The 72,089-nt window shown below is 35.8% G+C and overlaps 1 long non-coding RNA gene across 1 annotated transcript; it reads right to left on the bottom strand.

Moving 5' to 3' along the window:
* Positions 1 to 30,771: 30,771 nt before the first annotated feature.
* Positions 30,772 to 49,504, bottom strand: LOC116555374. Its single transcript, XR_004270507.1, has 3 exons — positions 49,494 to 49,504; positions 45,747 to 45,751; positions 30,772 to 30,856 (listed from the first exon to the last, which is right to left on the bottom strand). It is a non-coding gene; the product is annotated as an uncharacterized LOC116555374 (long non-coding RNA).
* Positions 49,505 to 72,089: the final 22,585 nt, after the last annotated feature.

Here is a 72,089-nt window from a genome sequence, read left to right as displayed (position 1 = left end):
AATATGTTATAAAATGAAATTTATGAAGATTTTATTCTATAATAAACTAAAGAGCTGTTTAGACAAATATAAAAATAGTGTTCTCTGTGGTTTTGATATAAATTTCAAATTCTTTCGTACAAAATGATTTGTGAAAATTGCCATATGTAATTAAGTGAAAACACTTTTTCTTGTGTAATGAAAATTTTGTTGGCATTCAATCAGTCACTAACACTCTCTGTAATGTATGACTTTCTGAACTGAAAACATCCTTGTTAGTTTCAGTTATTTTTACCACATGTGGGAAATATTTATGACTGGTTTAGGAGCCTGCTCAGGACTCATGTCAAATGCAACCATTGTATTAAGAATATTAGAAATGTTCATATTACATCTGAGGGGTTTACCTTTTTCACAATACTGAGCAATATGCTACTTTCTAAGAAAAAGTTTTTTTAAAAAAGTTTTGAGATGTTAGCTCTGTGCTTTCTAACCAGGGACATCACTGATCATTCTCCCACTTGGGGTGGGGGAAGATTTCTCTTGCATTCTTATAAAGGAGTAGCCACCTAAGGTCACAGTGGAAAAAGGACCCCTCATTATGCATAAATGTGAAACCATGGGTACTTTCTGCACAACACTATTAAAGATCCAACTGGACAGGACTTTTTCTTTTTAGTGTAGCTGTTTCACATAAACTCTCACGTAGACTACACTGATAATGCTGAGGACCTCTGAAAGTCCTCTTAATAAAATCACAATTCTAATGTGTTCAAGCAGTATACAAATGCCCTGTGGCAGTGAAAGGCATCGATTTTCTCTCCTGTGTAGTAACACTAGGAATCTTCAAGACAGCACATTCTACATTAAAGCTGGCTTTGGATTGATAACCATGTATGAACCAAAAAGTCACACCTTGAATTTAATTTCACAGAGCACTTGTTCTGATACTTGTTAGCTCTGCAACTGTGAGAAATGATTTCACCTCTCTGAACATCATTTATAAAATATAAATAATAGCAGCTCCTAACTTTGAACATTCTCAAATGTAGATGAAGCATTTTAATACTTTGCACGGTAACTGCACACTAAACTGAGTGAACTGATAAACAAAATTGGGTTAATAAAATTAGACTATTATTGGTATAAGTTTTTGGAAAAGTATCCTTGTAAAAAGAGAAATACTCTTATTTGTGTGAAACTCTATTTTTTCTTTTTTTGGTAGGATTGTTCTGTTTTTCTTTATTATCTTTTTTTTATATATTTTTACATGAAACTCTATTTTGTCATAAAATATTTGCTGACAACATTGATAAGGATAACCACCAACAATAGTCTATGCCTATGATCGCAAATACTTCCAGCCTATCAATTGAAAAAAAAAAAAATTCTACATTAAAAAAAAAAAAAAAATTCTTGCCCCCGAGACATTGAGAGACTTAGCCAAAAGCTATTTTGTCCATTGAATTTAAACAGGATCTTCAAGGGGCCAAGAAGTGGACAGAGTTCCCAGAGGCTGAGTTGACAATAAATCTCTAAGCCTTTCACTGGGAAAGCTGGGCTAACACCTGGTATTTCCTAAGGACCAAGTCTCAGGCCCTCTTGATGCAATGGAAGCTTTGCTACGTGGGGTATAATTAAATGGTTACCAGGGAAAACTTTCAGAGTCAAACACCTACAGTTTTGCAAAGATAACCAGGGAGGAGAGAAAAGGACAGCAGATTTCCCTGAATAGTGAGGCTGTGGACCTGGGCACTAATAAAAAGCAGATCACACTGAGACATGGAATCCAATGCCCTTCCTATTCTCTTTCCCGTTTTAAGGATATCAAGATGCAGGCAAGGAGGCAGCAACTTCTGCGTAAGATGAAAACAAATTACTCTGGAGGAAAATAATTAAATTTGTTATTTTCAAGATATAGAAAAAAGAAATAAAGTGATATTTGAGCCAAATACTGAAAGGGGAAGAACACTTTCAAGTCTTGGGATATAGCCCTTTCTGTTAACGTTAAAGAGCAACACATAGGGCAGAACATCCAAATACATCTGTCTGCAGCTACAAATTCCAAATGCCTTGTCTATTCTGGAGAACACAACATTAAAGGCAATTTTAGTTTTACCTTTTCCCAATATATAGACCTCTATCAAAATAATCATATTAAATGGTATTGTGTTTCAGGAAGTCAGTGAATGGTGCAAAACAAAGAGATGCCACAGAGAGCAAGGTAGTTGTCATTGACTGTTTAGGAGCCTATGTCAGACAGGTTTCTGAAGGGTGACGTTGTACTATTTCCTGTGGGGTGGTGGGGGGTCAGGGATTCATTTGCACAGCTGCAATGAATTCTTCCCAGTATTGGTCCAAATATGATCAGACAGATTTCCCTGATTATCCTGTTTAAAATGTCCTCCCAGATGATGATAACTGTTTTTAATTTTGTTTTCCCAGTTGTCACCTAAAGTGTTTCTACATCACTGGTTATTTTCTTACTTATTTAAGGGGCTATTCATTCATTCCCTAATGCAACCACGAAGGTCAGAGAGGTGCTCTCTGCAAAGATAACTGTGCCTGTGTTATTCAACTCTTAGGGTAAATAGAGTACAACTACCTGGCGTTTGCTGGGTAATGGTTGTTTTCAGTCAAGGCATTTGGTGATGGGGAAGTCATGCTCCATGCCTGAAGACATCAAGCCATTCTTGAAAGAAAATGGATAGACCAGGGTTGTAATCCCAGAAGTACTACTTGTCTACTGGTTTGGGGGAGTTATTTGAAGTAGTAGATTGTTACAATAGATTGATGGCCTCCAATATACTGCATGTTCACCTAAAGTCCCCTTAAACTTAGGCAATTTAACCATAAGCTATCTTGATTGTGGGTTATTTTAACTATGGCCTGCTTTAACTAATAGAATGTGATGGAACTTTTGAACTAAATTTTAAGATTGCTTGGCAGCATTTACTTTTGCACTCTGCAAAAAGATACTTGCCAAGTAAGAAGTTTGCCTAGCCTGAGACTGCCATCCCATGAGGTGGCCCAAGCAGCCATGTGGTGAGGCAACCATGAAAGAGAACTAAGGATGCGGTTTATACTCAAACTGAGATCCCAGGTGGTGATCAATGCCAGCTGCCAGCCACGTGATTGAGATCCTTTTGTACCTTCTATTTACCTAGTACCCCTTCTGCCACAACATGAAGCCAAAGAAGTGCTGGATTATAAAAAGGAATAAATTATGTTGTTTCAAGTTCGTTCACACACACACACACACACATGCCCTCAAACTGTACTCTTGTCACTATCTCTAATTCTTCCTTCTTTCCATTGCTTCACTGATTTTATATATATACACACATACACATACCTATATTTATATATCTCATATGTGACTTATATTACATATGTATGTCATATACACATATATTATATGCATATATATTATGTTTGTATATATAACTATAAAGTCATATAACTGAACACTGTTTAGATAGGAATGAACTGGGCTTTTCGAAGTATAGAAAATATTTGAGTAGAATCTTAGAAAAATAAAATCCAACAGTACACGTGGCAAATGACAAATGATACTACTTGTTCTGAATAGAGAGTGTTTGGAAGAAGAATCAGGAAAGGAAGATGGAAACAGGTCACATCCTATCCATTTTTCAGAAACCTGATTATAAGCTAGGTTTGTTTTCTTCAACAATGAAAATTTTGACATAGTTGGCCTGTGAAAATTACCTCTGTTTACTGTAAGTAATATAAATTCAATAAGATTCCTGTAACATCATCATATATAAAACCTTTGGTAATTAAGCCTATCTTACTCTGTCATGTGGCAAAATTAAAGTATGACTTTGATCATAAGTGGACAAGGAGATTATGTAGAAAGAAGAATCCTACTACACTATTAGTGGAAATGTAAATTAGTACAGCTACAATGGAGGACAATATGGAGGTTCCAAAAAAACTAAAATTTAAATCCAACTTCTCTGTATATATTCAAAAGAATAGAAATCAGTATATCCAAGAGAGGTCTTCACGCCCAGGTTTATGGCAGCACTATTTACAATAGGCAAAATATGAAATGAGCCCAAGTGTCCATCAACAGATGAATGAATAAGAAAATGTGGTACCTACATACAATGGAACGTTATTTAGCCATAAAAAGAATGGAATCCTATCATTTGCAAAAACATGAATGGAACTGGAGGTCATTATGTTAAGTGAAATACCAGGCACACAAAGACAAATACTGCATGTTCTCAGTTATATGCGAGAGCCAAAAAAAAAAAATAATAATAAATAAAAATTGATCTTGTAGAGGTAGAGAGCAGAATGGTGGTTACCAGAATCTGATAGAGGTAGGTGGGTGGGAGTGATTTAGAGTGGTTGGTTATTCATTATAAAAATACAGTTATATAGGAGAAAAAGATCTAGTATTTGGTGGCTTAATTGGGTGACTATATTCATCAATAATTTATTGTATATTTCAAAATAACTTGAAGAGTAAACTTGAAATATTCCTAACACAAATATATGATAAATGCTTGATGGAATGAATATCCCAGTTACCTTGATTTCATCATCACACATTGTATGCTTGTATCAAAATTTCATATGTACCCCATAAATGTGTATAATTATTAGGTATCCATAAAAAGTAAAATTGAAAAATAAAAAAAGAGAAATGTAAAAGATAAATGATGAATTAAAGCAGTATTTGTACTCTTTGAGGGCAAGAGAAATATTTTATTCATGCTCCTCAGCATCTTTCACATTACATGATACATCTTAGAGTCTAAAAATATTAGAAAAGTTGGAATGATTAGAAAAAGTGGGTGAGAAAGAAAGAAAGAAATGGATCCACAAGATACTGAGTATAATTAAAAGAAATAAATGGACAAAATCCAAAGGAAAATCCTTACAGTTGCTGACATTTATAAGGACTACAAGCTATGAGTTATTTTGAGCTATTTCAGAAATAACCAAGGAGAAACAAACTAGTGAATTGTGCTGTTTCTGGGGAGAACATTATTTTGCACAGCTGTGATAAATTCTATCAAGTTTAAAAGGGAATACTCTGATGTCATTGGCAAAGGATCAAATCTCACTGACACACTCTCTGTTACCTCAGTAATTAGCCTAACCTCTTCGAGAGGTAATGTTCTCATTTGTAAGTAATTACAGCAAGGGTTTCAAAAACTGCGTGAGAGAATGAGTGCAAGAGACTTTGCTCAGGACTGTAACTTAACAATAGTTTACACAGATGATGCTACTATTTTTATGGATATTACTATTCAAAAGAAATAGCTGAAAGGAAAAAGAAATTCCAAAGAGTGATAGTCAAGGTAGAAAAACAGAAAATAATCGTAACTCAACCCCTTCTGCCAAAAGGTAGACACCAAAGAAGTATCCAATCTACCTAGCTCCAGATGCTAAGAAAGTCGTTTGCTTAAGTCCTTCAAACATATAATGGCACAATGAAGGAAGCGTGGGATTTGGACTCAGAAATGTCTGGTTTGGGCCTGGGCACGATGGCTCATACCTATAATCCCAACAGTTTGGGGAGGCTGAGGTGGGAGGATTGTTTGAGCACAGGAGTCTGAGACCAGCTTGAAAATTAAAACAATCATTAGCCAGGCATAGTTGTGCTTGCCTGTAATTCCAGCTACTCTAGAGGGTGAGATGGGAGAATTGCTTGAGCTCACGAGTTTGAAGCTGCATTGAGCCATGATCATGCCTCTACACTCCAGCCCAGGTGATAGACAAGAGATCCTGTCTCCATCAAAGTAAAAATACATATAAATATAAAGAAATATCTGTCCTGGAGTCTTCTTTAATATCAAGGCAAAAAGATTACTTCATTTCCTCATCTTAAAAATGCAGGAGTATTATTAGAAGCGACTGAAAAACAATAGATAAAGCACATCTTGCACATTTCACATGCTCCTTCAACAACAGATGTTTTTGATGTGAAACTTAATAGTTTACAATATGACATAGAAAAATAGGATCTGATTTCAATCATTACAGAGCAGGACCAATGCCATGAGGATTCAGTATAGCAGTATATTCTGCTAAATAGCAGTCCAGTTGAATTTGATTAACTATATGTCTAAATTTGAATATATTTACTGCCTCTCATAAAGGGTCCCATCTAAGCCATATCTTCACATGCAAAAGTAGAAAGATTTGCAACAGCCAATTCCACAAGTTTGAAGCCTCTAAAGAAAGATAATTCCATGATAATTTTTAAACTGATTCAGAGGGGAGCATTTTTTACCCAAGCTTGTATTATTTTTGTTAACATATTTCTTTAAATTCTCTTGATGTGTGGAGGGTAGTACGACTTTTAATTCATCATATTCCTTACACTCACAAAATGACATCAAAAATCTAGTGCAAAGGGTTCCTTAAGCAAATCCGCATTAAAATGCTACCTGGCAGGGATGCTTTCATGTATATTCTTGCAACCTATTTTAGGTCAGTTTCTCCAAAGCAGAGCCTAAGATAGGGATTCTCGTGTACATGACTTATTTAAGAAATGTTCTCAAGAGTTACTCATAGAAGATAGAGAACACAGAACAGGACAAGGAAGAAGCTAAGCAAGGATATAAGTTCAGCTGAAGTCTTACCACTGAGGAAGAGTCAATAATCTAATGGGAAACTGTGGGGCATGAAGATATCATGGCTTTGTCTAGCCGTAAGTACTCCATATCAGTAGAATGTAGTCTACTCCTGGGAGTGGGACATAACCTCCTGGGCTGGGAGGCTTTGATCATTCAAAGAAGCTCTCCAAAGAAGAGTACAGGCATTAGCTAACACGGCTGTTATGCACAGGAATGAGGGATAGGTGCACTTGGCTAGTAAAGGACATCTAACCAGGTCTCCCAAGGTATCTACTATAATTCATCCCTTGCATTTCTTAGATCTACTTGCTTATCATATTCAGTTCCTTGCTTTCCACTACAGCTTCTGCAAGCTTATGGATAGTTACAATTTCTGGATAAATTGAGTCTCTGCTGCTACAGTTGGTCTTGCTATAACATATCTGCCGTTCTACCTTTTCATGATGATCAGGACCATTTACACCCACTATTTCCTTGCATTCAAGTTTGCTGGCTGGGTAGTTCAACATAATCGGGTGATTACCACAGCTTGAAGTTTGGTGGAACTCTGTGGCATCCTCTAGAAACCAGGACTTCTAGACCCACAGAACCTAGAATAGATGCATCTATTCTCACAGGACAACTTCTATAACATTGTACCTCAGCTGTGTCTTCTAGAGGTCATTTTGCTATTCTATAAAGCCAAAAACTTCTGGGTTGTGTTTATGTTAGGAAAAGACACTGAGTAGTCCTTGGCAGACCTCAATACATAAGTTACATGAAACACATCTGTATTAGTCTTGTCAGGCTATCATTACAAAATATTCAACACTGGGAGACCTAACAGAAATTTATTTTCTTCCAGTCTGTAGACTGGAAGTCTAAGGTCAAGGTGCTGTCAGGGCTGTTTTCTGGTGAGGACTTTTCTCCTAGATTATAGATAACCGCCCTTTTTTATGTCCTCCTGTGACCTTTTTCTCTGTTTGTGGAGTGATAGAGAGAAAGAAGGAAAGAGATCTTTTGTCTTTTCCTCGCATAATAAGGACACCAGCTGTATTGGATTAGGATCCCATTCTTATGAAACCATTTAACCTTAATTACCTCCCTAAAGATCCTATTTCCAAATAACAGCCACAGTAGGGGTGAGAGTCTTAATATGTTAATTTTAGGGAAGACAATTCAGTCCATAACAAAACCTAAGATTTAGGGCAAGATCATGCCATTTGCAGCAGAAAACTGTACCATTTAAAAGCATTGCCAGGTATAAAGTAAGAGCATGGCCAGGAGACCTCAAGAGAGCATGCAGCCAGAGCTCCCTATCCTGAGTTGGGTGCAACAGAGCCACTAAATTATAATGTGGACCCAGAAGCAATCTGTGCGATGGAAGTGACAAATCTTCAATTGGGCTCGAATGGCTCCAGTGGCCATAAGTAAGCTGTACAAAAAGATATCCTATATCCTCATGTCACTCAACACCATTACCCTTTTCTAAGTTCACACCTATGGCCTTTTATGATGTTATCTAGTACCAGCTGAAGGAGTAGGAAAAACTATGAACTTAATTCGCAAATAGATATACATGCATAAATGTATATGTACATATAAAACATATAAACATGTACATACCACATATGCATTATATGTAGTACATACATAATACTACATGTGTGTATATGTATATTTATACATACCATATATATATATATATATATATGTAGGCCCATTCAACAGCTTTGCCAGCTTTTAAGAGGCAATGTTGGTTAAAACAGAAGAGGATGAAGTGTGCTAGTTCAGCTCTCAAAGCCTCAATTTCCTCACCTTTTTAATGGAAATATTAATCCTTATATTTTACACCATTACTCTGAGTATCAATTTAAGTAATATTAATCAAAAAACATAATAAACCAAGTGTTACATAAAAACCAAGCTGTCAAATTCATATGCACTGAGCTAAGTCTGTTTGCTCAAAAATTTATCTCCAGTTTCTTTAATATTAGAAGTACTCAATAAATAGCTGTTGAATTATATTAAAATTAATAAATATTAGCAATTATTTCCATGGTATTGAGATATTCATATGAAAAGTTAATAATTTATTTTTCTTCTACATGATAAACTTTGGTAGCATTAATCTCCTATTTCTATTTAAATAAATAAGTTTGAAAAACTTCTGTAAATATGTCATTTTTGTAATTCAATGAACTTATAATTATAGCTGTAATTGCATAACCTTTTTTTACTTAAGAGAATTCCAGACAAATACCAAAGTAACTTTCTAAAACAATACCTGAAAGTAAACAAAGGAACTCTCACTTTAATACTGCTTTTGAGAAAAATTTATGAACTAATTATTTGCATCACATAATTTTAGTTAGAACTCTGAGGCAGAAATTGCTACCCCTCTTTAAATAAACAAATAAAACAGCAAACAAAGTAAAGTTGCCGCAGATTGTTTGAAAAAAAAAAAAGGCTCCAACTATTTTCTTCCTTGTAACCACTTGTTTCTGCTGTATAACTTGGCAGCTTGCTTCCCCAAAAGGAAGGTTTGTTTCCCCACCTCTAAAAGTTGGGCTCAACTTAGGACTTCCTTTGTCAACAGAATCAATGGAAGTGGCACTGTGAAAAGTTCTGAGTCTCAAACGCCCTTGCTTGCTTCTATTCTTTCTCTGGAGACCTTGCCACTGCCATTTAAACAAGTTTGGGTTAGCCGTGAGATGATGAGAGCTCAGCTGTCCTAGGCAGAGTACCCACAGATCTGAGAGTCCAGCCAAGGACAATAAAGCTACTTATTTGACCCACAGCTAATGCTCAGTGCCCTACTGACACCAGAGGAGCTGTGCATCAGAGTCCAGCATGAATTATCAACCCACTCACTTGTTAGGTTAAATATATAGTCATTGTTTTAACCCAAAAGTGGTGGGTGTTTTATTTTACAGCTAATAACTGAAGCAGAGATATATGGAGATGTTGATAATCTACTGAAGTGAAAGAATGAGTTGGATCCAGATCAGGGATTCAAGCATGTAAGTTTCTGCCCTACTGCCTGTTATATATTAAAAACTTAGAGCCATATCTAAAGTTAAATATTCCATAAAACTTCTCCAAATGGCTACATGACTTGTTTACTCACTTCTTTTAGATCTCTGGTCAATGGTCACTTTTAAAATGAGCCTTTACAAAACCACCTTATCTAAGACAATATAAAAATAATTATTATTTCCCTGTTTCATTCGTTTCATAGCACTTACCATCACTTGAGTTTACGCATTTGTTTTTCTGCCTCTCTTAAATCGCTACTAAAAGTTAAGCTTTCTGAGGGCAGGAATTTTTATACATTTTTCTCAAGGCTTGATTCCTAGAGCTTAGTATATTCTGAATAAACATTGATTTAATTAATAAATAAATCACATTCTACAACCAAATTCTCTAATATTCTTAGGAAATTTGCCCACAAACTACCCTTAATATCTCTCATATTCCCAGTAAAGTCTACAGAAGTGACTAAAAAAAGTGTTCCAATGAACTATCTAATTGGTTGCTAAATGTTTTGTGGAATATTTTGAAGTTTAGTTTTCTGAGACTACAAATTTTTAAAATTCAGTGCTTTAATCTTTGAATCCCAAATTCTTCTGACATAATGTTCATTATGTAGGAGAGGAAGAAAATGTTGTCGTTTTTTTCTTTTTATCTAAAACCTGCATATATAAATTTGTTGTTGGTTCTTTCATAAAATTTTGTTTCTCTGGGGTGACGACTGATAGGTCTCAAAATACATAGCAAATTATAGGCCATTAGCTAAAGCCCCTCTTTAAAGCTTTACTTGAACAAATAATGGGTAAAAGGGTGCGTTCTCTAGATGAATATGATAGATCACAATGCTTTGGTTAACTGACTTTATAACTTTGGGGAGATAGATCTGGTTGGCTAGAAACACTAATAGATAGGAACATAATTATCACATAAAACCTATAAAACTCAAAATGAGTTGATCTTAATATTGCTGTCCCTCCATGGCCAGTAAGCAAACCTCCATTTTACCAGAGGAATACAGAATAAAGCCATCTGGATTATTGGAGAAAAGAGCATTCAAGTGACTTAGATTAACCCGAGCCTTATTTTCCGAGGGAATAGCTCCAACCATCCAGCTAAAAAGGATGTCAATTTAGAACTCAGTTTGATGTAAAGGGATAGAAAAGATTAAGATAATTAATTGGCATCTGACCATCTTTAAAGAGTGGGAAGGTTTGGGATGGAAAACAATCTCAGTAAATTGCATTGTAATTATGAGAAGAAAACAGGGTCTAGCTCATCGCTTGCAGGGAGCAAGAAATTAAGAGTCAGTGTAACTTTATTCTTTATGAGGTGATCAGAGTCTGCAAAACATTATTGCTGTTGCCATCAGTTGTGAAAAAAGTGATATATTAAGGAAGACTATAAATCTAATTTGTTAGATTGGTACCCATAATGGATGTAAAGCTATATATTGGTCGCCTTAAAAAAATAATCTCTGTGATAGATTGTTTGCAAAAATAACCACACTTTCACTTTCTGTACCCAAGCCCTTTTACAATACGAGTTTGCCCTTTCTCCCATCAAGACTGTCTATTTATACACTGATTGAATTTGAAATATCTGTGTCTTGATTTGTCCAAAAGAATGAGTCAGATGTGACATCATGCCACTTGACCTCCCAAGAGCATGCAAATTTCTACTTGTTCTCTTTGATTCTCACTGTGATATGAGAACAAGACTTTCTGGAACTGACGATGAGAGACTTTATCAGAGTCCCTTTTTCTCAGCCAAGGCTTTGAATAAGTGAGGACACTCGGCCAGCACCACAACAAAACAAAACACAACAGTGTGAGCTGATCCACACGTAACAACTGATACGTAGAGTGCATTGAGTTCCACAGATAATAATTCATACGAGTTCAGGCCAAAATCACTGCCCAGTGATTTTGACCTATAGACTGTGAGCTACTAAGCAGTTTTAATATTAAACCAGTAAGTAGTTTGTTGGTTTGTTTTATCATAATAATTACTAATTAGACATACAGCATAAGAAATTAGAAAGTATGTAACAGAGGAAAAAAACATTTCAATTGTAATGAAAAAAATTTACTATTAGACTTTAGAAAATTTGTGATCTTATATGTGGAATAAGGCAAGATGATGAAAAATACCTTGATTTTGGTTAAGATCACAATGGCCAGACATTCTTATCCCATGTTCTACTCATCTATAGTGTAGAAACCTCTATCCTCACCATCTGTTATGCCCTAGGACAGTCTGTATTAATCAGTGTTCTCTAAAGGGACAGTAATAATAGGATATATTTATACATGAAGGAGAGTCTATAAAGAGAACTGATTCAAATGATCAGAAGGTGAAGTCCCGCAATAGGCCATCTGCAAATTGAGAAGCAAGAAAGCCATTCTAAGTCCCAAAACCTCAAAAGTATGGAAGCCAACATTGCAGTCTTCAGTGTGTGGCTAAAAGCCCAAGAGCCCCGGCATATTATTGGTATAAATCCAAGAGTCTAAAAGCTAAAGAACTTGAAGTCTGATGTTTGCGGGCAGGAAGCAGCCAGTATGGGAGAAAGATGAAGACTAGAAGACTCAGCAAGTTTGTTCTTTCCAGCGTCTTTTGCCTGCTTTCTTCTAGCCATGCCGGCAGCCGATAGTGCCCACCCAGATTGAGGGTGAGTCTGCCTCTGCTAGCCCAGTGACTCAAATGTTCATCTCCTTCGGCAACACCCTTGCAGACACACCCAGGAACAATACTTTGCATCCTTCAATCCAATCAAGTTGACACTCAGTATTAACCATCAAGGTGCCCATTAATATTTCAGGGTGCTGAAGGTAACAAATGCATGAAAGTCAACTTTTTAAATATAGATATCTGCTAGACTCTACTCCTAAATCAAATTAGGATCTTGAAGTGTGATAAATAGCATGTCCCATAGAGTTAGAATAATACAATATCACAACTTCAGTTTCATTTCAAATATATTTGTCCATGCAGAAAAAATAGAAATGATACTTGCCTTGAAAATGCTGAGGTACAAATCTAAGAATTCTGTCAATGCTTCAAATTTTCCATGGTTTATTCTATGCTTAGAGAATACAGTTCAAAACCTGTATCAAACACTACAAGACTTTATTGCATGGTCTCTTGTCTATGACTCCAGTCTTATCTCCCACTGCTCCTCTCAAGCACTCACATGGATTTCATTTTTGCTTCTTTTTTTCAGGAACCCGCCACAAAGCCCAGCTAATTTTTGTATTTTTAGTGTAGCTGAAGTTTTGTCGTGTTGCCTAGGCTGGTCTCCAACTCCTGGGCTCAAGCAATCCCAAAATGCTTGGATTACAGGCATGAGCCACCACACCCAGTCACGTTTTGTTTAAATTAATTTGCTAACAGTCGGCCATGCTTCTTCTGTCATACCACAATGATCTCATTTTATGTCCTCATAAAGAAAACAGGGCTACTAAAACAAATTAAAATATCAAATTTTCTTTAAAAGATATTTAGAATGTCAAAATCCATCTATAAACTTTAAAGTATATATTTGGGATGCAGTGTATAAAAATCTTAGAATTATTAGTTAAATGGTACCCCAAAGACTATCTTCTTTAAACCTTTTATCTTCAGATGAAGAAAAGAAAATGACTGAGACATAGAATTAAATAAATAAGATAAATAGGATCATTAGACCTAGACCCTCATTCACCTTTTTCCAAGAACACTAATAAAAAATTAGCTTTCAAAAAAATTTATAGAATTTGAATGCCCAACAAGTATTTAGGAAAGAAACATGAGAATATAATAGCCAAATACTACAGAAGCTTCCTATGCCTAAGGCATCCAGGTTGATAGAAGGTGTCTCATGAGCAAAGTCAGTCTTGAGTAGAGTTTGGATACAAGTACATAATGAAAAAAACTAAAAACTCCAGATGACATATACGAAGTGTACATGTCAAGAAAGCAAAAGCTTGAATTACTGTCTTGGAAGACAAACATAACCTTTCCTTCTCTTTGTATGCAAATCTTACTTTATTTGCTTGATTCCTTGTCACATGAATCACACCTTCAGGCACATTTTAGAACTATCCTATCAATTATAAGGAGAACTACCTACTGGAGATGCTTTTCTTAATTCCCTTAAGCCTAGTTTTTATATCTGTAGTAATCACACGTGGCTTCTTTCCCATTGAATGGTCTGTGCTAAAGTTCAGTGAGAAGGATTGACAAACTGAGATATAAAGGAGAAGTAAGTTGCTTGGATTTGGTCCAAGAAATTTTCTCTCATGTAGGCCAATAATACAATACTGAAGGCTAGAATTCACTAAATTTAAAATCTTGTCTTAAATAAGATTATAATAGCAGTAAATTAGTCTAAACTTTATTTTGTTTAAATATACCTGGTATAATTTACTTCAATACTTGCTATAATGAAAGCAATTGCATCAACAAAAATTCCTTGAGTCTGTTTATTGTTTTAACATCTATTCTTTTATTTGGTCTTCACTGAATATGAATTCATAATATTACTAGTTGTAGTGGAGAAAAAAATTAAATAAGGCAAGAACACTTCACTGTAATTACAAAACTTATCTGAAACCTTACAATTAAGTTTTAATCCAGATTTTAATTCAGGTTTTTCCTCTTATATGCATATGTTTTTGATTCACATATATTCTGCAAAATCAATGTGTATCAGTCATCTTTAACTAAGCACCTAGTATCTCTTATTTTGATCAATGCATTTATGCCAAAAAACTATAATTATAAAATTTGAAAGACTAAAACATCAATACTGTTCAGTTACATAAAAATATTTGACCAGAACATATTTTGAAATATCACACTTACACAAAATGACTTTTCAGTGTTTTCTCACAAGCAAAGTTATTAAATTCCCTGAAGAGGCTATAATTTTTTCATATCAATTCTCAAAATACTAACTTGAAGAATGAAAGGGTTATGCTAATAATGATTAAAGATGCAGTTGAAATTGGGATAAATGTTTCAAGACAATAAAACTTGAAAAGAGTCTAAACAGCACTGAATTACATAAATGTCTGGGGAAATAGATGAATTAAGTATAGATCATCATCTCATAGTAACCTTTGATAGTTCTCATTAAAACTGGAGCAATAGAATCTGTTAGAGGCCTCCAGAGAGATATTATGTGTAAATGCAGAAATTAAAAAATGAATATTAAATGATCCTATTGAGAAATTAAGGCCATTCAATTGTGTTAATGGTACTAAAGTATCAGATCTTTGTTTTCAATCTGTTCCTCTAAAAAGAAAATAAAAATCTGCATCTAATGTACAGATTTAATAAAACATAATTCAAATAACATCTATTTTGCATAATAAGATTTGTATAAATTATATAAAATGTAAACTATATACAATATATATAACACATACATAAACATACTTACATATATAAGATGTTGCCTCCTTGTGCACTAAACTGGTCATTTTACAAACATAAGTTTACAATGTCAATGACATTCAACTTCACATTCCCTTTTAGAATAATCTGGTGATGTACAATTTACCATTTCAGGTCACAGATCTTTACAATATCACAAAATATCAGAATGAACAGGATACTCTATTTGAAATAATGTGATTCCTGAAGAGAATAAAATTAATCTATTTTTGTCACAAACACACATCTGCAGCTTCAGAGAAAATTAAATATAAGAAGGTAGCATAGATGTTATGCAATTCCATCTGATATTTTAAAATGTGCAGTTGGACCAGGCTTAGGGCTCTCTGAGTAATAAGACTATGGGGTTCACTGGGATCAGTAAAGAAAGACCCCATTTAAGGAGAAAGTACTTAAACTGTGTCAGGCAAGGTCATTAGGCAGGATCCATAATACTGAGAGAGGCAGACAGTTCAAACTTTGAGAATTATTCAAGAAAATTTTTGTAGAGATTGCCCCATATTTTGAAGGTTTCACCCTAAAAATAAAGCGCTTATTCGATTCCTTTTCCTTATAATATTTCAATTACTAGATTTAATTGATGACGCAAGTACGTGCAGGTGAAGATTTTACTCCTGTTTGCAATTATTCAGGAAGACAGTGGGCATGATATTGTCTCCTGGTTCAAGCACCTTAGGGTAAAATTTAAGCCCTGAATTACTCTGTATTAGGCTTTCTTCCTCTTGGCAACATTGTAAACATGGCCATAAAGAAGGGGAGAAACAACTTGAACACTGCCAGGAAATTATTACCTGAATAAAAACAACTCACGTTTAGGGCCAAATTATTCCTATCATAGCAAAGTCTCTTTATGAATTTATTATATGAATTTCAGCTTCCAAAGCAAGTTTTATGAAAAGATAATGTTTATTTTTCTTTTTGTGTAGAAGCATTTGGCTTGCCATGAAGCATTTCTTTCTTTGTTGCATTTTTTATGACACTTAGTTTGGGAAAAGCAATTTTAGATCTGAAGTATGTGTAATCGTATTGATGGGTAATAGTAAAACATCAGTCAGGCTTTAGGACAAAAGTAATCTATGAGATAAAATTAAAAGCTAAGGCGCTGTATGTCCACACAACTCTGTTGCTGTCCTCTACCTCAGCACCCAAGGCCAAAATCACCCTGTCCACACTCTTTCTCATAAATGCATGAACTATTCTGCATGTGCACTGCAATAATTTATTTAGTCTCCCTACCTAAATACCAGAGCCAACAGGTAGTCAGCTGCTCAGCATACAAAAATTTCCTTTGTAAAATATTAGCAGAGCTATAAATTTTTCTGTTATTGTATATAGTTATGCAAGCACAAACATTTAATGTCATGTTAGGAATTGGCATAAATGCAAAGCATTTTTGTAATATTAAGGGAAAGGTAAAACAATAAACTATAGAATTTTTCCACACAAATTAAAAAAATATAAACAATGGTTGAATCTGTATTCCAACAAAAGTTTGTTTACAAAAACAGGCAGTAGAGGAAATTTGACTGATGGGTCAGTTCGCCAAATCTTGCCCCTATCTAAGCTTTCTGGGGCTAGATGTTGGTGTCATTTCTTTTTATTTTGGCCTATACTAAATTACCAGAACACCTTCATTTCTGTCTAATATCATAGAATGCACTCCTTATTACTTTTTCCAGAGTCTGGAATTCCCATGTATCTCCAGCTGACCTCAACACCTACACCTGAAAATATTGCCCTTCTGTATAAACATATATATATTTTTATATATATATATATATATATATATATATATATATAAGTTTGTGTGTGTGTGTGTGTGTGTGTGTGTGTGTGTGGTACAAGTACAGAGTTCTTACATGCATATATTGCATAGCGGTGAACTCTGGGCTTTTAGTGAACCCGTCACCCTAATAGTGAACACTGTACCCAATATATAATTTTTCAGCCCTCACCTGCCGCCCACCCTTCTGCCTTTTGTAGTTTCTAGTGTCTATTATTTCAATCTGTTTGTCAGTGTGCACCAACTGTTTATCTCCCAATTGTAAATGAGAATATGCAGTATTTGACTTTGTGTTTCTACATTATTTCACTTAGAATTATGGCCTCCAGTTTCATCTATGTTGCTGCAGAAGGTATAATTTTATTCTTTTGAATGATGTGCGGCATTCTACGTGTGTGTGTGTGTGTGTGTGTGTGTGTGTGTGTGTGTGTGCCACATTTACATCATCCATACCTCCTTTGATGTATACTTAGGTTGATTCTATATCTTTGCTATTGTGGATAGTGTTGTGATAAACATCCAAATGCAGTTACCTTTTTGATATAATTATTTATTTCTTTTTGGGTAGATACTCAGTGGGATTGTTTGGTTGAATGGTAGTTCTGTTTTTAGTTATTTGAGACATTTCTGTACAGTTTTCCATGAAAGCTGTACTAATTTACATTCCCACTGAGAGGGTATAAGTGTTCCCTTTCCACTACATCCTCACCATCATCTGTTGTTTTCTGACTTTTTTTTTTTTTTTTTTTGAGACAGAGTCTCACTCAGCTGCCCAGGTTGGAGTGCACAGATGTGCTTTAGGCTCACTGAAACCATTGTCTCCCTGGTTCAAGCGGTTCTGCCATCTCAGCCTCCCAAGTAGCTGGGATTATAGGCACCCACTATCATGCCAGGATAATTTTTGTATTTTAGTAGAGACAAGGTTTCACCATGTTGGCTAGGCTGGTGTTGAACTCCTGACCTCAGGTGATTCACTCACCTCAGCCTCCCAAAGTACTAGGATTACAGGCATGAGCCACTGTATCTAGCTGTTTTTTGACTTTTTAATAATAGATTTCTGACTGGTGTAAGATGATATCTCCTTATGGTTTTAATTTGAATGTATATAATGATTAATATTGTTGAACATTTTTTTCATACGTTTGTTGGCCACTTATGTATCTTTCTTTGAAAATATCCCTTCATAAACTCTGTTCAATCTTTAATGGATTTATTTGTTTATTCATTTTTTCTTCTTGAGATGTTTTAGTTCCTTAGGAATGTATTTAGCCAAGGAGGTAAAAAAAAAAGTCTCTATTAAGAGAATTACAAAACACTGATGAAATAAATTGTAGATGACACAAACAAACTGAAAAGCATCCTATGCTCATGGATTAGAAAAAATCGACATTGTTAAAGTAACCATACATTTCAGTAATGTACAGATTCAATGCAATCCCTATCAAATTATTAACACCAATGTTCCACAGAATTGTAGAAAACAATCCTAGAATTCATATGAAACCCAAAAAGAGCCCAGAGTGCCAAAACAATCAAATGCAAAGAGAACAAAGCTGTCAAATGCAAAGAGAACAAAGCTGGGTGCATCACACTGCCTGACTTCAAACTAGGCTAAAAAACTGTAGTAGCCAAAACGACATAGTACTGGTATAAAACAGACACATGGATCAATGGAACAGAATAGAGAACTCAGAATAAGCCATATACCTACCACCAACTGACAAAGTCAGCAAAAATGTATCCTGTGGAAAGGACACCCTATTCAATACCCTATGGAAAATTGGATAACCATATTCAGAAGAATGAAACTGCACCCATACCTCTCACCACATACTAAATTATCTCAAAATAAATTAGAGAATTAAATGTAGGACCTAAAACTGTAAAACTCCTAGAAGAAAACCTAGGAACCTCTTCTGTATATTGGCTTATGTAAATAATTTATTACCAAGTCCTCAAAAGCAAACTCAACAAAAATAAAAATTGATAGATGAAACTGAATTAAACTAAAAAGGCTCTGTGCAGCAAAATGAACAATCAACATAGTGAACAACAACCTACATCATAGAAAAAATATTTGCAAACTGTGAATCTGACAAACTCATTCTTCACTGTAACTCAAAGAGGGTGTCAGTTCTATCATTCATGATTTAGAGTTCCCTGTTTAGACTTAAATGACCATCTTTTTCACTAAAGGCTCAGTTTACTCCTAACTCCCACTTTCTCTGTCAGCCTCCAAGACACTCTACTTGCAATATGCACTATCCTCATCCATCCACTAGTAATACTTTAAATTGAATGTAAAGGAATATAGTGGTTTCAACTAGAAAAACTTTAAATTATCTTACTTGGCATGAACTCTGGAGGTAAGTGTTTCTAGGTTTTTTATATTAGCTCATAAATACACTCAGGGAACTTAGGCCATTTTTATCCCTACACTGTTTACCTTATAGATACAGTTAGTTATTACAGCTCTAAAAATGTTCATGTCATGATACAAAATAGATTTAAGGACCAGAAAACGCTATGGTTTACTTCAGGAAGGGAAGTCCTTCAACTCATTTACATTTACATTTAAGTCTCATTCATAGAAAGCAGGTTATGTGCTTACCCCTGAAGCAACCATTATCAATTAGGGACTGAAATTATGAGTAAACATTCAGATCAATTAAAATTCATTTCCTGGTTCTAGGAGGGACTTTGCCTTTCCTGAGAGTAAGTGTAGTTCCCTGACAACCTGGCCAAAATCAGTGTAATTGTTACCAGATAGGAAAGGGTGTAGGAATAGCTGAGTGACAAATTGGGGTTAGTCATCCTTTATAAGTACAGAGGAGTGCTGAATCTAAAGGAAAGGATGAGAGCACATATTCAACAGTTCACTTTTAGCATGACCTTGGAGGTACTGCTCAGCCTCTCTGTCTGCCCAACCTCCCTCCTGTGGAAAATGAGCTTGATAAAGTAGCATCTTAGATCTCATGGAAGTAGGAGGCATTGGAATATATCACGCAGCCCCGAGTACTCAACTCTGCACAGACCGGGTATAGATCGTAAAAAGTTTGATTAAAGAGTGTACTCGAGTGACACTTCTGTTATTGCTGAAAGCTCAACAGAGGATGCTGTGTCTCATCTGCAACCCACTGATTTTCTAAATTACCAATTTATAAAAGTTCTTTTCAGAAACACTCTGCATAATGTGCTTATTGTTCTACCTTTCACTATTTTTGAAACAAATCAGAAGCAAAGAGACTTATTTCATTTACTTCCAAAGAAGGTTAGTTGTTTCAGACTGAATGACCTTTTAGCCGTTCTTTGCCAAGATAATCTAGTCACGACCAACCTGCCTTTGTTTGGTATTTTCTCATGAAAAGGACTCAGGGGACCTTGGAAAATGCATGAGTATGGGAATGTGGAGAGCAGGAACAGGAGTCTTAGATTTAACAATAAACAGTTTTACAAGTCCCTGACTCTAGTCACTGCAGTCTTCTCAGGAAGAAAATCCACTGAAAGAAGCAATGTGAAAAAAGATGAATTCTGCTCACTCCCCTTGATTCTGTAACACTGAACTAACTGTACCACTCCAACAACAATGCTGAATTGACAGCACTCAGTCCAAATGCCCACTTCTATGACTGGAGTGGCTGGCTTGGGGAAAGTCCTAAATTCAAAGGCTTTGCTGAATATTTCATTGATGGTGAGTTCAATTAAGTCATAACAATCATATCAGTCATTGCAAATGTTGAGGTGCTGCTGGGATCATTTTGGCAGATTTTCATGACTAGTGTGCCAGCTTATGCTGCAGGATTGTTACACATTATTGTTAAACAGGCAGGATATTTCTCCCTAATAAAGCCATTCACATTAGTATCATCTCAGAGGAATGGGAGCAAATTCTCCTCACGTTTTCAGCCGTCCCTCAATCGTGGATGGAATGTCCACTTGAGCACTTTTCCCAAACTTGTGCTAGAAAAGAGAGATGAAAACATGTGACAGTCAGTTCAGTCTTTTCCCTTAGGTTGCTTATTGCCCGTACTCTTCCCTAATGTCTCCCAAGCTAAAAATTCATAAGTAATAAGGAAGACGTATTAAAGCAGGAAATTGTAGACTGTAGATGGCAAACTAAAATTCTAAAGTAATAAGGAAGACTTATTAAAGCAGGAGATCTTAGGGCTGATTCTTGGAGGATGAAGAAACATTTCTGTTTAGAGAATCAGAAAGACATTGAGAGCAGAAGAAATTTAACATGTCTTGCAATAGACCTGGAAATGTTATGGGTATTTGAGGATCATGAAAAGTAGTTTGATTTGGTTTGATACACTGGGAGAGCTTGTACAAATAAATGTACAATAAATCTTGGGAGATTATTCTTAGATCCTATTAACAAGGTCATTAGATTTTTCCTGAAGGAATGAAAAAATGAAACAACTCTTTACCTTTTATCATTATAAGGGAATAATTCTCATTTATCTTTTTATCCATGTTCACAGGGAGCATACAACAAAATAAATAATTATTGAGAAAGAAAAAGGATTAGGTAGATGGCAGTATAACAAGTTACTGGACATTCTAGATAGAGCCACCATAAATTCTCTTGAGAAACATAGTTCAAATATAATAGGAGCAAAATTCTTAGAGGTTAAGTCAAGTCATATGGCTGGTTCTAGAAAAGTAGAGGACTGAAATTTAGAAAAAAGCAAAATAAAATAACTGTTTTTTAAATTTACCCTTTTTGAAGCAAATCTTCATTTAAATAAGACATTTTCTTACATTATTGAATATGCATTAGCTACATAAAGTCATTTTTGGAAAAGAGGTATAAATATGCTATTAATACATAAATGCATAACAACTCCTTGTATCTGAATAGCATTATGCCAAATAGTTTCATATCCACTATCTCCATAAACCTTGCAGCAACTTAATGAAGTAGATAAGACAAATACCATGTTTTCCAGTGGTCAGAGCCATGTAGCTGGCTCATAAACCAGGGACCCAAGTTACTGAAATCACTTCCATTGAACCTTTTTAAAATGGCATAATAGCATTAAAATCCCACATAACTTTCAAGGTCTTAGAGTAGAAGGAACAAAACAGAAATATATTTTATATGATTTATGGACCAGAATAACAAGAATAATAATTTTTCCCTGTGTCAGAACAGACAGATAGACTCAGAGAGAAGGATAGGGACTTTGAGGTCTTAGGAAACTTCGGATTCTGGAATGGCTGGTGCAACCCTAATTGGCAAAAGTTGATGAGGTAATATCAAGGTCCCTTGTGGCACTTTAGATAAAAGTGGGATTTTGGAGTGGCAATAATGAAACACTTTGGGTGGCATGCTATTCCATTCATATGAATTCTTAGTATTAATTTCAGATCTGAGCAGAGGCAATTAGGTCGAGTGAATGAAATGACTATTAGGACAAGCAAAGAAAAAATACAAAATACAAGAAGAAATGGAGTAAGACAGGAAGAAATTAGAAGAAGGATGTCAGGGAGGGTGTCATGGTATCATCCAGAGAAAGAAAATACAGCATATGATAATTCAGTAGCCCTCTCATCATCCAGAAAGAAGATAGAAAACAACCAGCACTTGGGCCTCCACTACCCTTGCTTGGCTCAAGAGAGGCACTGCTAACTGATCATCCCCCTGTTACCTACTAGGTCATATGGAACTACTGTCATTTTGTTCTGCTGGAGCTCACATGATCTAATATTCTAAAGACTGGTATACCATTATGCCTCCACAGGAGGTAGAACTCTGAGGCCTTCTCAGTACAAACATAAGTCTTGGAGACAGACAGTGCACCAGTAGATATTTAGAAATTGCCTTCGCTAGACTTATGCATGCACCAGAAACATATACATTGTAAAACATGCAGATATCACCCCAAGCAGGAAGACCACTTCACACACTTGATGAAATATCCTTTATGGTGTTTTTGGATGCAAGTCTTATATCTCAACCTGAGAGAAATGTAGGTGAAGCAACAACATACTGAAGTCTGTCTTGAGAACATTGCCAGAATGGAGGTCACAACTTTCTCCCATTCATTTCTCATAACTTAGACCTCCTTCAAATCTAGAGGACTGAAGAACTTTCCTTTAATTTTATTTGACGAATATTTTATTGGCTAATTTTATGAGTTAATTACAAGTCTAGACATCTCACATAGTGAAAGCCTAACCTTCTGAATTGATGACTAGAGTTCTCTTTCTCCTGTAGATTCCTTAGATATCCTCTGTACAAAATACTTCCACTTATCTTTTAATACCCTCCTCAGATATCATCCCTTTATAAAGATTTATCAGAACCAGCATAAAGGATTTGTAGGGTTCTCATCTGTGCACCCATACCAATACCACTTTATTCTACAACATACAAGTTACACACTGTCCTAGCTTATTGTTTATGTAAAAGACAATTACTTTTTTCAACACACACTCAAGAAAAGCTTGCAATGTGTCATAATCTATGCTGGACCAAATGTGAAAAGAAAAAAAAAAGAAAGAGAAAGAAAGAAAGGGAGAGAGAGAGAAAGAAAGAAAGAAAAAGAAAGAAAGAGAGAGAGAAAGAAATTAAGAAAGAAAGAAAGAAGCAAAGAAAAGAAAGAAAGAAAAGAAAAAGAAAGAGAAAAAGAGAGAGAAAGAAAGAAAGGAAGGAATAGGAAAGAAGGAAAGAAGGAAGGAAGAAAGGAAGGAAGGAAGGAAAGAAGGAAAGAAGAAACGAAGGAAGGTGACCAGCTTGGGCATGGTGGCTCATGCCTGTAATCCCAGCACTTTGGGAGACCAAGGTGGGTGAATTCCCTGAGGTCAGGAGCTCCAGACCAGCCTGGCCAACATGGTGAAACCCTGTCTCTACTGAAAATACAAAAGAATTAGCCAGGTATGGTGGCAGGCGCCTGTAATCCCAAATACTTGGGAGGTTGAGATAGGAGAATCGCTTGAACCTGGGAAGTAGAGGTTGCAATGACCTGAGATCATGCCATTGCACTCCAGCCTGGACAAACAGAGCAAAACTCCATCTCAAAAAAAAAAAAAAAAAAAAAAAGAAAAGAAAAGAAAGAAAAAAGAAGAAAGAAAATAAAATATATCAATTGTCAAGTTCAAATGGGATTAGAAATGGGGGTTACTCTGAGTCTCAAGACTCTCTGGTCATTGTGTAATAGAAACTCCATTGAATAGAATCCCTCCCTGTATCCTTGACCCTGGCTCTCCTATTTTAACACTAGGAAGCATAAATATGCTCTCACTCAAGGCCTCGCCAGCTCCTGGAAGGGAGAGTTTGGATAGAAAGAAAGGAAATTACATGAAAGATTTTGAATTATAGGGATTTTAGAAATCATCCTCTTTGCCTGTTACTATGGTATAAATGAGAAAATGTAAGATAATTCAGTTGAATTTCTTTTATAATAGGAGTTATATCTGAGATATTATATTCTAATTCATTACTACAATTGTCTTAATTCGTCATCCTGGATCACTGCCAAAGCTCTGCCACTGCAACCTCCCTTTGTATTGCTCAGTAGCAGTCATAAATTCATAGGGTTCTCTGGCTTCTATACTTTAATTTATTTTTTGACAATGAACAAATATGTGAGCTCATTTTTCTTGTATTATGTCATATACCTTCCCACATCTGATAAAGAATTAATGCTACTAGTCCAAAATAAGGCCAAAGTAAGGCTTAGTCTGCACTTCTTTACATATTACAGTTGTTATATGTAAGAGAAGGGGTGGGGAGAGAGAGAGAGAGAAAGAGAGAGAGAGAGAGAGATCTTGTAAAGAAGAGTTTGTTGGCATAAATTACAGTGTTATTAGTGTAAACCTATCTTTTAAAAAAGTGCCTCATGGGGTTGGGACAAGGACTTTGACTTCTTACTTATCTTTAAAAGGTGTAATATATAATTTCTGACAGTGCTATTTTTTCTTTAGACTAATGATACCACTTTGCTATTTTTTACAAAGCACTTAGCTACTACCTTTTCTCTGAGAAAGATTCTTTTATCTCTATCTCAACAGAAAATGTTTCCTGGCTTTCCCCAAACCGCTATGACTTCTAATACGGCATTATTCTTCAGTCAATCCCACAAGTACCCATTTCAGAGGCAGAATAACATGTTCTGAAAGAAACCAAAGCATCGTCTTCTTTTTCAATGCAGGAAAGTGGAAAACAAATTCACAATTATTATAACTGCATAACACCTACAATGTAATTTTGGAAAAAAATTAATGAATACTAACCCCTTGTTTATTTATTTTTAAATGTTTACTAGAAACCTACCATATAATTTATGCTGCAAATGTTAACTTATTAATATGATTACAATCTAAAGTTCATTTCATCTGCAAATTACCGATGAAAAAAACTAAAGACAGGTGAGTTTTGACAACAAGTCCACAGTTGCAGAGTTGCATCACTTACAACTGCCGTAGAATATTCTGTCCCTAAATGTAGCGTATTAAAATAACAGGCCAGGCACTGTGACTCACACCTGTAATCCCAGCACTTTGGGAGGCCAAGGTGGTAGGATAACCTGAGGTCAGGAGTTTGAGAACAGCCTGCCCCACATGGTGAAACCCCATCTCTACTAAAAATACAGAAAATTAGCCAGGCGTGGTGACAGGCACCTGTAATCCCAGCTACTCGAGAGGCTGAGGCAGGAGAATCACTTGAACCTGGCAGGCAGAGGTTGCAGTGAGCCGAGAACATGCCACCGCACTCCAGCCTAGGTCACAAGAGCGAAACTCCATCTCAAAAATAATAATAATAATAATAATAATAATAATAATAAAATAACAGCAATCCATTAAGCTTAAAAATTCGTGCATCAGCAACGTAGCATGGGTCAGCTGCATGGTTTCCCAGTCTTGGGTAATCTACGTCAGGCACTGGTGGTCAGCTATGGGTTCATAAGGCAAGGCAGCTTTTGGAGGTTGATTGGCTGAGAACTAATATCTCTCAGCTCTATTCTATGAAGTCTCTCATCTTCCAGTAAACTTACTTAGCCTTGTTCTTATTGAAGAGGCAAGAATCTAAAAGCAAATCTGTTCTGTCATGAACAAAAGCAAGCAGAAGTATGCAAACCCTCTGCAGGCTTAGGTTCCAAATTATTAACTTACACCACACATACTTTTTGTCAAAGCAAGTCATAAGGCCAGCTAAGAGTCAGAGTGAGTGAAAACCAGAAACTTTCATAGAAGGGAAAATAAAAACAGGGAGACTGCTATTTGGGTCATCAATGCAATCTATTTACTATGATATGAATTTGGCCAAAATTATTCATATCTCTTAACAAAGAAAATACATCTACCCCTCCATAAATGTCTAAAAGTCTCATCCAATTACAACACTAGGCTGCAAGAATAAGACATTATGATATACATCAGATCTGGATGCAGTTCCTTGAATGGGGCTCCTTTTGAGCCAGAGAACTATGAATTAAAAAGGCAAGTTATCTTCCTCCTGAACATTCAACATATAATAGTGTAAAGAATAGCCACAGGATCTTCATCATGCCCAACCCCATTCTAAAAGTGAGAGGGAATAAAAGAAGACACAAAGCATCACGAATTCATACCAATTCAGCAAATGCATTGGTCGAATATTGGCTGCCAACCCACCCACCCTTACCTACACATTCTAAGAGTGGGGAATGTCTCTGGGCACTTCTCCCTAAGACTTTGTCTCTGGTATCTTCTTTACTTGGCACTCTCTTTTCGGTCCTTGGCTCTATTTTCTCAAGTGTCCTTTCTTTTTTTTAAATCACTCTCTATGGAGTCTTCTGAATAAATGATCTACGGTGACAGTGAAAACTGAACAGCTTTATACTATTTCATAGAAATTTGGAATCCCAGAGGACCTCTAAATGTTTGAATTATCTTGCCCGTTTTTAATCAAAAATAGGCTCTTTTTTAGCAATTCCACTCTCTTAAAATCTTTTTGAGCCTTCTGTTAATCTCATTCAATTCCATTTGGCAAAACCTTAATCACTAAGTGTTTTGAAACATGCCACAGAAACTTGAAACATGTAATATTGCTATGGAACAATACCCCTAAAATAAATTCCTAAATAACTAAATTTCTTTCTTTCTTTCTTTCTTTCTTTCTTTCTTTCTTTCTTTCTTTCTTTCTTTCTTTCTTTCTTTCTTTCTTTCTTCTTTCTTTCTTTCTCTCTTTCTTTTTTTTTTTTTGCCACAAGGGTCTAGATCATCCTTGTCCAATCCCTGGCCCATGGGCCACATGAGGTCCAGGACAGCTCTGAATGTGGCCCAACACAAAGTCTTAAACTTTCTTAAGATGTTATGAGATTTTTTTTTTTTTTTGGCAATTTTTTAAAACCTCATCAACTGCTGTTAGTGTTAGTGTATTTTATGTGTGGCCCAAGACAATTCTTTTTGCAATGTGGCCAGGGAAGCCAAAAGGTTGGATACCTGGGTCTCTAGAAGGTATCAACTTAAGTTTTTTCTGGTATCTTAACAAAGGTTATTAAATATCATTTTTATGATAGGCAGGAATAATATTATCTACCTGTAAGATGGGGATCAACTCTTATCTACTTATTTGGATGATTGTATGGACTGAACTGTTTCCCCTTCACCAAAATTCCTATGCTGAAGGCCCATACCCCAATGTGTCTGTGTTGGGAAATGGGGCTTTTGAAGAGGTAATTAATGAGTTCATATGGTGGGTACCAAACATGACTGGTGTGCTTATTAGAAGAGGGAAGAAAATACATGTGAAAGACTATGTAAAGACACAATGCTAAGATCATCTATAAGTGAGAGAGAGAGGCCTTCGGGGAAACAGAATCTGCCAACATCTTAATTTTGAATATCTACCCTCCAGAACTCTGAGGAAATAGGTTTATGTTATTTAAGTCTCCTAGTGTGTGATATTTTGTTGTGGCAGCTCTAGCAAACGAATACAAATGAGTATAAGAATCAAGATGTGGACTTCCAGGTCCAAAATGGTAGCACAGAAGCAAGCTGGCTTTACCCACCCAAAAGAAAACCACAAACACACCTATAGGACTGAGATTTCCACCAGCAACCACTCTCAACTGAAATACGAGATAAGAGAGTTCCTGGGGCTCCAAAGAAGTGAAAGTAACCTCCAAATAGATGATAAGAAAATTGGTCTACCACATCTGCAAATTTCTTTTCTTCCTCAGCCTGCTGGACATCAATTATGTGGAAAATCTCCCCCTTAAATTTTGGTCTCTACACTGGAAAAAGTGATATTAAGGTGATCAACCAACTTCACCACCACCTTGGATATCCTGGCAGGAAACCTGTCCTTGCCTTTCCCCTGGGCAACATTGTGACTACCCGAAGGAAGATGTTTCCCTGGGGACAGGCAGAGTCAAAAGTGAGGAGCAAGACTAGCATGCTGGTCTTGACAAGTTTGCTCTGTAATTTGGCCAAAGTATGTGTAAATCAGAGTGGCAGTTCAGCAGCCCCACAGTGTAAGAGTTATGCTCCACAGGTCCCCTGGGGTACAAAGCCCTAGACAGTCTCCCTGCACTGCTGGAATAATCTCTTTGAGACCACTCCCATTTAGGACAAGTAGCACTCTGATCACTTATAGATCTGAGGTGAACTTGGGGTAAAGGCACAGTCTAGAGCCAAAAAAGAGGCAGTGACCTAGCGGCAAAGATTTGTTAAGCAAATATACCAAATGAAAGGACAAAACAAGGCAGATAAAACTGGAATACATAACTTCAATCCCTCAAAGCAAAGACATAGACATATACCCAAAACAAACAACAGCAAACAGGGAATCATGAGATTCGTAAAATGTCAAAGCAAAAATCCAGTGACTGGCGCTAATGAGATGGTAATTTTTGAGCTCTCCCTGACCAAGAATTAGAGATAGTAGTATTAAGGAAACAAAATTATCTCCTAAATAACCCAGAGAAGCAATTCAGAAATCTATTATAAAAAATTAGCAAAGGAATTGAAATCAAAGAAAGAAGAAAATAAATTCAAACATAAATCTTGAAACTGATAACTATATTTGCTGAACTGAATAACTCATTTGAGGTGTTCAAAAGTAGAACAGGCCAAGCAGAGAAAAAATATCAATAACCTTGAAAACATGGTATTTAGGAATACATAGTCAGAAGAGAAAAAAAGAACAAGGAATGAAAGAAATAAGGAATACCTCCAAGATGCAGAAAATTAAACAAAAAAGATCAGATCCAAGAATTATTGGTGTTCAAAAGACAACTAAACAAGAGCAATGGGTACAAATCTTATTCAAGGAAATAATAACAGAAAAGTTTCCAAAATTTCAGAAAGATATAAATATCTGGGTACAGGAAGGTCTGAGAAAAGCAAACAGATTCAACCCAAATAAGACTACCTTAAGGTGTATAATATTAAGCTCTCAAAACTCTAAAGGATCTTAAAAACAGAAAGAGAGAAGCAAAATAACATGTAAAAGAGCTCTAATTCATCTGGCAATAGAGTTCTCAAAGGAAATTATATAGGGCACAAGGAGGTATCACAACATTTTCAAAGTGCTCAGAATAAAAAACTGCCATTTAACAATATTGTATCAAGAAAAAAAAATCTTTAAATATGAAGGAGAGATAGTCTTTTCAAGACAACAAAAGATAAAAAAATTCACCGTCACCAGAATCATCTTACAAGAAATGCTAAAAGGAGTTCTTCAATCTGAAAAAGAAAAATCACTAATATGCAAAAACTTTTCAAAGTATAAAACCCAGTGGTAAAGCTAAGCACATGAATAAAGTCAGAATACCACATTAGTGTAATGGTGGTGTGCAATTAATTCATGACTTTACTATGAAGCCCAAAAGAAAAATATATGTAAAACAATAATAGCTACAGCAACCTGTTAACAGATGGGTAATATAAAAAATGTAAAATGAGACAAGTCAAAGTCAAAATATGGAAAAGATGAAGTGTAGAAAGCTTTTGTATTTTTTTGCTTTTTTTAAAATTCTTGTATTTATGACCTAAGTTAATAGATCTAAATATAGAGATAGACAGGAATACAATAATAGTAGAGAACTTTAACACCCCCCTCTCAGTAATGGACAGATCATGCAGACAGAACAAAAAACATCAGAGTTAAACTACCTGCTAAATCTAATAGGCCTAGTTGACATTTACAGAACGTTTAACCCAACTTCTGCAGACTACACATTCTTTTTATCAGCACATGATATATTCTCCAGAATAGATCATATGTTAGCCAAAAAGAAGCCTCAGCAAATATGTAAAACTAAAAATCATATCAAGTATCTTCAGACAGCAACAGAATACTAGAAATCAATAACAAGAAGAACTGCAGAAAACACACAAACAGAAATTAAACAACCTGATCCTGAATGACCAATGGGTCCATGAAGTAATTAAGAAGGAAATTTAAAAATTTATTTAAACAAATGAAAATGAGAATATAGCACACTGGACTCTAGGGGATACAGCAGAGCAATACTAAGAGAGATATTTACAGCAATAAGTGCCTATAGCAAAAAGTAGAAAGACATCAAATAGACAACTTAATAATAAACTTCATGGAACAAGAAAAGCAAGAAAACTAAACCCTAAATTGGAAGGAATTAAATAAAAATCAGAGCAGAAATAAATAAAATTAAGATTTAAAAATACAGAAGATCAACGAAAATAAAATAAGTTTTTGAAAAGATAAAGAAAATTTAAAAAATTTTTAGACTAAGAAAATGAGAGATAAGCCACCAATAAATAAAATCAAAATTGAAAAAAGAGACATAAAACTTCAGAAATAGAATTATTAGAGACTGCTGTGAATAGCAAAATGCTAACAAACTGGAAAACCTGAAAGAAAGAAAAAAATTGTGGTCACACACCCTAAAGATTGAATTATAAAAAATCTGAAAACTTCAACAAGCCAATGATATAAAGCCATAATAAAAAGATCAAAGTCATAATAAAAAGTATTCCATCAAAGAAAAGCCTAGGATCTGATGGCTTTACTGCTGTATCATACCAAACATTTAAAGAACAGATACCAATCCTACACAAAATATTCAAAAAAATTGAGGAGGAAATACTTCCAAATTCATTCTATGAGGCCAGAATTATCCTCATGGAAAACCACACAGGGACACAACAAAAAAGAAAACTAACAAGTTAATATTATTGATGAACATACATGAAAAACCCTCAACAAAATACTGGCAAAAAAAACTCTCAGCAATACATTAAAGATGTCATGTACCACAATGAAGCGGGATTTATCCCAGGGTGAATGGTTCAACACTTTCAAAAATTAACCATTACACATCACATTAACATAATGAAGAGCAAAAACCATATAATTGTTAGAATAATAGTGAAAAAGTGTTCAATATAACTCAACTTCCTTTTATTATAAAAATTCTTATCAAAATGGGTATAAATGAAAATCCAAAGCACAATGAGATATTATCTCACCCCATTTTAAATAGCTCATATCAAAAAGGCAAATAATATGGAGTAAAGAAGCCTTATGCACACACTGTGGGTGGGAATGCCAATTAGTACAGTCACGCTGGAGAAGAGTATGGAGTTTTGTCAAAAAACTAAATATAGAATTACCATAATATGCAGAAATTCCATAACTGAGTATATATCCAAAAAACAAAAAATAAAATCAATGTGTTAAAGAGACATCTACACTCCCATGTTGATTACAGCACTATTCACGCTAGCCAAGATACGTAATCAACCAAAGTACCCTTCAACAGGTGAATGAATAAAGAAAATGTTGTATATATACAAAATTGAATAGTATTAAGCCATAAAAAAGAACAAAATTCTGTCACTGATGTCAAAATGAATGTAACTGAAGGTCATTATGTTATGGGAAGTAAGCCAAGCACAGAGAGACAAATGTCACATGTTCTCACTCATATGTGAGAGCTAAAAAGTTTAATTTCATGAAGATGGAGAGTGGACTGGTGGCTACCAGAGGCTGGGAACAGTAATAGGAAAGGGAAGGTGAAGGGGGAAAATATATATAAATGTATTTTTTACTACTGAACTGTATACTTAAATTTATAAAGATGTATATTTTACCTCAATGGAAGAATAAAGAATCAAAGAGGTAATGCATATATAGCCACCGTTTCTGACACAGTACATGATATTAGTGTCCCACATAGGATTTTTATACTCATAATGGTGGAAAATAACCAAAAACTAATATTCTACAAGTTTTGTTGAAAAAGCAGCACAAATTACAAGCAAAGGACATGCAAAGATTCAATAATTATGCTCAAGGAGATGCTGAAGTTAGGCTAGATATGAGACTCTAAGATGGTATCTGACACATTTGGGGATGTAGTGTATATGAGCCCCCCCAAACAAGATGAGGGGGCAGAATGTTCCTAAGGCCTTGCACATGTGTGCATAGGATAATTATTTGGGGTTTCTTTTTTCTTTTCAAAGTAAGGTACGTATCCCATGAACACTACTTCTTTATGTTATTGTATCACTTACTGGTGATTTAAAAATTCTTTAAGGTGTTTAGGAAGGCTATGAGTAGTAGTTATAATCTTGGGGATATTCCCAAGTCTTCACGGGTGAAGGGTGTATTCTCACCATGTTACATCTATGAACTCAACTCGGTGTGAAACTCAGGACAAGATCCAGTACCAGTAGGATCCTATCTGAGAGCATCAGAGATTCAGAATAGAGCAAGAACCCAGCCACAGCTGGTAAGAAGAGTCACCACAGGCAAATTCCTCATTAATGATGCTTGTAATCACAACACATTTAGTATGCCAGAATAGCAGACTAGATACATAATGTAAACATGGAGCCAATATCATTGACCTCCCGAGGAAGGAAATGGAGTTGGCATCTCACTGTACGTGGTGAAGCCAGCCTTGTACTAAGCACCTATGAGGCAAATAAGAAAAGCTGCAGTCAAGCTCTTTCCCATGCACTATTTCAGATGTCCCTTTACTATCCCCTCTGCCTAGCCACCTACACCATGTATTTCTCTCAAACCTTAAAAGCTCTAGGTAGACAATGCAATACTCTGAAAAATGCCTGTACTTCTGAAAGTGTGTTAAATCCTTAGCTCTTTCATTTACCAAATGCACCTTAACTTGGGCAATTTAAATATCAAATCTCAATTTCCTCATCTTCAATTTCCCTGTAACATTACTCAGAGAATTAAGTAAATAAATGTTTGGTTTCCTTTTTTTCTAAGATTTAATAATTTAAAAGGAAATTGTGTTTTAATTGTTACAATATCCAGGTTGTTCTAGGTTTTATTTAACAACTGGACAGAGGTTCAGATTAATGACCCATAACCTTTATAGAATAGATCTTGGTATGTGTCTGAACTATCGTGTGGGCCGTTCCCACATTTCCTCTCTGAGATATGTACCTGCATTGTTCCCTCAAGCCTGTATCCCAAATCACTTTACAGCAAAGATCTTCTATTCCACGTCGTAAAACACTACAACATGCATTTTAATGGGGCATGGTTGCACTCTCCGAGATTAATTTCTGACACTGGCAATAACCGAGGTGTCAATTTCTGTTAACAATCTATGCCTTGGCAGATTTTTGTCAATCCATTAATAATGTGTATAATTGATAGCAACAGAGAAAGGCCACTGCTATTAATTCACTGCTGATTACTGATGATTATTAACGATGATGGTAGTGAGATTTTCCCATCACTCAAATTGTAGTTTTTTCAAAATTAGTTGTAGTAAATAAGGAAAAGAACAAAATATTAAGTTCTAAAAATTGATTCATATTTAAATTAGGCACTCGTTAGTGAGGATTTGCTCTACACTAAGCAACGATGTACTTTGCATTAATTATCTCCTTTCATTATTTACAGTGACAATTTGAGACATGTTTCACTCTCCTATATTTCAGGTACTTGCTATGGATCAAACCATAAATAATATTTATGATTCTAGAAGAGATCTCAGAGACCTTTGAAAAATATAGGGCTACATTTTAAATTATTGTCCAAGGTCATGCAGATTTACTAGAAATAGAGTATTCCTTACCCAGTGGTCTTTAACCAGAAACCTCCATAACTTCTTCCTTGATGGCAAATAGAACTTCACACAATAAAGGCAAATAAGAGATACTTTCTCAGCCTCCCTTGAAGTAAGGCATATTTACATTAACATGTTAGAAGGCTTTTAGAAATTCTCTTGTAGAGAAAACATTGTAATGAAGTTAACCCAAATTTTCTTGCAATTAATAAATTAAGAAACACCATTGTCATATAACACCAATAAGTATCCCAGAAAACTGAGATTCTGCATTTCACTCTTTGAAAAAAACTGTTGTCAATCCATGACATGGTAAGGAATAAAATCACACTAAAGTACAAAAACCAAATACACACCTAGTTAAAAATCAGAATAAGTAAAACCTCTAGAGTTGTCACTGTGATCAATTTTACAAATTGTGAGTCTCAGAACATTTCTGTAAGAATAAAATTATCTTGTTTAAAGAAACGTCAGGGCATCAAATTGCTCTTTAAACTGAATTTGTGTCTGTTTGGGAGGTGGAAGAGAAAAGTCTCTACAAGAATAATTGGGGTTCTACAGTCAGAGAGGTTTGAACTCAAATCCTGGCTATAATGTGAACTGGATGGCCTCAAAAAACGTACAGGACTATTCTGAGCTTCATTTTATTGTTCTTTATTTTTTATTTTTCTCTCTTAAATAAAGCTTTAAGTAGTTCCAATTCATTGAATTATTGAGAAGGTTAAATGAGGGTAAAGCAATCCTTGATACATTCCAAGTATCCATTAAGATATGTCTGCAATCACTCCCTACCAGTGATTGTAACAGAAGCATGAAGATCATAGCGAAGAGTCTGGATACAGTGAAACAGGAAATACAGAGCCTTTTTATCTCCCGCCTAAGGTAATGCCATGAGAAAAACAACAAGAGTGTATTTTATAGAGCTGAAAACCAAATCGTTTATTTAAGGAAAGTAAAGAGGACAAGGAGATGAGTAAGGATTTGACTGGGGAACGGGGACAGTGTAGGCAGAAATAAGAGCTTGGATTACATTTTTAATAGCCTAAAAAATGGAAAGAAATGATTGAGATTGTTATACTGCAGACCTGTTTTCTTCTTTGACAGAGAATTCCTTAAGATTCTAGGATGCAAAGATTGGCAGTCAAACTCATTCAGAGGTACAGATTTTATTCTTTTATAAGAAGCCATCCCACTAATATGCTTATCAAACCAGATATGCATTGTAGGGACTGTTGTGAAATTGTCAGGCTCTCATGGTCTCTAGTAGCTCCATTTGCATGCTAATGAAACCAGAGGCCAGATGCCACTAATTACAACACAGTCACTCTGTCCAACACCCCACAACCAACTGCCAGTGAATGGACCTTGTCATTCCATTATGCAAATGATACTTAGGAAGAACAGGAATAAATTCTAAATAGTGGCAACCAGAGCCATATATTGGCAGGAGGTAAATTAATAAATATATTCAAGAAATGGAAATTAAAACTTATTATTCAACAGTAGATTAATCATGGCTGAATAAATATGGAACAGAACAACTTTTTTTTTTTTTCTAATGCTCTGAGCAATTGAATGAAACTTCCAGTAACTTATTAAGGTATGTATAGTAAATTGTGTTTCCAGAAATCATCAATCAGGTTGATAAAGGGTTAAGCATTCTTAACCCACTCAAGTGCTTTTTTCTGAATGAGATAAACAATAACAAAAAAAATCCTGAAGAGTGTTTTCCTTGAGATATAAAGTTACATTAAATAAAAATAAAAATCGAGGGAAAACCTTGCTTCTGAGCCAATAGCCCACTTATAAAGACTGATTCCAGAAATGCCAGAAATGAAGCTTGATGTTTATTTTCTTGTAAGCATTACTTTATTTTCCTTGTAAGATTGCAATTATCTGTTACCTACATAACCTGCTCTGATCATTCTAAAAGGAAAGATATTGTAAAATAACCAATAAGAATCAAGATGTATGAATATATTTTTTCTGTTTTGTAAACTTCATAACATTCAGGAGATGAGTTTCTTGCCATTTTATATTTTGGAGTCTCTCTGTTCTCGAATAGTGTGCTCTCAATAAAATATTCATGTCAACTAAAAGACTCTGACTTTTCTTTTGACAGTTATCTCTAAACCATAAGTTTATAGCAAAATACCTAGGTAATAAGGAGGAAAAAAGACATCAAAATATTTGTTCTTAGTAGGTTTTATATGAAACTTTTTCAAGACTATCCTACTTATTACCTTAGATTTTTTAAAGTAAACATCAGTAGAAAGGTAATTTGTAGAAATGAAACAAGATGAGTTTGGAGATCAAACATCTGTGTTTAGATTACAAGTAAATCAGTTGTTACTTGGGAAAGTCACTTCAATTTTCCAAGCTTTACTTCTCCCCGCTCTTAAATAAAACACCAGTATCTACTCATAGTCTAATTTTGTTAACTAAATGGGATAATGAATTGGCCTCCTAGCCTTGTGCATGCAACATAATAGCTGTTTATGAAACAGCAGCTACCATTTTCTATAAATATTTTCAACCTTTTAGATCTTCCTTCTGGACAAGCTGTGTGTCACTTAACATATTTGAGTCTCTGTTTTCTGTGTGCCAAATAAAAGCTTTGAACTCAATGCTGTTGAAGAGCCCCTCTTGCTCTTGATAGTTAGAATTACATGGAGAAAGTAAAGAGAAAATCAAGGAGTACTTGAAATCAACACCATTCAAAACATGCGTTTTTTGAAAGGTGACTTGCCTGGAAGTGCATTGAACACAGCAGACAGTTGTTAAGTTTTGGAAATCATCTTCCCTGAAGATTGCCTTAGGAGGATTACATGAGCCGAGATCAGTTCTCCCTAAGGCAATGCCAGTGTCATGGCATCGTTTTGCATGAAAATCATAGTGAGAGTTTAAAATCTATTTTCTACATCTCTATTAGCAGCCTGTTTCTCTCATGGAACTTTTCACAAACTCTCAATTGATTGCACTCCTCATTTTGTGACCACATACTTCCATTTTTTCTAGCAGTTTCTGATGGTTTGCTTTCTAACCCATAATTAAGGCAATTTGTTACATCTTTAACCAGCTGTGATGAATATATTCTATGTTGTGACATTTAACTTTTACAATTTACAAGTTAAGGTTTTATCAGACCAGGTATTGTGATCATGTTCTCAGAGAACTTCCTTATGTCCCTAACCTGCCTTACTACTAATAGTGCTAAGAGAATTCTTACTCAGAGAGGTTCATTTAAAACAATTATAACTAATAAAGGAAATTTGAATGAAATTCCCCATCCCTAGGAAGACTGGTGGTTGGCATTTAAGGTTTGTGTTGGCTTAGTTAATTCATTATGCCAGCCAACCCATTCAATCTTCACAAGAACATCAACACATAGTAGGCACTCAACAAGTACAGACTGATCAGACAACTCTGTGAAATATGCAGATGAGGGCCAGGTGTGGTGGCTCACACCTGTAATCCCAGCACTTTGGTAGGCTGAGGCGGGCAGATCACCTGAAGTTAGGAGTTAGAAACCAGCCTGGCCTACATGGCAAAACCCTGTGTCTATTAAACATACAAAAATTAGCTGGGCATGGTGGCACACATCTGTAATTTCAGCTATTCAGGAGGCTGAAGCAGGAGAATCACTTGAACCCACAAGGCAGAGGTTGTGATCAGCCTGGATGGCACCGCTGTACTCCAGCCTGGGCAAGAGTGAGACTCCATCTTAAAAAAAAAAAGAATGCTGATTACCTGTTTTCATATACTAGAAATAGGACTTAATAATGTTAAATAATTCCCCAAGTCCATATTTTCCCTAAGTAGGAAAATTGGGATCCAAACCCAGATCTCCTTGATCTCAATTTTTATGCCTTTAACAAGGATATTACACCAGCTCTGCTATTTCTGAGCTTTTTCTATCTCTTATTCTTCTTCAGTTTAAAGCAATGTTTGGGTTTCCACCAGCAGACAACTAAGTTTAAGTGTTTTTCAAAGCTTCTCTACTCTGGCAAGAACTTGCTTAAAGAATGAATCAATCATTTAACACAAGGAAACTTAAAACAACAACAAAAATATATTGCATTATAGCAGGTAGGATGGACAGTAAGTAGTGATTCACAGGTAGTGTTTACTTGATTCTAAAGGAGGCATTTTAAATGAAGACTACATTGGAAGTTAGCATTTCCAGCATCAAAGAGAAGCTAAATAAAAAGGCTACAGTTCACCATACCTGGACAGAGTGATGTATAGAGACGGGGAAGAAGATTAGCCAAAGATTGCAGCAGCCTAAGAATGAAGGCAGACAGAAAATTCAGAACCACAAAGAATGAGCCATTCTCTTAGAAATAAGTGATTAGCAATATTTTTCAGAATCCAGTATTTTAAAATAAGATTGAATACCCTTAACTGACAAAAAATAGACCCTCAAGGTAAATTATGAAAACATGCTAAAATAACATGGACCTTGAAATTAATGGATTTTGGTGTGAATACTAGCTTTACTTTTACGAGTGGTGTAGATTTGATCAAATTATTTGATATCTCTAAGCTCATTTCTTTGCATTGAAATACATATGATAATATCTAATTCAGAATTATTGTGAAGATTAAATGAGATATTGCATGTATAACATTTTGCCACATGCCTAAAACATGAATAATAAACACTAAATATTGACTTATTCATATCCTAGAAAGAGCCTGAGTAAACAATTGAAAATTTATGCCAGTAACAGTTTTGTACCAACATTATACTATATCAACACAAGAGACAATAAGCAGAAAGAAGGAAAAGAGGAAACCTGAAATAACCTTGATAGAGACTTTTTATTTTTGTTGGTCATCTTAAGTGGAGAAGCGGCCACTTACTTAAAGTGTGTGGCATAACGGCAGTAGATTTTTGAATGCAGGTAGAAATATGCCAGTAAATATCCACTTACTAGGCATAACAGCAGTAGATTTTTGGATGTAGGTAGAAATACACTAGCCATGAAGTAAAATCTGAGTGTCGCCAGTGAAGTTTTTACAGAGGAGCCCTCAACAGACATAAGTACAAACCTAGAAACAAGACATAAGTAATTACAGAGGATGTTTCCCGTACTTAGGAAAACCTGCTGTGTACTTCAGTTCCACCTCTATAGTTCAGTGCTGTGCAATCTACCACAAACTAGTTAATCTTTGAGACTCTATAGATCTATTTCATGATCTATATAATAAGTGTAATATAGTGCCTACATCATAAGATGCCCATGAATTTTTATTAGGATAATGTTTATAAAGCCCTTAGCACAAACATTGGTATGTAGTTAGGGTTGGACAGGTATTAACTAACTTGATAATAAGTTAGATGAAGTTAGACACAATTGTAGCAATCTATGGTCTTGATTCTTTCAATTGCAGCATTACAAATGGCAAAGGGGTTCTCACAGAATTTCCAAACGCTTTTTAAGATCGGTTTATGTTTCATGGGTACTAAGAACCAACCTCTCATGATACTTTCACAGCTTAACAATTCCACTATAAATTGGAATGTAGTCCTTTGTGATCATGGAGTAACCTTGAAAGATAGCTAATTTCAGAAGCAAAAATAAACCCACGTTTAATGAATCAATCAGGGCTGTGTTTCTACGATTATACCTGAGAGGAAGGAGGACGCTTTGGTTCCAGTAGCTTTATCAAGGGCATTGTTGTCCACCTGATGGAAATGTAATTGCTCCTCATTCCTCTCTTCTCATTAAGCCAATCTCACGGCTTCAAAGCCTCATAGTAGTCATCCACAAATTTATAAGTAAAAGTGTCTTTTGCTGAACTGAAAGGCTACTACAGCCCAGACTCCTTGCTCACTCCTGAGTACTGTATGTAATCCTCACATTAAATCATGTGCAAAAGCTCCCAGGAAGCTGTTGGTTCTTAAGGCACAAAAAACAAAGGAAAAAATTTTAACCCATACCTCCACCCTCTACAGATGACAGCTCATGGAGCAGCTATCCAACTAGAAATGTTAATAACTACCTTCTCTTCTTTTACCAGCTGTATACATACACTACTTAATTTAATCTTCACTACTAACAATGCACTAATTATCATCTCCCTTTTACGGATGAGGTAATTAAATCTCAGAGAGGTTAATTGATTTGCTCAAGGCCACACAGGTGGTAAATGTCTATGCCTACAAGCCCATGTTGTCAGGTTTTACCTACTTAAATAAGATTGTCAGGAGCAGAGATGCCTATATTTCAGAACAAGGGTTGGCAAACATTTTCTACAAAGGACTCCACAGTAAATATTTTAGACTTTGCATGCCATTTTCTACCTGATTCAGCTACTCAACTGTGCCTTTCTCTGCCTTTGTGGGGTGAAAGCAGCTGTAGATAACACAGAAATGAATGGCTTGGCTATGTTCCAACAAAACTTTATTCATAAAAACAGGCAGTGGGCTGATTTTTCCCATAGAATGTAGTCTGTCAATCCATTATGGAATATTAAGCCATTTTTTCTGGGAAACTGGTGATTCAATGATAGAGGCAGGAGACAGAGATAGGGGTGGGTCCCTGAGAAAACCCCACCTTTGTGCTAAAAAGCCTGAAACCCACCATCCAAAGTAAGAACTTATATCCCTGTGTGCCTGCTCTTTACCAAGTGGTTCTATCTGAATAGTGTTTTTTACCAATCAAATGTTGTCTTTTCCAAAACTACCTATGGCTCACCCTGCCCACAGCCTGTGCCTATAAAGACCCCAGACTCAATTGGCAGAGGGGAGAAGTGGCTGAACATAAGGAAGAAGCAGCTAGATGTCAGAGAGAGGCATCTAGCTGACTTCGGAGATGGTGGCTGGATGAGTCAAAAAGGTGGCATGACTTCAAGGGAGAGTGAAGTCTTCCCCTTTCCAGCTCCCCTCTCCACCGAGCACTGCTTTCATCACTCAATAAAATTCTTCACATTCAACATCCTTCAGTTCATCTGTATGACTTCACTCCTCTGGGGCACCAGACAAGAATTTGGGATGTGTCAACTGCAGGTACCCAAAAAGGCTGTCACACTGGCCCTTTGCCCTCTCTGGTAAAGGGCAGCCGCTACATGCAATGAGGCAAAGGGTTCATTGAGCTGATAACACACTGCTGTCTGTGGATGGTGAAGCTAAGAGAGCATTGTAACACGCCCTCTGGGACCTTGGAGTCATAGGCACCCCCACCTGGAGGCTGCTATGGGACCTACACGGAATTAGATCCTGCTGGCACTAAAGTAGCCAGTTCCTGAACTCACTCACCTGCACACTCCCTTCCACGAGGGGTGGAGAGCAGCAGACCCAAGTGAGCAGAGTTGCTCCGGCCAGTACTGAAGCAGCTGGCTGGTTCCCATACTTGTTCACTGGCATGCTATCCCCCAAGAGGGGTTGAGCAGGGTGGGCTGAATAAACAGTGCACCCCTGTCACAAGTCCTGTGAAAGTGTCAAGAAAATACTGTGTATCACTGGGATTCTAATTATGAATTGCCATCAACCCATTACTTGACTTTGGACAAGTTATTGTACTTTGGAGGCCTTTTATTATCATCTATAAAATAAGTTAAATCATTTCATGTTTCTCAAAATGTGGACCATAAATCAATAACATTAATATGTAGGCTTCCAAACAGCAGAGATTTAGCTGTTTTGTTTAATGACAAATCTCCTGGAACCTATGAGAGTGTCTGGCACATGAAAAGTGCTCAGATATTGGCTGGATTAATAAACAAACCAAATGAAATAATATATGTACTAGATTTCAGACCATCAGATCAAACACAAAGTAACTGCTCTGCCATGGACTGTGGTCACCATTACTAGCTTCTGTCATCCTCATCTGTTTAGACTGACCATTCATTGTATTGTCTAAACCTTACCATTTTTTGAGTAACAAGGTCAATATTAATAATTACAGCAGGACAACAAGCATTCCTGGGGTCTGGCCCAACCATACTGGACCGCAAAGCCAGTTTTTATCTATTCATACTCCAGGTTAATTTCCATCATGCCCACACATGCCTTTGTAAAAACCACTGAAGCTCACCAGCCTCTGCACACCCAAACACTTCCTACCTTCAGAAGGAGCACTAGGAAGATGAAAACTGAATATTTTAGCATTTACTTATAAAAAGATGAGTTGCTGAAAAGCATATTTTACAATCAAAAGTAACTACAATGCTTTTAATTAACATGTTAAAAATATCTTTTTTCCATACCTCGTAACACAGCAGGATGCTTGCTCAAGAAAGCAAAATAGGTCAGTTATATAAAGTCAAGAAGATGCATTTACACTTCTCATCTGAGTACTAATATGTAAATTTCTAACCCTCTACAGTTCCTTCTGGCTATAAGAGTCTGTGATCTTGGCAAGTGACAGACCCCAATGGCTAATGAATCACAACTTAAATGAGTACCAAGTTCCCAGCTGATAGGTGAAAAGGAACTCAGTGAGAAGTACTTATGTCCTTTGTGTGCTTAATATATTGACCTTGATGAATAAGTCTGGTACGTTCGTTTTTATTACAAAAGTAGCAGATCCATCTTACTTTCAATATTTCAAGGATAATGCTTGCAAAGATGAACAAAGGGCATTTAAAGATACAGGGTGTGAAAGCTTCCGAAAGCTGCACAGTGAGAGATATTAAAACAACTTGAGAGAATTTTATTTCAAAGGGAAGATCATATCTGAAGCATTTCTCAACACTGTTTAAAATGCAAAAACAAAGAGAAACAAAACTCCTTGGAGAAGTTTTTGCTCAATACCCAAGCTACAGACCCTTAGCGAATGTTCCCAATAGCAACCAATGAGCCCCTAACAAGAGCTGTAAGGACTAGGGCAGTGGGAGAAACACAGACCATTCGCTCTGATTCAGCGATTTTTATGAGTGCCATTAAGTGAAGATGGGCAAGTAACTATGTGGCTAAGGGCAAAGCCTCACAGCTCTGTGATGAAAAAGTCTCAGCAAGAACCCATGAAAGAGAACCCTTCAAATCAAATCAAACAAATATGGGTCTACTGGGGAGAAGGGTCTTGCTTTTCATTTAAAATAATATTTTAAAGAGTGGACAATAATCCAAACATGTCCGGGGTACTGTATCTTCTAGGAGAATGCTGATTTTGATTAAAATAATTAACGAAAAAAAATTTAGGTAATTTTACTTTCAAATAGCTTAGGCATCTGGGACCAAAGTTTGCACATCCTACAAATATTGACACAATAACACCATTTTAAGTATTTACCCACCATTTGTTGGGTTATGTCGAATGCAACTTAGCATAAAAAGTTGTTCAGATAAATGATTGGCACATTTGGAATTTATAGATTAAAAATTTGTTACAAGGAAATGAAAGTTTTTCTTACCTAACCTCTCAATAATTTTCCAAAGAAAATGTGTGATTTGCCCTTTGCTCTGCCCTTCACTCTAGCGTTTTTCTTTTGCATTTTAGATGCATTTCTTTTAATTTTCTTCATATTACTCTTCACATATACTCTTGAGATTGCATATTGCTTCAACAATCTTTGTCCAGACATTAACTTCTTTCTTAAAATAATCTTCCTGCCCCTCTTTCCTTCAATAGTAATCAATCTCTACCACCACCTCTATTAATTCTGTCACTGATTTTCTGATAACTCTTCACAAATACTGACTGATATAACCTGAGGCAGTTTTCTCTGTTGTCTGAATCTGATTGATGCCAACTTATGGTTTGCTTTAATGCTCAGAAATAAAAAGCAATGATTAGACAGTATAAGGAGATATTAGTTTAATAAAAAGAGTAACTTTTTCATCCTTATCACTTATTTTACTTACTTTATACTCCACATTGCAAGGAACCACTTCAACAAGAACACCAAGCCATCCACATATTAAGTTTATTAAGAACCTAGTAATGTTCAAATGCTGTGTTATGTGAATATAGAATGATGATGAAGTATCCCTCCCACCTTGGATTTCACATTCAAGTACAAGAAATATCTATTCATCATCTTCTTTCAGGGATATTACAGATGGTTGCGTCTGTTTCTACTTTGGTTGAAGGACTTAACATATTCTTTCTTTAATACAATAAATTGATATTACTGAGAAACAAAATAATTATAACCCTTTCTAGTAATCAATGATTTTATATCAATCATATAAAAAGAAGTAAAAGTTCATGTTTCATATTATGTTACTTTCTTTTGCTTGAGAATGCTAAAACTTTTGTGAGTTATTATTGTTATTAAACTTTAAGCTCTGGGATACATGTGCAGAATCTGCATGTTTGTTACATAGGCATACACCTGCCATGGTGGTTTGCTGCACCCATCAACCTGTCATCTACATTAGGTATTTCTCTTAATGCTATCTGTCCCCTACCCCCAACCCCTGACAGGCCCCAGTGTGTGACAGTCCCCTCCCTGTGTCCACGTGTTCTCATTGTTCAACTTCCACTTATGAGTGAGAACATGTGGTGTTTGGGTTTCTGTTCCTGTGGTAGTTTGCTGAGAATGATGGTTTCCTGCTTCATCCATCTCCCTGCAAAATACATGAACTCATCCTTTCTATGGCTGCATAGTAATCCATGGTGTATATGTGCCACGTTTTCTTTATCCAGTCTATTGTTGATGGGCATTTGGGTTGGTTCCAAGTCTTTGCCATTGTGAACAGTGTTGCAGTAAACATATGTTGTGTATGTATCTTTATAGCAGAATAATTTGTAATCCTTTGGGTATATATCCAGTAATGGGATTGCTGGGTCAAATAGTATTTCTTGTTCTAAATCCTCAAGGAATTGCCACACTGTCTTCCACAATGGTTGAACTAATTTACACTCCTACCAACAGTGTAAAGTCATACCTATTTCTCCACATCCTCTTCAGCATCTGAGAATGTTAACGTTTTAAAACTATGTATATGAAATATTTGTGACAACTGTATAGTAAGAGATTTTATCTGATATTGTTTTAGAAAGTGGAAATAATTGCTTCAAAGGATAAAGGATAGAAGGCTTTAATAAAACTTGCTTACTTTTGGGGGGGATGGAATGGGGGGAATGTCTCAGTGCCCAAAGTCAGTGGCCTTCCTGACTGAAGACTTTCCAAGAGTAGAGAGTGAGAGTAGAAACAGGAATAGCAGTTTAAAGTTGTCTTCATAACATTTGGTGAATGATTGATTTCTTCAGAAGCAAACAAGCACATGGTAAAAGTATTGGGAATGTTGATTTTGTGTTGTGTTATTGTCATTTTTTAAATTAACTATGATTTTGTTTACAGATAGCAGTCAGAATAGTAGTATATTTATAATAATGAGCTGCTTAGGGTTGCTGGTTTGGTGTTTCAAAGTTTTTCAATTATCTATAATAAACGTTTAAAGATATCTTGTGTAAAAATCCATTTTAAATTATGTAGAATTGAGATATTTTATTTAGTCTAAACAAATTAAATGTGTTTGTCATGATTCTATAAATTGATCTTATTTGATATCAAATATTTTAATTCATGAATGTGGTATGATAAAATTTGTTAAAAATAATAGGCACACATATTTCCATTGTATTTAAATTACACTCTGGCCTATTCGAAATTAACAGGGAGAGCCTAGATTGATTTTGATCAAAGAGGTCTAGAAAGCAATACCTTTGGTGAGAGAAGTAGAACACGGAGTCATTTCTTAGTTTCATTCTGCTACCCAAAATGAAGCTGGTTCACAGATTGCTGTAGACATTTTTAAATAACTCCGTTGATCCTTCCCCTTCCACACACGTTTCTCTACTGTGTTCACAGAGAATTCTTTACATATTTACAGTTCTAGAGGATAAAATGACTCTCCAAGAGTTAACTTCAACTACACATTGGTGGGCAGTAACTGTGCTCTGGGTGACAATCAGAACTATATGTCAAAAATGCCACCTTCTCTCTTATTAGTGCTGACTTAGCAAAAACAGAGGGAATTTAGGGCAAGGCAGAATTCTTCTTTCATTGTCCTATTTTCAGTAAGAGAAAGAATTTAGGACAACTTAGAATTTTTTCTCCTGCCCTATTTTATTGCATGTATGTTTATTCATATTCAGCAAAAGGAATTCCAATTTTAGCCTTTAGTGTCTTCATATCCAAAAAATACTATTACCAATTAATTTATTTTTTTATTTTAAAATTAACGTATCTGGCTAAAGATATTAGAAACATTTTATCAACTGAACAAAATTTTTAAATGACTCACAGTTCCACTGGCAAAGGAATAAACTCTGATTTTAGTAAACTCTTGAAATGTTCCTTTGAAATATGCTTAGTTTTTAATGTTCATTTGATTGTGATCATAATACATATATGTTTGCCTTTTTATTATTCAGTTTTATATCATAACCTCTATTTTCATTATTATAAATTTTATAGTAATAATATGTTAGATAATTTCTAATCTATGGTAGGAATGTCCCTCGTTTATTTGGCCTTCTATGTGTTAAAAAATCATTCTTTTTATGTCTTATGTATTACAGTGATGTGTCATTTCTTATTTTTGTCTTCCCTCCATTTGTATTAATTTAGCTGCAAATAAACTCCCAGAAATAAAATCAATTTGTCAAATTTTAGGAATATTTATAGGCGGTAATGTAGAGCATATTGGGATGCATATATTGGTTAGGAATTTGGAGAGCAGTAAAAATAAAATAAAAATGATTCTGATTCTGTACATATATATTCTAAACCTATCATTTTAACTTATTTGACTATAATACCATGCTTCTTCTCAAGATAGCATATCATCAAAATGGACTTCCAATCTTGTGACAATGTAAATTCTGCTTCAATTAGTCCAGGGAAGGGTCTGAGAATCTGCATTCCTAACAAGCTCCTGGGGCATGACTAAACTAAAACAATTGCCCCAGAGCTCCCGCTGGAACCATAGTGCAAATGATCCTTCCACAGGATGTGAAGATAGAATGTATCAATATTTTTCTCCATGCAATCAAGATTTTACTTGTCCTTCCACCCTGTCTACCTTCTTAAATCTATCAATCATTCATTTTTCATACCATCTTTTTAACTCCCTGAAATCAATAGGCATTTATGTAATTTTCCAATGTCTTAAACTGGATTTATTCATTGAAGATGTGCATAATTTTAATAGTGTTTAAATCCAGGCAAGGTAACAGATTTTTTAAAATCTGCATGAATTTACGTTGATTTAAAATTGGATATCATTTATTTTATTATTTTTTCCAATAATAAAGGTTTCAAGATTAAAAATGACCCAAGTGCCTACAGAAGGGTGGATGGTGGAAGGAGGGAGAGGCTCAGGAAAAGTAACTAATGGGTGCTAAGCTAAATACCTGGGTGATGACATAATTTGCAAAACAAACTCCCATGGCACCAGTTTACTTACATGACAAACCTGTATACGTACCCTTAAACTTAAAAGTTTTTTTAAAAGACCCACAGTTAATACCAACTCCTATACTGACTCTCAAATTATGCAAGTCATACTTTATTGGCCAAGAACATTGGACTGAGTCCTTGTCACTCTGCCATCTCTCTGTTCTCTGCCTTCTTCTTCCTTGTTCTACTTGCAAGGACCATTGTTATTCTGTGCAGATAATTTAACATAACCTATTTAATATTTAAGTTTAGCTGATTGGCAAGCCCAACTCTACCTAATACCTTAATTTTTCTTTGTCACATACCCTGATTTTGGAAGTTCCAGGTATTAGCCCCTGGGCATCTTTGGGGGGTTTATTCCGCCTTTCACAGAAATAAACTAGTATTCTTTTATATGTTGCTGGACATAAATTTCTAATACATTCAAGGATATGTGAGTGTAGGATTGTAAGGGATCTTATTCTATAATTTTATTCTCTTATGGTATCTTCATCAAGTTTTAATTTTAGGACTATACTAACTTCATAAAACAAGTTTGGTACTGGTGTGTCTATTCTATTTATTTAAAATATTTTTACAAGTTTGGCATTTTTTCTTCCTGAAATGTTTGATGTGATTTGCCAGTGAAACCATTCTGGCCCAGAATTTTTTCAGATGCATGTTTTGTATAAAGATTCAAAATTGTAACTTTATGGAGATATATTCAAATATTATCTTTCTTTTGGGGGTCATTTTTGGTAAGTTTTTCTTTGTTAAGGAATTTGTTCATTTTATCTAAGCTGTAAAATTATTGTATAATTTTTTATAATATTTTTCTCAAGACAAAGCAGTCCCCCCATCCAACACATGTATCTGTGAATCAATCTGCACATATCAAAATCTGCTCCTTTGTTTTGGACATTCACGAGCATTTCAAGATTAACAAAAATGACCAACATAGAAATAAAACACTGTATAACATAAGCATATTTTAAGATATAATGAATTATATAAGCATACATAGAGAATAAACTTTAGAAAGTTCTTCAGCTTCTGATAACTTGGCATTGACCTTCTTTTTGAGATTCTGATTTAAATGTTGTAAGAAAAATAAAAGTAAAAGCAACTGTGAATTTAGGTGAGATTAATAATTAGTATTTTCCTTTAAACAATATTTAGATAATTAAGAAATTGATATAGACTAATTAATTTTGACCCAAATGTCATATATTATGTGTTTTCTCTGCTTTTTTTAGCTGGTATTATACATAAAAATAAATATTGCTGTATTACTTCTTTCAGTGACTTCTATTATCTGGGAGCACTAAAAGTCTAATAAAATAACTCTGTTACAATAAAGTATTTTCTTTCTTCAAATAAACAGCACATGGATTTGTTAGAAAATAGAATATTTACTCCAAGTAAATACTATGTATTTCTATAAGGGCTTAAAAACTTAAGATTTGCACAGTGAACATTTGGGTTTTTTTTCCCTATGGTCTGCTTTTTGTTATGTTTTTAAATGGAAATTACTTACCTGTTATCAATCTTGTTTTTTAGCATTTGTCATGTTAATAAAACTTTATTGAATTATAGCCTACATTCAGAAAATCCTGTACTTCTTAAGTGAACAGACAGATGAGCAGCCATGTCACAAAAAGAAGACACCTGCGAAGACAGAACTTTATTCAAGAGTCAGAACATACTCACTTCTCCAAAAACTCCATATTGTACTCCCTCCTGTCATTGTCTCTTATGCCCAAAGGTAACCTGAATTCTAATATCTTAGATTTTATAATTTTAAACATTCCATAAGTGAAAGGATATTGTACACACTCTTTGTGTCTGCTTTCTTTTGTACAATGTTTTATTTAATAGATAATTGCACATGTATAGACACAATAATGTTTAATTTGCTATCACTATTGTGTAGTATTTTATCATATATAATATTTTATTTATATATTTGACTATTGATAGAGTTTTTCTCACCATTTCAATAAGTAAGTAGAATCTGTGAGGTACATGAAGCAAAAGACACAGAAATTAGAAAATGAGGTATAAATCTAATGCCCACAAACCTCATCTCTACTACAAATGCAAAAATTAGCTGGGCATGGTGGTGCCTGCCTGTAATCCCAGCTACTTGGGAGACTGAGGCAAGAGAATCCCTTGAACCAGAGAGTTGGAAGTTGCAGTGAGCTGAGATCATGCCACTGCACTCCAGCCTGGTGACAGAGGGAGACTCCGTCTAAAAAAAATCTCATGCCCACAATTTTCACATGACCATGGATAAATCACTAAATTCCTTCCTAGCAATTAATCAATCTTCTAGCTCAGAAATGGATAATTATGAACATTTAACAAGATAAATCACATATGGAAAACACTTCAAATTCTTACTAATATGCATACAAATTGAGCATCCCTGACCCAAAAACTTGAAATCCAAAATGTTCCAAAATCCAAAACTTTTGTGCACAGACATGACAATCTGAAAAATGCTCATTGGAGATTTTTGGATTTAATATTTTTGGATTAGGAATGTTCACTAAAAATGTTCCATAATCTCAACAAATATGAAATTAAAACACTTCTGGTCTCAAGCATTTCAGATCAGAGATACTCAACCTGTGCTTAGCTACTATCATCATTATGATCATTTTTGATAAAATTAGTTTGTGACTGGAGAGTTGTACCTTTTTTGTCTCATATTTTGCCCTGCCTCTAAAATAAGTAAGTAGAAACAAATGGTTAAGTGATTTCCAAAAAGTGAAGCAATTATCTTCTGTCTGTCATTTGGTGACACCATAGTAATTTATCAAAACTATATGAGTAAACCTTCAATATTCTTGTTATGAAAGAAATTTCTAAAATTTTTATACCTAATGTGTAGTCTCTATTCATTTAGTAAACTTTACTGAGTTTCTACTATGTAAACCTTCTGCCAAACATTTATTAGGCACTAAAAATGCATACAATTTTAACAAAAAACAACATGAATTCATACCTGACATATCTCGTTAAATACCTTAAGCAAAACAGGATAGTAGTGCTGATGGCAGAGGTTGTGTTGGTAATAATGAAATTAACCTGTTTCTGTCTCTGTGTGTCTCTCTTCTTTTTATTCTATTCATTGTAAAAATTGGGAGAATATTAGTTTTTGCAAAAAGGTTGCAGTGGGCATCTTTCTCATGTTAAGAAACAGGCCTGATGCTTAGGATAAATTTTTTAAATGATTGAATCAGAAGCAATATCCAAGTCTGTCCCATTATTTTTTATATAACTTTCCATAAGAGATGCCAATATTGAACATGAGCCTTGATAAATAATCTAGCTGTGGATTTATCCTCCCCTTTTTTATTGGAGTAAGGTAGAAATTGGATAGAGGCAAAGCATTAGAGATAATCAAAGGGGTCAGTGTGTCATTGTGCAAAGGAAAAGAGATGTAATTGATAGTTAGATTGGGTTAGGTCACTTTTCTCATTTAATCTAAGGCACTTCATGTTTTATGGCTGTAGATTTTCATTAGTGTTATCATCATCATGATCATCACTTTACCTCCTTCGCTTCAGTATGTGTATTAATAAAATGAAAATGACACAACATGTTTACATACTTCAATGTGTGTGTGTATGTGTGTGTGTGTGAATAGAACAAGGAAGATAGGTTTTATATTTAATGCATTCTTTTGTGGTTTGCATAGGATTATAAATAATCTATTTATTAATGCCAGGAAAAGTAATTTGTCTCCATCTAGAAGTCAGAAATAAAGTGTGAATTGGGCATCCTGAGGAGACAACACCTATGTCACTGTGACATATCTCTTCTCCCCTTGACCTAAAGAGAATAAGGAAAGAATATTAAATTAGGGAAAATGAAAAACAAAGCAAGCTCACCAAAAGAATAAGGGGAAAATACTTTTCTATGGGAGTATGCTGTAAGTAATCTTCTGTTATTAACTCTGTGAGTTAAGGTTGTTTTATGTAATTTAAATGAGGTAATAGAAGATAAAATGTTCATTGTACTCCATATAAGAAAAGCTATAGTATATACTCTGTATTATAAATTCAGAGCTGAATTAAATTCACAGCCTACTATGGATGCTCCTTGATTAAATCTGGGGTCACATTCCAATAAGCTCATCGTAAATTGAAAATATTGTAAGTCAAAAACGCATGTATTATGCCTAACCTACTAAACATAATAACTTGGCCTAGCCTACCTTAAATGTGTTCAGAACACTTACATTAGCCGACAGTTGGGCAAAATTATCTAACACAAAGCCTATTTTATAATATAGTGTTGAATTATCTAATGCAATGAAAGTGAAAAGCAGAAGGATTGTGTGGGTACTCAAAGTATGGTTTCTCCTGAAAGTGTGTTGTTTTCACATCAACGTCAAGTTGAATCTTAAGTGGCATCATATTAATTGTGGACTGTCCATACTTGCCAGGTTTTGATTTTAAAAAAAAAGTTATCTTTTTGAGGATCTGTCTTATTAATTTAAAGTACAGTGCCAATTAATATTAATAGCATTTTTTCACATCTGGTTATTTCAAAGAATCACTGAGAAAATATGTGAAGTACTGTTCATAGTGACTGGAATATGGCACATGATGAAAACAGGACAGCCACTACCAGGAGAAATGATGCTGTAGATAGAGGTAGCACTTTTCAAGCTCATTAAACCAGTTATCTCTGCTTGGCTCTTCTTCATTTGAAGGAATTTCAGATAGGAGGGCAATGTAGTTGAAAAACTTTGTACTTTTTTTTTTTTTTTTTTTTTTTGTTAATGGGCAACTACCTTGGGCTAGAAAATAAGTTTTATTCTTCCTCATTTTTCATTATCAATAAAGCCCTTTAAAAATAATTTTCAAAGGACTTCATCAGAAACAACAGAGAGCAAGTAGTTGCTATGTAAAAAGGGTAGGTTAAACACTAATATTACTTCATTCCCAATCGTGGCTTCATTCCTACAAAACATAGTGAATGTGGAAAGTAAGATATTTCTGACCATCTCTGAGCTGTAATTTTCTTAGATGAAATAGGAAAATAGTGAATATGTAGTGTAGTATCATCTGGTTACAAGAAACAACAAATTCAAACATTTTAGTTAAAAAAGAAACAAAAGATAACTGGGCATACTTTCACCGTTTTGGCTTTTCTCGTAAGGCAAGTTCTCAGAGAGAATGGCTAAGTGGTCCCAGGAGCTCCTCTCTCATATCATCAGGTTAGGTCAGAATATTTTCCTTCTCAGTTTCAACATTTCTAGGTTATCTCATTGGCCTTCTTGGAACATTTGTCCGTCCATGAACAATGTACTCTGATTGACTAGTCCTGAATTACAGCATGCACTCCATCCCTAAAGTGTACATGCAGGTAGCCTGATGCCAGTTTGATAGCAGGGACACATAAATGTACTTATCAGAATAAAGGGAACTGAATAATGAGTGGATAAAATGAAAGGAGTCTACTGTATGAGCATTTACTATATAGGAATTTTATCAAGGTTAAATGAGAAAACAAAAGCAAGATTACAACTCATGACTAAGAAATAGAAGAGTTAAAATGTATAAAAGCATTTTAAATGAATAATCTACTAATTAATTTCCATCAACAAGCAAAATTTTGGACAGCACAGACCACTCACCTCTTGTGATTAATGAGTAGAAATGAGCTGAATCAGGCTTTTAGCTCTTTTCTGCTCACAACAAAACCTCAGCAGTGCACAGTTCATGAAGTATTTCCTATCAGTCTCTAGTTCTGAGTCTGGGTGTTCTGTCACCTGTGATGCTTATTCTATGAGCACTTTCATTTTCTGTCCAGGTGCAAACAGGTGGGGTGCAACAGGAACTGAGTCCAGCCCAAATGCAATATAATTATGTAGGTGACATTGCTGGATACTAATTACGTGGGTAGAGAAAGTGGTTAAAAGCTGAAGTGCAATATTCAAACAATCTGGAGTCTGATACAGCAGGACATACTGCTACCAGTATGTTGTTCACTCCTAGCACTTACAGAAGAATTATACCTGTGGAAACATCAGGTCAGCTCCAGACCTGCACCTGCCTCACCCCTGGAGTTGAATCCAGGCACACACTGACCTGCACTGATTGTGTTTAGCTCATGAGAACTGACAAGATCACCACCCGAAGCTTGAGATGAGGGGCTTATTTGCAGGAAAATAAATCTAACACACACATACATTATTGTAAACAAACACACACACTATTGTATGTATTTATCAGTGCCCACAGGTTTTGCTACATGGACAAATAATGCAGGTTTTTGTTTTTTTGTTTTTTTGTTTCAGAGATAAAATGTTTACGTTTTTTTTTTTTTTTTTTTTTGAAGGGGTGCCCCACAGTTTCCCGGGTGGGTGTGAAGTGGCATAATCCCCCTTCCAGGTTCAAGCCATTCTACTGACTTAGCAGTAGCCTCCTTTGCTGATCTTTCTCCTCATCTCCCAGACCTCTAAATGTTAGAAGGTCCAGCCTCAATTCCAATAATTTGTTTCTAAAATCATTCACCCTCTAAATAGTAAAATCTCATCTCATATCTTGAAGCACCAGCTTCATTCTGATGACTCCAAATTTACATTTCCATGCCACCCTTTGTCCTTGTCTGAGCTCCAGGCTTATATTTATACAAAGGTACCTTAGTTATTAATAGACTGCCTATTAGAAGCCTCAAATTTAAGAGGGTCAAAGTTAAACTTCTGATGTACTACATGCCTATAAAAACAGATATTACTTCTTTCTTAATTCATCTCTGTATATGGCAGTTCTATCCGCCCAGTTGCCAACAAAATGTATCTTCCATATTAGTAGCGCTTCCACTCATATATTCTCTGTTTGAATATTCTTTTCCTAAATGTCACCAAAGGTTATTTCCTCATCTCTATATGGTCTCTACTGAAATGCTACTTTATAATGATTGCTTCTCTGATTATCTATTGCAACACAGCTCCTAAATTCTCCCCCAATACATGCAGACATAGAGAGAGACAAAATCATTGTTGGTATTAAGTAAACTGGTTGCATGACTTTTTTTTCCTCTAAATCATTAATTGTATTTTGTGATATTACTGATATGCTTTGGCTCTGTGTCCCCACCCAAATGTCATGCCGAATTGTAATTTCTCATGTTGAAGAAGGAGCCTGGTGGGAGGTGATTGGACCACGGGAACAGATGCCCCCCGCTTTCTGTTCTTATAACAGTGATGTATCACGAGCTGTGGTTATTTAAAAGTGTGCCCTTGCCCTTTCTCTCTCTCTCTCTCTGTCTCTCTCTCTCTCTCTCTCTCTCTCTCCTGTCACCATGTAAAGAAGGTACTTGCTTCCCCTCGCCTTCTGCCATGATTATAATTCTCCTGAGGGCTCATAGTTGTGCTTCCTATTAAGTGTGTGGAGTTGTGGGCTAATTAAACATCTTTTCTTTATAAATTACCAGGTCTCAGGTAGTTCTTTATAGGTGTATGAGAACAAACAAATACAATTAATTTAGGTACATATTTTTTTGTCTCCTTATAGAATGCAAGTGTGATAATGGCAGGAATCTTTTTTTCGATTCGTTGCTGCATTTCCAGTGCTATTAACATGTCTGACACATATGAGGCCCAGAAAAAGAATGTGCTGGATAATGGTTACTAATCACTAGCTTCCAATCATGAACAATAAACGTAACAATGGTTACCTCTCAACAGTATGAAATAGGAAAAAAATGAAAGTGAAATGATGTCAGAGGGAAAACAAACAAGTAGCTGATAAGGAGGAAAGGAACAAGAAAGCAGCAAGCCGTCCAACCCTGTAAGGAGACAGGTATGCGCCCCTTCTTCTCCCACCCTCTTCTTTCCTGTCCTTCTTTCCTGAAATGAGAGTGGGAAGGGTGTGATCTTTAGAAAAACTGAGCAAAGGAAGAAAGACTTAAGAATCATGACACACAGGAAGTTATGGCGTTAGTAGGGGTCAACATTAGCAAAGTGGCAGCTGATTGGCTGATCTTGTATGTATTTCATCACGAAGAATTTGAAAGTCTGAAAGGACTTCATGAGCTGAAAGACCTGGGAGCGGCTTTCCTAAGATGGAATCTGGGACCTAAGTGGAGGTATTAGGATCTGGGCAAGTGCAATGTCTCGTGCCTGTAATCCCAGCACACTGGGAGGTCGAGATAAGTGAATGGCTTGAGTCCAGGGGTTCAAGACCAAGCTGGCCAACAGGACGAAACCATGTATCTACTAAAAATAAAAATAATTAGCCAGTTGTGACAGTGCATATCCATAATCCCAGCTACTCAGGGAGCTGTGGCACTTGGACCCAGAGGCAGAGTTTTCAGTGAGCTGAACTCATGCCACTGCACACCAGCCTGGACGATACAGTGAGATTCTGACTCAAAAAAAAAAAAAAAAAAAAAGGTAATCTGTAAAAGAGCCAATGGACACCATAACAGAGAGAGTAAAAAATAAATATACGATTTGCACCATCACATAACATCTAAATTTGTCTCTAGCATTACCCTAATTCTTTTTCAGTTAACTAAACCTCTATTGGAAGTCAGCTTTTAAAAGACCTGCTCATTTTTATAAGCTAACACCTGTTGTAACATGTAGCATTTTATGGTTATGTTTTAAATCTGTAATCAAAATGACGGTAGAAATATGGTTCTCTTTTTGTGCAGTAGGTGAAGAAGTAACTGTTGCTGTGTTAAGTTCTAGCTCAATTCAAAGAGCGCAAGGCCAGAAACAGGCTTTGTTTATAGCCTCCTATCTGATTTCCAAAGGTAAAATTACTAATTTTCCGAAAACCTCTTGGGTTCGCAGGCACCTGAACTATAAGCAGAAGGTCAAACTTCAATAACTCTAGCATTCCTTTTAAATGATAAAGATGAAATATTCAATGATCAATAATTAAGCAAAAACTTCCCTATCAAAGATCCCTGTTATAGAATGTTTGATTTTTAAACACGTTTTACTGTTCAACTTGGACAGATGAGATTATAAAAGCCAGTGCAATATGAAACAAATCTATACATAACTACTTATCAAATGAAGCTTTGAAAAGACTGGCGCACCCTGGAAAATGTTAGCTAAATATTCCTGAATGGCTCCGATCTGCTTTTCACACTAATACTCCAGGTGACATAGATTGTGTTTGTTCTCATTATGCCTCTCCCTCTTTCCCAGCCCCCAAAGCAAGACACAGATCAGGGAGCCAGAGGGTTATTGTCTTTTCCTTTCAACTCTTGCTAATTTCCCTCTGATAATTGACTTCTGAAGGAAGCATAGGAAACAGAATTTAAAAAAAAAATAGCTGACTTTCTAATGATTTCACATTTTAGAGGGTCCCTTTTGGTTTTAGAACACATTTGACAACCCTATCAGGCGACCTGATCTGAGACTTGTAGTAAAACTTGAAACATGGTCAGGTGCACCTGTTTTCTTCCCAGGGAGGAGATTTTGACACAGAGCCAGTGTGATATATGGAAGTGCTGATGTGGAGAGAGAGGGGAGGGAGCTGTACATGTGCACATACTCCCTCTCGCCCCACAGAAACGGTTCTGTCTCCTGAAATTATCTGATGAAGGGGAAATCGGTGACATTTAGTGTTCATAAATAATGTAAACATCCCATTTTGGTTGGCAGCATTGTCACTGGCTGTCAGAATTATTTCAATATCACCAATCTAATCTTAGACTTTGTTTCCATTGTTTTTTTTTTTTTTAAAAAAAAGGAATGGTGAAATACAAGAGATACCAACCAGAGAGGCTTTTGTTGGGAAAATCGAGTGGGAGATAGAATAGACGTGGGTTTGAAAAAGCTAGACTCTCCAGAGGCCTCTGCTTATTAATGGAATCCTAATGAGTCTGCTGGTGCCCAGCCTTAGCTACTGGATCTAAGAAAAGGGATATTTGTCACTCTTGTGAAGAATGAAAGGGACAGAAATGCATAATAATGTTATCACTTGTTTGTAGACATTGAATGATTATATCTCAAACAGAATGCAGGTGGCAGAGATTGTTCCTGGGGGAAAAAAGCCTTCTGGGATTAAAATGACAAAGAAACACCTCCAGTAGCATTCCATATTAGCACCAAATAAAATAAACATAGCATTATCTTCATTTTTCTTATTCATTAGTGTTTTAAATTTGGAAACCCACTTTCCCTGTTTAAATAGAAGCTTATTCAAATTGAATGTAAATAGAGATCAACTTTTTAAAAGTCCAACTTTTACTGTGTTTTTCCTAGAAACTCATAAATGCAAAGAGCGAATAGTACAGTAATGAAATGGAAACATTTTTCAAAGCCACGAGTCGTAACATACTGAAATTATTACTATTATTTAAAACTTTCTCAAGGAAACCAGCTCACCTGATGTGCAAATTTAGTAGTTTTAAAAGTGCTTTTAAACTGATAGTAAAATTCTAGGAGCATTAATCAAATAAACTAAATGCATCCCAGTCTATCTGGCTCTTCAGATCCACTAGTAATTTTCAGAATGGATTTTGAAATATAGAATTCCTGCTACCACTTGTCTTTGAGAGACTCAAATTTGAATCCTTCCTGAGCTGACAAAAACAATTTTCTAGTAAAAAGATTATTTTATTCTTAAGGTAAAGATAGTTGTTAGAACATTACATCTCTCTTATTCATGTTGCAACTTTAGAAGGGCAAAAGGGACCTGAAAACTTATGAGTGTCAGTTAGTGCTTAAACGATGGATATGATCCTCTGCTTTTTGAGTCTGACTGTTTAATACTCTATAGACATGTGTTTGCCAGATGTTGTGGGAAGGGGGAGATTGGGAGATATTGGTATAGCTTTAGTTATGAAGATCTAATGAACATAGGATGGTGACTATAATGAACAATATTGTAACATACACTTCAAATTAAAACCAAAGAGTGATTTTAAGTGTTCTCATCTCTTTCATACACACACACACACACACACACACACACACACACACACACACAGAAAAAAATGTTAACTGAAAATGATGGTTTCCAGATTCATTCCTGTCCCTGCAAAGGATATGAACTCATCCTTTTTATGGCTGCATACTATTTCATGGTGTATATGTGCCACATTTTCTTTATCCAGTCTATCATCGATGGGCATTTGGGTTGGTTCCAAGTCTTTGCTATTGTAAACAGTGCCACAATGAACATATGTGTGCATGTGTCTTTATAATAGAATAATTTATAATCCTTTGGGTATATACCCAGTAATGGGATTGCCGGTCAAATGGTATTTCTATTTCTAGATCCTTGGGGAATCACCACACTGTCTTCTTCAATGGTTGAACTCATTTACACTCCCACCAACTGTGTAAAAATGTTCTATTTCTTCACATCCTCTCCACTTCTGTTGTCTCCAGATTTTTTAATGATCACCATTCTAACTGGCATAAGATGGTATCTCAATGTGGTTTTGATTTGCATTTCTCTAATGATTAGTAATGATGAGCACTTTTTCATGTGTTTGTTGTTGACACAAGAACAGAAAACCAAACACCGCATGTTCTCACTCATAAGTGAGTGTTGAACAATGAGAACACATGGACACAGGAAAGGGAATATCACACACTGGGGTCTGTTGGGGAGTTGGGGGGCTAGGGGAAGGATAGCAGGGGGTGGGGAGATTGGGGAGGGATAACATTAGGAAAAATACCTAATGTAGGTGACAGGTGGATAGGGGCAGCAAACCACCATGGCATTTGTATACCAATGTAACAATCCTGCAAGATTTGCACATGTACCCCCAGAACTTAAAGTATAATTTAAAAAAAAGAAAAGAAAAAAAATAAGTGAAAAGGGAAAAGCTTTCATTAAAGAAGCAGGTTGGTGAAAAAATGTTAACTGTGAGGTGATGGATATGTTAATTAGTTTTTTAGTGGTGACCATTTGACAATGTATATGTATATCAAAACATGAAGTTGTATACCTTAACACGTACAATTTTTATTTGTCAACTAAACTCAAGAAAGCTGAAAATCAGGCTGGGCACGGGGGCTCACTCCTGTAATCCCAGCACTTTGGAAGGCCGAAGCAGGTGGATCATGAGGTCAGGAGTTCAAGACCAGCCTTACCAAGATGAGGAAACCCAGTCTCTACTAAAAACACACACAAAAAAAAAAAAAAAAGAAGAAGAAGAAGAAGAAGAGAAATTAGCCAGGCACGTGGCAGGCACATGTAATATCAGCTACTCTGGAGGCTGAGGCAGAAGAATCACTTGAACTCGGGAGGTAGAGGTTGCAATGAGTTCAGATGGCATCACTGCACTCTAGCCTGAGTGACAGCAAAAGACTCTGGTTCAAAAACAAAACAAAACAAAATGAAAAGGTAAGTTAGAATTTCTGGATTGATTTTGAATTTATTTATAGCTTTCTGTTGATTCCATTTGTCTATTGGGCCACAGATTATATTCCTCCTGCCCTAGAAAATTCTTCCTGAACACTCCAGGCAGAATTACATATTTACTACCCGAGTCTCTCCTATTAGTTGCCTTTCCTTCTATTTACCTCTGAATAAATATCTCTGACAAAAGTCTTTAAAGTCACACCTGACCCCAAAATTGCCTTTAACCAAGGCAAATGCGATAATACTAATCCTTCCCCCTCAGCTATGCACAAAACTCCTGAAACATCTACAAGGCTTCACTGAAGTCTTAATGAATGGATTTCAGTGTGCCAATCAGTAAGAGGAAGTTTAAATTTAGCAGGAATATTTATTGAGTATTCACTATATGCTAGGCTTTGCATGCAGAGTCATTTTCCAAATGACTCGGTGAGGTAGGTGACACTGTAATCTTCTTTTTGTAGATGAGATCACATAAATAAGAAGGAGTGGAGTAAGAATTTGAACCTAGATTATCTGACAAAAGACCATCACCTTAATCATATTTCCATCTATGAAATCTCCTCCACTCTGACCTTCAATTATACTGATCCATCCTCTGATTTATCACAGCCACTTAGCATGTTGTACCCTGCTTACATTTATTTTAAAAAGAGATAAACAGTTCTCTCTTCTACTGTGCTTCAGCTGACCACATATTTTCGAAATTGATAAACCTGTGTGAATTCTTCCCAGGAAGAAGTCTTAGGGAGAAAGCATGCATTAGTGTTCTTCATATTTATAAATATTCGGTTGTTCGTTTCCTTTAACACATCCACCTATTAATTTTTTCTAAGTTCTTAGCATCAGAGGATAACCTTAAATGAGTGACATTTTCAGATGCTTTATATTCTAAGCTTTAGGATCAGATGTTGCCATTTTCAGAGACAGCTGCAGTTCCACTCACAAAAGGCCAAGTATCTTATAAAAGAAGGAGCCATTGTAAAGTAAGCTGTTCAAAGCCATATGTCTGATTCTTTCCAGGTGCAATCAATAGGCACAAGACCTATTCAGGCACCTCCCCATGTCAGGGGCTGCTTATTTGCTGGTCCTTCTCTAGAAATCATTTTAAATTAGTTCATTTTTCGTCACTTATTATTTGTTTTTATGGTTCACACATTTTATGTGTGCCAGACACTGGGCTGATAACTGGGCTTACAAAGACAACATGACAGCTTGCCCTTTGTCTCTAAAGACATTTACAGTCCTATAGAAGAGCCTAAATTCTATCCATTCTTTTATTCCAGAAACTTCTCTCTGTCTTCCAATTGCAGAAAAATTCTTATTTTTTTATTTTCTTATTTTCTCGTTTTTCTTATTTTATTTCTTTTTTATTTTCTCATTAATCCTGCCTCAGTAGGAACACCTGTTCTAGTTATCTTGCAGCTTGATTTTCTCTCATCTCAAGTGTGGAGTTCTGCACCATTTCTTGATCCTATTTTGTGCCCCACAGAATGCTGGAGCAGGGTGTGAGGTTTATTTCAAGTGTTCAGGCACACACACACACACCACACACACAATTGATTTCAACTTTATAAGTCTAAGAGGGTGCATTTTACTACTCTTTACCCTAGAAATGTAAATTTTTGTTACGATGATAAACTTTGGTTTTCTGCTTAAGGAGATGTTCAAGAGATGTCTTAGAAATACAGACACAGAGCAGATATGTATTAATTAGGGTTCTCCAGATTAGCAGAACCAATAACAAATAGAATCAACAGAGAGAGAGAGAGAGAGAGAGAGAGAGAGAGAGAGAGAGAGAGAGACAGGGAGAGAGTGAGAGAGAGAGAGAGAGAGAGAGGAGAGAGAAGTTTTTATTATGAGGAATTGGTTCACATGATTACGAAGGCTGAAAAGTCCCATGATCTGCCTTCTGCAAGCTGGAGAACCAAAAAAACTGATGGTTTAAGTCCCTGTTAGAATCTAAATTCCTTAGAATCAGAAGCATCAATTTCCAAGGGCAGGAGAAGATGATAGTCTAACCTCAAACAGAGACAATACATTTTCACTTTCACTGCCTTCTTGTTTTAGTCAGGTCTTCAACCCATTTTGCCTGAGGCCTACTCATCTTGGTAAGGTTGATCTGTACTCAGTCTGCTGATTCAAATGCTAATCACTTCTGAAAACATCCTCACAGGCAAACTCAGAAGTGTCTCACCAGCTATCAGGGCATCCCTTAGCCCAAGTCAGGTTGACACATAAAGTTAACCATCACGGATATATAGTTTCCGCTTTCACCCTATGTTCTTCAACAATATTAACTCCCCACCTTATATCCTATAAATTGAGAGTCACATAATGTTACAAACAGCCAGCAGCCACCAAGAATTTTATTACTACCTTACTTTGTAAACCATTCTGTTAAGGTATGATTAACATACAAAAAGCTATGCACATTTAACATAAACAAGCTAATGAGCTTCAAGATAAGTATAAGAAACCATCACCAAAATCTTCTACTTAAACACCTCTGAAACTTTCTGCCATCCTTATTATTTATTATTATTATTTATTGTACTAGCAAAGGGACTATATAACAAAGGAGTGATGAGGAGTCATTGTGAGTATCAGGCTTGCAGATCTGGGAGCAATCATACAATCAACCCAAGGTAATGCTTGGGTTCTGATAGACTTGTCACTAACAGAGAGCCATGACCTGAGATTCTTTTCCTTGGGTGTATGAAAAGTATGTAGATATGGCTTTGGAAACTGTGCCACAATACATTTAGAGGAGAAGCATTCAATTAGGTCAAAACCCAAAATGGGCTGTATTTTTATGGTCATTTGAAAGGAATTAGTCAAAGAGAGCAGCACTGTCAAAAAGAAGGTTTTCTGGGAGCAGAGATGAATATAACTACACAAGTTTTTTTTTTTTTTTTTTTTTTTACTGTATTGTGGAACTTTCAGTATAGAGTGGGAAACAGATGACAACATGTAAACAAGAAATACAGAATTTAAAAATCACCATGAATAAAATAATTAGGGGACTAATAGAATTTCTGGGAGGCCTACTTTAGATAGGGTGGTCTGTGATGGTTTCACTAAGGAAACACTATTTAAACTACTATATGAATAGTGAGGTTAAGATGAACAAGCCAAGAAGAGATGTAATATCACTCAAACAGAGAATATAACATGTGCAATAGTCCCACAGTATAAACAAAAGTTTGTCTTGTCCTTACAACTGGAAGGAGACTAGTGTGTATGTAGTAAGTAGCCAAGTTAGGGAATGAATATGATATGAAGTCAGAGAATCTTATCCACTCAAGAATGATGAGATTCATAAGTTTGTAAAGGAGAGTTTTTTGTAGTTGTTTGTTTTTGCTTTTAGAAAGGGTTGTGGCCTGATTGGCCGCCATTCTGACAGGATGGGAGGCATAGCTTCCGGCCAAAAGCCAGAAACAGCCACTTTAAAACAGGGATTTAGTTATGCAGAAAGGGGTGGCCCAATATACATATTCAATAAGCTATAGAAGGAATTATGAATATTTATGAAAGGAGAAACATGCCCATGTGCAACCGAACTTCATGCCTCTCCATGGGATGCAGTGTTAGCATGGTCTAAGGTGGAGTTTTCAGCACTCTGACATCAAATAGTGAAGCAGAGGACACCAAAACTGTCACTGTGCATCCTCCATACACTGACCAGAACCACCCCCCCAGGGTTGGTGGCCCCTCATCAGGAAAGAATGCTGGTCAGTTGTGTTGAAACTGAAAAAGGGAGGGGCAGAGTTAAGTGGTTGGTTGAAATCAGAAGTGGAATCTTTTTGAAAGGGCTGGTTTCTGTTTAGCCCTTAGAAAAGAAGGTCGAATTGCAGCTTAGCAAGAGATGGGTTTTAACACAGCTTGTCCAACTTCCCATCCTGTCCTGGCCTGGAACTCAGCTTCCAAAGCTTGGCTGGTGTTCCCTTGGCCAAGAAGGGAATCCATTCACTCAACCAGGGGCTTAGCTTTTAGTTTTCAACTTGAAAAAAAGGTCATTCCTTCAGAGGCTCATAAGAAGTTTGATTGGATTTAAAATGAATTGGAAAGTTTTAAATTCTAAAATGTTTGGTAGATGTAATGTTAACTTATTTTGACATATTGCCACAGCATGTGCCATGGGTTTCGGGCAAGCAGAAGTCAAAGTCGCAAGAACAACAATTAGAGGATTCTGCAGGTTGGGTTCGAGAGAAAGCAGAGGCTGTCGTAGGAGAAAGTTTTTAAGAGCACTACAAGAATCAACACCTATGGAGGTAAAGGAGAAGACAACAGAATTGTGCAAAAAGAGAATCTGTGATTCAGTCACAATAGAGTCTGTAGGCAATTCACATAAAACACTGAAGCTAGGCAGTCCACTCAATGCCATCTCAAGTTGGAGCAAGAAATTTTGTTTTTTCTACCCCTGTTGGATGAGTCATGGGATAGGGGCTGCTTCAGGAAAGGGTGTGGTCTTGGGAGAAGTGACCTTCTTCAGTGGAGGTAGTTCACAAATGGAGCTGCCTGTGGACTGTCTGCCAAGAACACTCTTGGAAACTGGGATAATGAGTCATTAAGCCTCAAAAGGACAGACCTAGGGGATTCACCACAACCCACCCTTCTGCTACTTGAATCCAGTTCTGATGGGAGAAACCATCTCGGATTCCAATGGACCTGTCTTCCTGGGAAAAGTTTGTAGGAGGAGGGATGCTGGCTGAACACCTGCTGGGCTATAACTCATCTCAAGGCCACAACTTGTATTTGCCTCTCTGCTGAAGAAACTATTTACTAACTCTCTTACCCTCAGCGGTTAGCTTTGCAGGTCGTGATAGTTTACTTAGTGCTGTGACAAAGACCCTTATTTCTGGGGGACCGTAGCCCTTGTCACACACTCTTCCCAGACTGTATTTGCCCAACTCATCTATTTAACACCATAATGTGTCAAGAAGGACTCAGAGATACTCAAGTGAATCATCTAGGTGTAAATATATTTCTCCCTGTTACCATTATGTAACAACACCCTTACTTTCTCCTGGTAGTCAGGGCCAGTGATTCTTGCTGGCACCTTGAGAGATATATCCCAAAGTATCCAAATAGCCTCTAATAGTTAATCAGAACTCTTGCTATATGTCCTGGCAGAAGCAGTATCATTTTGGGAGCAAGGATATCTAAAATACTGAGCCTAGGATTGATGGGAAGCACAAATTCCCCAAGCAGGTCTCTGGAAATGATGGTAAGTGGGGACACTTCTGTCTTTACCTCATTGGTTTTCAGACCTATGTATGCCTGTTATTGGTGGAGCGGGTACACACAACAACTTGTAAAGGTCATTGATTTAAAATGTACTCTGAAGGCTGAGAAATCATACAAAATTGTAATCCCTTTTGAGGTGACCTTTCAGCTAAACCTTCATAGTCTTTTCCATCATTCTTTCAGGCTAGCAACTTTAGGCTACGTGGAATGAGCCAAATGGCCACTCTCTCATCTCCTTTACTGTAAAGTGGATTCCTTGGTCTGAGACAATGATTCGTACCGTGTCAATTGATGGTACTCTATACAGTCATAAGTTGGTGGTATTGACTGAGGTCTTTAAATCTGGAAAGGCAAAACCATACCCAAAATATGTGCCAAAATAAGTTGTTACCTCTTTCAAGTTATACAAGGTTCAATAGAGTCAATTTGGCATAAAGTTACTATGATCCCTAGTGATCTCTTAGTGGAATGGTGCCATGTTAAGGTTCCAGCATTGATCTCTACTGCTGGAGGATTGGATATTTTGTCAGCAGCAGTAGCTAAACTGGACATGGTAAATGAAAGCCTTTGCTGTTGAGGCCACAGGTAACTTTCAACCCAGCCACCATGTCCATCTTATCAATGTGCTCATGTGTCAGCACTGCATACCTGTGGAGGTAGGGACGGAGGGCATTTCTTGTAGTAACATGAATCATGGGCCCCCAAATATGTCCGTTTATAATTTTGGAACCTATAAATATTTTCTTATTTGGAAAAAGGTTCTCTGAAAATGTGTTTAAGGCAAGAGTCTTGAGATGAGGAGATATTCTTTGATTATCCAGATGAGTCCTAAATACCATCAAATATATGCTTATAAAAGGGAGGCAAAGGGAGATTTGCTACACACAGAGGAAACAGCAATGTGAAGACAGAGGCAGAGATTAGACTGAAGCAGCCACAGACCAACAAATGCCAGCAGCTGCCAGGAGCTGGAAGAGGCAATGAACAAATTCTTCTCCAGAGAAAGCACAGCCCTGGTAATACATTAATTTTGGCCACTGATGTTGATTTTAGACTGGTGTCCAGAACTGTGAGAAAATGTGTGTCTGTTGTTTTAAGCTACGTGGCTTGAGGTAATTTGTTACAGACACAAGAAACCATGTAAGTTATGGAGAGCAGACATAAGAGAATCTGGCTGTTGTCAACTGGCTGAGTCATTTTTTTTTTTCTCTCTAAGGCAGTTGAATGCCTCATCTGTAGTGGATGCATTCTTGTGGAGAATAGCATATAACATAATTATGTCTCTCTTTATGTTCCTTCATATATGCCTTCCTCATCCCTCTGCATCAGACTTCTTCATTCCCTCTCTTTCATTTTTTCTCTTCTAACAAATTTTCCAAGCCATTCACCCTTATTCATGAGTCTATATGTATTCTAACTCTGGACTATTCAGGTCACACAGAGTGGATGACCAGGTGCCCTACGCAAATGTGTAACTCTTGGGAAGATTTTTCCTAGTCTTTCTAAGCTGCCCCAGGACTACAGGACAACTGTTATTCATTGTTGGCTTATACCTACATCATGAGCTGACATCTGTCAATTGGTCATAAGCATGTTCTATGTGGCCATATCTATGAATTTAGGGAACTATTCAGAGAATGTAAAATGGGGGAGAGGGATCTAGACTCTGTGCTTGAATAGCTCACTTGTGCCTTATCATCCTGCTTGAGTCTATTCTCAGTGGTACTGCTTCTTCCTTACTGTGGTTTGCAGATAGAATGAATTTGCTCTGGAACCCTAGGAGTCTACATTGTGATTCTCCCAATGGGTCTGTCCTTTAAGTTCCTTTTATATCTTATGCCAATACTGACACTTATTTTTAATAATATAAAGCCTGATAAAAGAAAGAGTCCAAGGTGCAGGGTCATGATACTGACCTACTGAAGAGTTTTACCTGCACCAGACCCAACTATAATAAAATGCATCAGTCTTTATTATCACCTAGTATATGATTTTAGGTAGTCTCCTGAGGTATAAAATAAGCTATTCCAGAGACTTAAGAGGCTTTAAAATATTGACTTTTTTTCTTTATGAAGGAAGGAACAAGGTGCAATATGTTTTCCCTTTCTTCGGAGAGGATGTCCAAGCATTCTCCAGACCATTAGGTACCTAATATTTTGATAATGCAGTAGAATCCTCAGTGTACATAGGGTTTATATCTTCCTCATTGGCTACAACATATAATATCTGTTATTTACATATATATTACATATATAATTATATATATATATATAATTTACAACCATAATGGCTGTCATCTGTGTGGCTGCTCCTAGGGGCTTCGTGTTCTATTAATTAGATAGTTTATGACTCTGTATGATCCAGCCATCCTCTCTGGATGCTAACAACTGCCTTGCTACTCATTATGTTCATTAAGTGGGGCCTTTTCTGATTTGGGATCCTATCTTGTCTTATCTCTTGGTATAACTGTACTCAGTTCTGCAATGGAGAACTATCCTAGCCTACAGTGTAGAAATAATTAGTGATGTTTGTGACCCTTTTGCTTTGGTAAGCCAAACAGATGTCAAACCCCTGTCAGAGCCTTTTATTTTTACTCATAATGGAAATCTTGCTGATTAATATTCAGTTATATCTCTGGAGCATATACACACACACATGCCCATATACATATAGAAGTACCACACCTCCTCCCTTGCGCATGCTTTTTTGAAATATTCAATGTAATTATTTTAAGCCCAGGAGAAAGTGGTCACTATAAATTTGAAGAACTGTCATTTAAATATATATCTATAATAATATAGAGTCATAATATTAGAAATTAGGAACTATATAGAAATTCAATAACATAGACAAATGGGTGGATAGATGATAGATATAGATTTGCAATGCTAGATATGAAGAAGATGATAATATAAAGCTTGGACATGGATTGGAACTGTATTGAGAAGCCTGTCACTTTAAGTGACAGGGGCCATTGAAAGGTTTTAAGCAGGGAGAAGATACATTCCATTTGTACTTTAGAATAAAGTAGGATAGGGTGAGGGAGTGAGAGGTATTTAAATGAGAGATGGTAAAGCTTTGGACCACTGCTCCCACTCTGAAATTTATTCTTCATTGATAAGTGGGGCATGACTTACAAAAGTATTCAAACTTTGAAAAGGTTTCAGCCACATTTGGACTCCATTACAGAACTAGATAACCAGAGGTGGGCTGGCAGCTGGTGTGTATAGGGAGGAGACTATTGGTACTGCTTCATTTAACAAGATTTTAGTGATCATTAAAAGGTAGATGTGGACAAAGCACAATTGCAAAGCTAATTGCACATACTGAGAACTTCAGGGGGATCATTTTAGCTACACTTATCCTCACTTCAAAGTTGTTGTCTGCTACGTGGACACAGTTTAAGCCATCACTTCCCACAGAGGCTTGGTGACTGGCTCATGAAAATTGAGCAGGCTAATCTAGGAAATAACTGCAAATTGATAAATAAATCTTGATATTATGTAGATTGATATGCTTATTTCAGACTCTTGAGAGAAAATGCAAGAATTTGGGGGAGGGTGATTTTTAAAGAACTGTTTCAGCTGCTTGATTTAATGATCTATTTTTTGAGCTTAAAAGAACAACTTCAGAGACCCATTTCCCTTTCAAGAGAAGGATTAAATAATCTTAAAGTAGTTGATGTGCAGTTTATGTTTGCATTTTTTATCTAATCAGCCAAACAAATATAATTAATTCAGACAGTTGTCTCTATGGCTTTGGCTTCTGGTAGGAGCTGTATCATTACAAATGCAAATATGTCCCTAAAATAATGAGAATGTCATTATCACTCCTTATTCATTTACTTGGACACAGAAAAAAACTGAAATACTATTTATTATGGAAGTGACTTTTGTAAACTGTGCAGAGAACAGTAACTACTTTTCCTGAGCAGGAGATAAGTCTGGCTGTGACTTTCTCTAGTGTCACCATGTTGCTAATAAGGCATGCACATATGGGTTGCATTGTAATGACATAGGCACTGGACCAGGAATTTTCTCTGGACTGGAGATTTAATTCAACTTCTGCCTCTCTGTTCCGTAGGCAGATTTCTTAACACCTCTGGGGTTTTATTTCTTAGTAGTGAAATGCACACTAAATCTATCTTCCCCGCCTCCTCAAACAATGTTGTGAGGATCACGTAAAACACATAACACAGTATTCTCATTTAAAATATGATTGTTGCTAGTTGTATGTCAGATTGTGCATATATGTATATGTGTGCTTTATCTGTGCTTTTTCATCTTGGTATTCTTCCAGTGTGCACAAGCTAATTTTTTGCTGCTCTCAATACAAAATTAGGAATAACTTTTTACATTTCTTTCATTATGTTTCTAGGCTATGCCTGATTTCCCTCTTTAGAATTTTCTTCCAGATTTGTTGTTGTTCCCCACCCCACCACCATGTATTTAGATTTTGATTGTTTCCAGGGAACATACCCTCTGCTTACAGGCACAATTAAGCCTTCCCTGGCCCCACGGTCCGTCATTTGCCTATGACCATAAAGCCTCTGCAGGTCATCTTTTTTCTTACTTCAAGGTCAAATGGCAATCTATACAAATTGCCACTGCTTGCACAGTTCTAGTCATACCAAGCTGAAATTTGTCTCATGCCTCCGCTGACATCGTTCCATGTTTTAATTGTTGGAAGCCTATGGTTTGCCTTATCCTAAATGATCTTCTACAGCATTTGACACAGCTCACTAGCCCCTACGTGCAGAAAACAACACATCTGAAATCTTTGTAGCAAATATTGCTGCGAACACTGTTTTAAACATGCAATATGTAATTTGGGAGTCTAGGTAGAACTAAGGGTTAGTGGTCATTGTTCTTTTTTCTCTTAAGGCTCAGAATATAAAAATGCTGAGGAACTTTTGTTATTGTATTTTCATTTAGTTTCATGTTTCTTGTTATATTTCAGTTAGAATACAGAAGAGGCTGCAGAGCAACTCTTCTTCTTTTTTTTTTTTTTTTTTTTTAGATGGAGTCTTGCTCTGTTGCCAGGCTGAAGTGCAGTGTTGTGATCTCAGCTCACTGCAACCTCCACCTCACAGATTCAAGCTATTCTCCTGCCTCAGCCTCCTGAGTAGCTGGGATTATCACTATGTGCCAACACGCCCAGCTAATTTTTGTATTTTTGGTAGAGACAGTATTTTACCACGTTAACCAGAATGATCTCTATCTCTTGACCTCATGATCCGCGGGTCTTGACCTCCCAAAGTGTTAGGAATACAGGTATGAGCCACCACACAGTGCAGAGCAACAATTTTAATGTGCAAAACTAGATGAAGAATCGTAAAATATTTTTTTATGTTTGACATGAAATATTAAGAAAGACCTAAACAAGTTATGACTGTAAAACTAACTATGACTTAATAATAGGGAACATGGATAAGGACTGAGAGGCAGTGTAATGTAGGTCTTAATAAAATATACTTTAGAATCAGAGAAAACTTTTTATTTGCTTTCCTATTTCTCTACTTTCTAGCTCTGAATCCTTGGGTGAGTTACATAATCATTTTAGTCTTAATTTTGTTTTTAATCAAGTGGAAATAATACTATTATCATGCATTAGTGTGAAAATTAAACAGAAAATGCTTACACAATCTTTAAGACAACTCAGTAGTAATAGTAATGAAAATGCTAATAATAATTAAATTATTATTTTATAAATAATAAAACAGTAATAAATATTCAAACACAAACAGGCTCTCACAAGTCAATTATAATGTGAAAGATATCAAAGAAAATCTGATCATAATAGGAACTACTTGTTAGACAAACTTTTTTTTAAGGAAATGTTTTCTATCAGATTTTTTTCATCCCCATATTAGCAGAGATTTCAGATGTTTTTAATAAACAAAATAGAAACTTGATATTTCATACAAATATACATGTCACTATTCCGGTATTCTCATGATTAAGTGTAGGTTCAATTTTTCTTTAAAAGTCAATTTTTTTCTATATAACATTGTACTGTATAATAGAAAGTCAAATAATTGTGTTTGAGGTAGCTTATTTATATCTGGTTCTGCTATACGTAACACAGTTCAAGGGGCCAGATGATCTGGGTGGCAGTATCAGCAGATTAGATAGGAGACACAAGAAACTGAGAGGCCAGTTAAAAGGCTGTCTTAGAAGATCCTTTAATAGGCAAAGAGGTCCATGATACCAATAATAGCCATTGCGATAGAAAGTGTGGAATTGGTTTGAAACCCTAGTGAGGTAGACTTAAAATAATTTTGTCACCTATTTACCATTTCGTCTGGGGTTGGAACAAGATGAGGATTTCAATTTGTGTTACAGGGTGAATGGTGAAATAGAGGAGGATGTATAAGCTTCAGCTAGAAAAGTACTTTATTTAGAACTATTAGATTATGTATGCTGCATATTTGTATATACGTATGTATAATTATTAGATTATGTACACTATATATAATCTAAAAATAATATATATCTTATTTTTCATATATCCTTCATATACAGTATATATATACACATATATATATAGGTATACACATATATGTATGCTGTATATTCATGCTTTGATTTAAGGCCTTGAATAATTTAGAAACAGATTAAGATACAAATGATCAACTCTCAATATTCCTTCAGATTAGAACTTAAATGTCATGAAGTAGGGAGCAGAACTTCTCAATAATATTTCTATCCAAATATCCCTACAGTGGAAAAGAGCAAATTAATATATAAAGGAAGAGTTACCTGTCAGAGTAAACTATATTAGTTCACAGCAAAAATAAATACTCTAACATAACTTTTATGTTGAACTATGTAAAACTTTCATTCTTCATCATAATACACAATTACATTTATGCAGTGTTACAATTATTTAAGGCCTCAGCTATTATTTGAGTAAAATTAACATATCAAAAAAATGCCATATTTTCAAAATCTTGGCCATACAACAGAAAACATTTGTGTGATACTAATTCATAGAATGAGTTGGCAATTTGTTGATTTCTTATATAATTTTATTTAATGATATGCAGTTATTTTGAAAAATAAAATAAATTCACCACATACCCACTGATATAAGCCAATTCTGATGAAATGATTATTTATTTCTTCATATATCCTTTTAGCCTTTACTTGTCTAATTTCAATGACTGTGTTCTTACAATTTGAAATTTTGAAATTAAATTTTTTTTTTCACATAACATTGCATAATAACTTCCTTCATTTCTTTGTTGCTATCATTATACTGATTTGTGTTCATGTGTATTTTTAAATCA

This window comes from Sapajus apella, unplaced genomic scaffold (assembly GCF_009761245.1).
Source record: "Sapajus apella isolate SASKATOON/1434 unplaced genomic scaffold, GSC_monkey_1.0 scaffold15, whole genome shotgun sequence".
In the NCBI taxonomy this organism is placed as follows: domain Eukaryota; kingdom Metazoa; phylum Chordata; class Mammalia; order Primates; family Cebidae; genus Sapajus; species Sapajus apella.
The sequence above is the reverse complement of the archived record's forward strand: the minus strand, read 5'-3'. Positions and strand labels throughout refer to the sequence as shown.